The 72089-nt window shown below is 41.2% G+C and overlaps 1 protein-coding gene across 1 annotated transcript; it reads left to right on the top strand.

Annotated features, from left to right (window-relative positions):
• Window positions 1-28349: 28349 nt before the first annotated feature.
• Window positions 28350-68910, top strand: tgfbr2b (transforming growth factor beta receptor 2b). Its single transcript, XM_022216943.2, has 10 exons — window positions 28350-28617; window positions 37633-37777; window positions 37893-38083; window positions 51317-51615; window positions 51706-51954; window positions 52059-52172; window positions 53085-53222; window positions 56835-56976; window positions 65749-65876; window positions 67632-68910. The coding sequence occupies exons 1-10, from the start codon at window positions 28533-28535 to the stop codon at window positions 67890-67892; spliced, it is 1752 nt and encodes a 583-aa protein (XP_022072635.1). The 5' UTR covers window positions 28350-28532; the 3' UTR covers window positions 67893-68910.
• Window positions 68911-72089: the final 3179 nt, after the last annotated feature.

Raw genomic sequence — 72089 nt, 5'->3', positions numbered from 1 at the left:
TAGTCCTGATCAGAATAATAAAAACACACACAACCCAGACACACATTCACAGACACACAATTCAGTTCAGTTTAACTAAGTTATTGAGATAACTTAGCAGTGCAAAAATATCAAAACTGAATGTTTCCTATTGTTGGAATACGTTGGGACAAAAAAAATGTATTTTTCAATCCAGATGTCTAAACAGCCTATGTGATAATTTGTGCTTTTGACTCAAAGGATGATTTTAGGATTATTAGTAGAGATCGCAGCTATCACTCACACTACAGTAGACAAAGAAATCAAAATACAAAGATATCAGTGCTGCTTTCCATCTGAACACCTGGCAAGCAATTTATGAAAATCTCATCAGTGTCTGCTATAGGAGAGTAATAAAATCTAACAACACTATTACATGGTTGGTTTACTGAAACATTGGCTGTTAAAATACTGTATGTTTCAGTGCAATAATCTACTTTGATGTTCACATTAACAGCATTTAAAAGTAGGAAGCTGGTAATATCAGTAACTCTGACGTAGATGTACATGAATTATACTACAGCCATGCTAACAGCACTGTGTGTCTGCCCTACGGTACTCTGAGCCAAATGCTAACTTTAGCATGCTAGCCACTTCCATGATCCCAACATGCTGAGGTTAATCAGATAGTCTTCATTACATTAGTTCAGCACATCCTCCTAACTCTGTCAGATAGCACTACACACTAAACAAAGTACAGCTGAGGCTGATGTTTCTAGTTCTGTAAGAATTGGATCATAAACCAAGTTCTGGATAAATAAATATTTGGATGTGGAGACTGTAAATGTCTGTACAATCTTTATGAGCATTCACTTTTTCGCAAAATAAGTAACAGCTTATTGATTGAGCTGCTGGGAGCTTTACAGTAAAAGTTAGAGTATCGACAACGTTATTAGGATATAATATCTTGTTGCAATCCACTCCATAAACTGTCACTAAAATCAGAAAAATACCACCAAAGATCAAAGAGCTGGACCGGCCAATCAACAGTAATCATCACAGGGATGATTCTTGCTTATCATAGGGCTTAACTGAACTGCTTTTACTCAGGTTTGATAAGCTACATGGAGGCTCTTCCTTCCTTCTCTTACCTCTCCTTTTAAGTGAGCAAAAACAGTTCAGACAAGTCTGCCTTTTCTTAGCAATTTCAATCCATTAAACTTAATAATAATAATTGCCCTTTCACTTTGTCTCCAAACTTTAGTTCGTCTCACTCCTTATTTGTTGTGAAGGATGTAGTGTTTGGCACCAAATACCCTAATCTGTCTCCATCCAGAAAGGCCCAGCCCTCCCTGCGGCCTTTCCCAACAACGCCTCGCGCTGTGTTGCTGACGTCCGTCTTTCCTGCGTCCGTGCCAGGAAAACCCAGATAAGTGATGAAGTAGAAGAGGAAACGCAGGAAGAGAAGATTATGTCGAGAGGCTTTTTGCTGCGCAATAACAGAGACAAAGATAATTCTACTTTATTAGAAGCATCTTTTTTAATGTTAAACATGACTCATGTAAACCATCATTTCCTTCAGCAGTTTGCTGTTTTTTAGTGTAAAACAAAATGCAATGTGTTTGTTTTAGGAATTTAACAGTGGGGACACTGTTGCCATGATCTGTAAATGGGGTGGTGGGTTGTTTTGCACTGGTCAGTGAATGAGGGTGGGGGCATAAATCAGTTTGTGTTACACTAAAGAGCGAAGAGCAAGTCCGTGTAGTGCAAAAGATTCAATTTTAGATGTGGTTTGAAGTTAGATTTAGGTTGAGGTTAGGACAAAGATTTGGAAAGTAGCCATTTGGATCATCGTAACTCTTCAGGAAATTAATGTATGTCAATAATGTGTGTGTGTGTGTGTGTGTGTGTGTGTGTGTGTGTGTGTGTGTGTGTGTGTGTGTGTGTGTGTGTGTGTGTGTGTGTGTGTGTGTGTGTGTCTTGAGTTGATGGTATGTGCAGCGCAGTGGAACGCACATGGAAACACATTCCATTCTTGTGGGGGCTGGACAATTCCTGCAAGAACAAATGTTCGCCTTCTAAACACACACACACACACACACACACACACACACACACACACACACACACACACACACATGCAGAACCACATGCACACACACTCCACATGCTCCTCCACCCACTCTTATCAGCTGTTATTTGTTCTCATACTCAGATTACTCTTGGCCTCTTGCATCTGTTACTGAGATAAGCACGGCCTGACACTAGCTGCTATTAATCATTAAGAGCTAATATCTAAATGGGTTGGATGCAGGATAACAACATGGGCTCACAAGGCTGAAGAGGAAATACAAACAAGTGAAAGCGAATGTGTGGAAGTTTGTTTTTATTACAAACCCTGTGTCCATTGTTAGATATCACTTTTCCTTCTTTCCTGTCTTTCTTTACGGTAAAGTAGAAGATAACAAGAGAAGCCTTAACCAGTGTCTTCAACCCTGTCATATGATGTCAAGGCAGTGGTGGAATCTAATGAAGTACTGTTTACTCAAGTTCTGCACTTTTCATGCCTCTTTCTACTTCTCCTCCACCACATCTCAGAGGGAAATTTTGTACTTTTTACTCCACTACATGTATATCACAGTTGTACATATTATGCAAATCTCACTTTGTGAAAGTTTTCTTATAGTAGTGTGTGTTGCAGTAGCTCATTATGAGGTTCGAATTTGAAAACTGTCTGTTTCCTCCCTGCCTTGCTACACCACATTTTGTGACTATGCCTGCTCAAACGGCTGAGTTTGAGTTGGGTCCGCTTATGACGAAATTTAACTCCTCCTCCTCACTCAGATGTGTAATGGAAACTAGGGATGCCCTGGACAACCAGGATGAGGTGGAGATATGGAAGAGAAGGAGAGTCTGAAATAATTCAGTGAATTACAAGAACAGGGTCTCGGGGCCTGGAAGAAAGCAGGATAAGTCACTGGACAGGAGTAGTGACACTGAAACTGAAAATGATGCATTTTTAACAGTGTTAGAAAATAGAAGTGACAAAGACGATAAAGTGTTAGGAAATGCCCATTTTTACAAAGGAATACAAACAGAATGTGAGTGAACAGATCTTCCGTATTAAACTGTTTTTCAGAACTTTTTCAAATATGATAAAAGAGAAATGTTCAGCTGTCAGATACACAATAGTTCCAAATTCGCTCTTTGAACCAATCACAATCAAAACAGTTTTAATCCCTCGATTAACACCTGGTGAGTCAGACTAACATTAATGGAGGAGTAATAACAGTAATAATATAATATATCTAATATAATGTATTATTGTTTATCAGGGACACAGGAATCTTCTGGATTCTTCTGGAGTTCTTTTACTTTAATTACTACAAACACATTTTGTGGTAACGCATGCATACTTTTACTTAAGCACCATTTTCAGTGCAGGACTGTTAACAGAGTACTTTGTGGACGGATGTTAACACTCGCTTCACCACTTGTTTCAGAAAAAAAAACATTTGAAGTGCCGATCTGTTACTTATAGCTCCTGTTAGTGAGTTTGGCTGCTGAAACACAGGATTTACAGCTAGTCTTTTTTCACAGAGACGACAGGTCCGATTAGAGGGCCTTGGTGCTAAAAATAGCGATCACAGGCTCAGACAGGTTGCAAACAAATTAATAGGTTATCCAGGTATTTCTAGAAAGCAAACCTGAGGTAAATTATTACTAAAGCTTTCTGCTGTAAACAGCAAAGACCAACTTGCTGTTTGAACTTCAACTGCTCAGTAAATCCCGTTGCTTACGACTTATTTCACTATTTATGGAACCAATGCTGAGGCAGTGAAAGGACCAATTCTGGTGAGGAGTTGTAATGCATATCAAACTTCTTTTGGCTGAAAATATTCTGCAGCTTAACCTTGCTAGAACATTGTGTTCACAAACTGGGCTTGTTTTATGGAGCAGAGTCTTTCCAACCACAACTTCTCGATGATACAACATCTGTCTTGCTTACCAATCCAACATAGACCAACAGCAAGAATGTTTCTCTGTGCTGTCGAGACTAGATTTGTATTATTTTACATGTAAAATCATGATTACCATGAGTTTTAATTGTAGTGTTTTTTGTTAGGCAAAGTACTCATGATTTTTAAGCAATTTTTCAGTTTGAGTGCTTCATTTCAGCATTTCAATTTCAGAGTTTAGACACTATTACTAACACTAAATATATGGATGTTTTGGGAATTACTGGCAATAATGGAAGATTTAAGAAGATGATAGTTATTTGGCTTAAAAATGCAAAATCCCTGGTCTGGTCTTTTTCAGAAAACATTGTTTTCCGGTTGATAAAGAGGCTCCAGGTTTGTCTGGATGTCTCAGAAAGCACAAAAACACATCCTAACATACACTCATCAGTTCCTGTTTTCTGGTAATTGCTAAGTAGCTCTAATCCCAAAAAGATCCCATCAAAAAACAACAAAGGAAGCCCAAATGATCCCTGGATTACTTTTCAAGGTTTCTGTGGAGACAGCTGCCGCGTTACGGTTAGCTTAGCTTCCTCAAGGACGTGTACATTTAATTCCCACCAAACGGGTTTATTTCATGTCTTCTTTCCCCCTTGTGGTTCAAAACACATGTCTACTATCAACAAATAGAAATACAGAAATATGCTCCCATCGTTAACTCTCCTTCTTCTCCATCATCTTCACCTTCCTCTTCTTCAGCTTCTCTCCTGTTTCTTGGCTTCAGGTCTTGCCCTTCCTGTCAGCAACATTCCATAGGCCTCACCGAGCATCCCCTCCTGCACAAGATGATTGCTGTAAAGAAAAACAGTCTCTTCCCTGGACAAACACTGCCAGTGTGGTGGGGTCAGAGCAAGAAGTGGAGTCAAATGTTGTTTGTCTCTGAGTGGAAAAAGAGAGCAGGAGAGTATATGTTGAACAAGGAATTTCACCAGTTCATGATGGCCAGATTAGCATAACTAGCTTCCGTACGCAGTTTTTTTGTCGTGATAAGAAATCCTTGACCTCTGAGCTGTACACCTTTCTCACAGCAACACATATATACTATCAGTGTATGTTTCCCCTCCTGGCCTTCATCCACCCACGATCCTTTCAAACGGGACAATGGTGGTCTCTGACCCTGATACACTCCACATTTCCACTTCCTGGTCTGCAGCCTCATGATGCATTATTCCTACAGTGTGACCAGTCACAACTGCATATACAGCATTCTCACTATGGACCTTTTACCTTTTCCAGCCTCTTGGCAGATGTTTGTTTGGATGCAAAGACAGCTTCTGTCAGAGAAACCTAAAATCAATTGATCATCCTTGAAATTGTTCCCTGCCGCACTTTTATTTTATAAAAACATTGTGACCTTTATTTAGGTTGGCTACATTAACAGATTATGTGATTGTGATCATGCTGTGGCTTGGCAAACAGACCCAGATTCAGATAATACACTGCTCTGTCACAACATTAAAACCACCTTCCTAAACTGTATAGGTTTTCCTTGTGCCACCAGAACAGCTTTGACCTTTCGGATCATGGACACACAAGGATCTCTGGAGGTGTCCTGTGTTGTCTGGCCTCAGAACATTGGCATCAAATTTTCTGTGGGATGCGAGATTCACCTCAATGGATCTGGGACATTTGGAGAGTAGGTCTACCCCCTGATCTCTTGGTCAAGTTCCTTAAGCCATTCCTAGCCCTAACCCTCTTTATCATCTGCCTACTACATTAAACAAATGGTTAAAAAAAAGGTTGTAGTTAACTGAATTATGGGTTTAAACATGGTTGAGATTACACAACTAAAATAGCATGATCATTTATCATAAAAAAAAGTCAAATGGTAATATTGCATGTCTGTAGCTGGACATAGACCTTGGCCTCTTGCATGAATGCTGAAAGTTCAACATGCCCCACCCACCTTCCTGACTTCCACACCCACCACATACTACAACAAGGTTCCACTCTTTCCTGCACTGGCACTGAACATTGAATATGAACAGAGCTCCTAAGTTGCTTTGCTGGGTTTTGCAAATGTTTAATGTGAAAAAGAGGATTGTACAAAAGGAGGCAGAGACAGACCTCCAGCATCAGTAATATCAAAAAACATGCTAGAATGTGTCTTCTACTATGTAGCATAGAATGAAATGTTCCAGCTACTCCACATGTCTTTTTAGGCAAAAAAGCCATAAATGATTTTAAATCAGGTAAATATAAATGGAATGTAGATTGGCAGGTTGGTTCAATCTAGTTTGCCAGCCCAGACTGAAATATCTTGACAGTTATAGGATGATTTATTATTGCATTCTACATAAATTTCACCAATACTTTGATTTATCAGGAAATAGGGATTACATTCCCTTCCCCATCAGCTGCACTGTGTTTTGTTTTGTGATAAAAAGCAAATGTTTGCATGGTAACACAGAAAAGTCAGGTGGTAAATATGCTAAATCAACTGAGTCAGAAATTGTTAGCTCATGAAATGCCACTTATCAGTTGTTACCCCACTCACAGGTATCACCAGTAGACACCCTGTTCCATGCACTAGTAGGCCAAAATCATCCAATGTGAAAATGAATAAAAAGAAAGTAACATAGATTAAAGACGACCTTGGAAGGCCACATCAAAAAGTGCATGTAAATTCTCTGGCATAGCTCTCACCCAGAAAGTTAAATTGTTGTTAAAGGTTGCATTTTAGCCCATACCATGCTCTTCTGCCAAACAACCAAACAGTGACCGAAAAGGCAGCCTCATGTCCAATAATAATGACAATAATCAAATATAATGCTCTAGTTAAGTTAGCGTACCTTAACTCTGGTCTCGTCAGTTGAGGTACGCTCCGAAGCATTTTTCTTGCTCTTTCTAAATGGAAACATGCTGCCCCACCATGGGCATGATAACTGCTGATACTGGCCATTTAATGGGCTGATATTAACAAAAACATGTGGCTAAATATTAGTCTCTTAACCTGTTATTATGAACATATTAGCTTTGTGGGTTTTTATAGGACCTGTCAAACAGTACAAAGCAAGACTGATATATAACATCAACATTGCCATCATATATTCTTTGGTTTGCGTGCTTTCTAAAGAATAATTCCTATTTGGATAATTCCCTGACTTGTCTGATAGCGCTGCCATTCAGCCAAATCTTCCATTTGTACATGTGAAATACAATCATCCTAGTTTATAAGCATGTGCATGCTCCCTCGAGGTTTTATGGCTTTTTCTCTAACACCAACCTTGGGACTAAATGTCAGCTATGCACACAAAATATCTCATCATTTTGTTGGCATTTTGTTGAGCGTGAGCTTTGCTAAGCACATTAATGGTCCCGTGTGGATAAACTTCTTGGCTTGTAATGACTTCATGATCAGGAATGCTGGAAATGAAACAGAATGGAACACAATCCCACAATTCGACTGTATTTCTCACAGAGTGCTCCGAAAAGAGACATTTAACTGAACAATGCTCCTTCCTCAACCCTGCTGGGTGGAGGTTACTGCTGGGTGGGAGAAGAATTAGTGGCGGGGGCGGAGGGTACTTCCCATAGCATTAAGAACTGCTGAGTGAGGGTACGATGAAAGAGTCTTGAGTTTCCACTGGGGCCAGTGTGAAGTGAATGACCTCTATATTCTTATGGAGAATGATTCCTTTCTGGACTCAAAACAGTACCGTGTACAATGAAAAGAGAAGCAAAACATGGGGGAAAAAAGATAGAAAAGGCAAACAGCGATGGCTGATGTCAGCTTAAAGCAATAAGAGGCCATTTTTGGACGGTAATGAGCTTCTATTGTTGTGCTATCTTACATAACATTATCTCTTAAGCTTTTTCCAGTCAGCCACAATGGATGCAGCGTACTGGCAAGAGCTTAAGATAAATGAAAAATCTGTATGTGAAGGAGCTACAGGCTTTATCTTTCATTTATTAATTTCTTCCTCTGCAACTTTATTTCTGGTTATTTAATGAACATTTCAGCACAGAGCCATATGCTGCAACATTAGTTACCCCTCAGTCCACAAGACAACAGGTGGATAATATCCACAGACTGCACACTTATCAACACGCTGCCACCGGCTGCTTTCAATTAGCTGTGTGTGTGTGTGGGGGGGGGGGGGGTAATTAGAGTGGTTGTGGGGACCTAATGTCCTCACAACCATAGGAAAACCCAAAAAAATGTCATTTGTGGGGACCTCATTTGGGTCCCCATACAGGAAAACAGTGTTTTCTTGGCCATGTTGCTGTTACTGAAAAAAGTAAAAGTGCAAAAACGTTTCTTTAGGGTTCGGCATTGTTTTGGTCTGGGTTAGGGTAAGGGTTAGGGGTTAGATATGAATGGGAGTCAATGGTATGTCCCCAAAAAGATAGGAATACACAGTGTGTATGTGTGTGTGTGAGTGTGTGTGTGAGAGAGAAAGAGAGACAGACAGAGAGAGTTGTAAACCAAATTTAAGGTGAATTTCTGAAATAATGCAGAAAAATCCATCCATCCATCTATTCTCTATACACCGCTTTATCCTCACTAGGGTCGCGGGGGTGCTGGAGTCTATCCCAGCTGACTCGGGCGAAGGCAGGGGACACCCTGGACAGGTCGCCAGTCTGTCACAGGGCTACATATACAGACACACAATCACACTCACATTCACACCTACGGACAATTTAGAATAATCAGTTAACCTCAGCATATTTTTGGACTGTGGGAGGAAGCTGGAGTAGTACCTGGAGAAAGCACACACATGCACAGGGAGAACATGCAAACTCCATGCAGAAAGATCCCAGGAAAGCCGGGACACGAACCGGGGATCTTCTTGCTGCAAGGCGAAAGTGCTAACCACTACTCCAATGTGCAGCCCATATACAGAAAAATAAAAATAGAAAATAAAAAATATAATTCAGGCCAGTTCCCATTCACATCCTGGGAGCAAAAAAACAGGTTTTGTGGTGTCATTAGAAGAATGACGGTCTAGACCACATTAGTCATGGCTGTAGTAAACACAGTAGAGGAAGCCAGTAAGAGAACTTATTTGCCAACAATTACAAAACCTTGAAGCAGCTTTGGCAATCAAAGGGAGAAAAATACAAGAATTGCTTTTAATCAGGAAAGCTGGAAATATTGTTGTGTATCAGCTGGTTTTGAACAGCTGATCAGTCCTGCAAGTATTGGCTATGTCAGAGCTTGTTAGAAAAAGGTGTTCTCCATCTCCTAGTATGCACTTTAATTCTTTTTGAAGAATTAACCCTTTTAAGGCCATGCTTCTGGAGAAGTACATATACTAAAACATATACTAAAACCACCTAATCCATAAAAATATCGATCAAGTCTTGTGAGGTCGCATTGTCGTAGACGTTCGCCATTGTGAATTTCGGCCGGTACGCGGCCCCGATAAGAGCTTCGTAATTGCAATTTCGTTATAACGGCTCATATGGCTTTATCGTTTGAAATAAGCAAATTTGGGGCCAATGTTTAAATCTTACCATTGGTCGACTTAAACATACGGGTGTGTGCATATTTTATGTTAATTAGCAATCATAAACAAGTCACACGTGTTGAGCCGAGAATGTTCGGTTTCGGCTGTGTGTACGAGTAAGCGGGAACGAGTATACTTGGTCCCGGCTTTTTAAGGGTTAAAAACCACCTCAAGCAATTATCCAACCCTTCTTGCTAAACTGTGTATATTTTTGGTGGAATTTTGCCATTTCATGAACTTTTTGCAACGCAGCGCGTCAAAGTATGCATAAAAACACATTACGGAAAGTCGGCTTGTGTATATTTGGGTGATTATTTTAGTTTTTTTTTTTAATGGTCGCAAATACTCCACTGCCGCATGTCTCCACCTTCACAGCAGTCTTGCACCGTGTCGGGTATCGCGAGTACTAAGGTAAACTACAGATAACTGTGGTGCTCTCAGTATCTACTCTTTGTGTGTGTCTGTGTGCGGGGGGGGGGCGAGCGGGGAGCCTGCCGCCTACAGAAAAAAGTCCTAGAGGAAACACTGAATCCTTTTGTAGGTTCCATGTTCTATGCGTGTATTAGTCTCAATCGAGTGGCCAGACTGAAAAAAAAACCCATAATGGCTGTGTCCGAAATGGCATACTAACGTACTACTCATACTAAGTGTGACGTCAAAATAAGTATGTAGTGCGTTCACATTATATAGTATGAAAAGAATGAGTACGCGAGAAATACCCGGATGTATATTATTTCCGGAAAATTTTTAAGTATGCGCGGTGACCACACTAGTCATACTCAACCGCCCCATAATGCTTTGCGAGCTACCCACCGAAATGGAAGCCTTCGTGGGATCTGTGGCCGGACCGGGGCGATTTTTATTTTATTTTATGTGGTTAAGTAGTCATCCTAATCACCCCACAGATTTGAGAAATAGGTGTTTTCTGGCCAACGTTTTAAATTTGTCAGACGCCTCACAACGTGCTACTGAATGCTAGCAGCTAGTTGCAGCAGCTCGCTTTGCATACAGAACAAGTAGCAGCTACCTCCAGTAGCCCGCAGCTACAATTGAAACGATTCGCATAATCTGGCTAATAACTGCATGAGGAGTGCCGGCTTGAAATTGCCACATTAATTATGCGTCTGTTTGTTAGCGTAAAATCGACCTGAAGCCGGCATTCAGCTGAGAAATTTGATAGCCGTACTTCCGGTTTTTGTCGTCGGAGGTTTGAAATGCATTATGGGAAATGTAGTAGTATACTACAGTGTGAACGGTTGGCATTCTAATCATACTTATAGTAAGTAGTATACAGTATATACTCATTGAGTATGTAGCATGTAGTACGTTAGTATGCCATTTCGGACACAGCCATAGTGTCTGTGGGGTTGTGCAGGGGGCCGGGCCAAATGTAGAGGCGGGCCGTATCCGGCCCACGGTCCCGCAGTTTGGGGACCCCTGCACTACACTAACACAATATTGCCTGTATGAACTTGTCTGGAAGAATGAAAAACTGGGCAAGAGAGGGTTGTGCTCTCAGTTTAAGACAATTTGGTATTTTGTTTAGTTTTTCACATGACGATATGCTTTGAATGACACAATGAAAAACATATCACAAACAGTATAATGAAACGATCAATCAAAAATCGTTTGTATATTCACTGATAATAAAAACAACAACTCCTTTTAATCCTATTTGCAATGCGTTGTTTTTAATTTAAGTACAACATATAAGTAAAAATGTGCAAGCTTTGGTAACTTTGTCCTTGATTCTGGTCATACCAATTGAGCAAATTTACTTTTTCTGTGAGAAAGAGAGTGAAAGACTTCACTTACTGTGACCCTGACAGGGATAAGTGACTTGAAAAGAGATGGATCTGTGGATGTTTGCTCCTTTTAAATATTTGCACAGGCTGAAGTGTTTTCAGTGTGTGTACATGTGTGAGATACTATCATGAGCTTAGGTTTCTGTGTAAATTCTTTCGATCATGTCCACAGCTGTTCTCAGCATTCCATACTGGAGTCTGCTGGACTTCCAGGAGCTAACACACACACACACACACACACACACACACACACACACGCACACGCACGGCTGTATCCTGCTACTGTGCACAAAGGTCATCTGTGTTCTTTGGTAGCCTTAGCTAAAAGTACTACCACTAATACTACAACTTACTGTGAATGTGTGCTGTCTTATCAGCCAACAACAAAACACTGAGAGCTTAAACTTTACAAGAGATCACTGCTACAGCTGTGTATCTGCATTAGCTGCTAGCATACAGTACCTGGTCTTAATGCAGGGGTCAGGAAGTCACTGCTTGTTGGGCAGGTTGCCATAGTAACAAATGATTACTACCTGAAAGAATGCAAGTGTGTTGACAGAGAGAAACAAAAGAAGAAAAGGGGGCAGATCTGACTCACCCACAGTCATTTCTGTGATGTGTGACAAACGTGTCTGTGTTGGACTGCGTCTGTGTGGTTGTCAGTGGGCGCAAGTGTGTTTGCTATATTTTTGGCAGGTAGGGACTTTACATACAGACACATGCTGCACCACACGTTCACCAGGCTGACATCAAAAGACACTTGCTGGTTTTCACACGCTTCAGGCAGCAAACTCACTGCATATCTTTTACACCTTCCTACAATAAGTGAACCTTATGAACAGTGTGTACTTATGCTGATTTTTTGGTAACCACGGTAACACATGCATGTCACCACATATCAGGATTTTCCCTAGTCATTCAGACAGTCAAAAGCAATGAAATCAATGGTGTGCCACATCCTGAGTTCATTGGATTCATTAAAATGTTTCAGTATTATATATTGGAATATGTAATATTCCAATATTTCTGCTTATCTTTTTGTCTGTTGTGTCTGATGTTGTTTTTCTTTTTGTGATTGAGAGATTTTATTTAAAAATTCTCATAGTTTTTTTCTTCAAGAGCTCTTTGTGACACCAGACAACATAAATACACAAAGGAAGCATTAGTGTTACACAGCCTGCTGTCACACATTCATTCCCCATGTGGGTCTCAATGCTGATAAAGCAGGATGACAAAAGCTGTCAAATCCAAAAAGTTTCAAACTCTTAGTGAGCTAAAGGTCAGCGGAAAAGCAACAGTGTTCCATTCTGTCCATTGTTCCAGACCAAATGGCAGGAGTCTGTCCAGCTCTTAAGCTCAGGCAATTTGACACTGGAACGAAAGCTCTGTATTCACTAGAATTAAAATGTCACAGTCACACTCAGTCATGGGTTGAAGGCATCATAGTGGTAGTTAGTGGCTGTCGAAGGCAGGGTGAAGGGAAGCAGTTTTCAGAGCATTTTGGACATAAGTACAATTCAAATTCTATATATGTCTAAAATCCTAAATTTGCCTCAAGGGGCATTGTTATGTGTACAGTAGACAACATCTTTTATCAAACTGTCAGAAATGGGAAAGCTTCCTCAAACCACCTTTACTGGAACAGAAAAACAGAAGAATCTTCAAAGACAGCAACAGCTGAGGGATCTCTCCTCCAGGACAAACATGTGACTGATGGGTGCACAAAAAGACAACGAAAGACAAAATTCTAGATGTATATACTCTACCGTTCAAAAGTTTGAAGCCACTCAATTTCATGTTTTCCATGAAAACTCACACTTTTATTCATGTGCCAACTTAACTGCATAAGGGTTTTCTAATCATCAGTGAGCCTTTCAACACCATTAGCTAACACAATGTAGCATTAGAACATAGGAGTGATGGTTGCTGGAAATGTTCCTCTGTACCCCTATGGAGATATTCCATTTAAAATCAGCTGTTTCCAGCTAGAAGAGGGATTTACCACATTAACAATGTCTAGATTGGATTTATCATTCATTTAATGTTATCATCATTGAAAAAAACAGATTTTCTTTCAAAAATTAGGACATTTTTAAGTGGCCCCAAACATTTGAATTGTAGTGCATCAGAATCAGAATACACAGAGTAAGACAGGAACAAGCACAATAGACAAACAGGAAAGAGAGCGAGAGCGAGAGGTTTTGTTTTTAAATTCAGACTCTCTTCTGTGAAAGTGCTTATTTATAAAGCGATATGATGAGCAATAGTAGTCAGAAACAGAACTGTCACACATTCAGAGAGGGGAAAGTGCAATTTGATATGTCATAAATGTTTCCTCTGGGCTTCGTTTTACGATACAGCGTGTGACCTGAGAGCAAAGAGCATGAGAGAATCAGATACTAATTACAAAATGTGTCATTTATAACCAACCACAATCTGTTAGGCTACATCGTGCATACAGCTACAGTATAGTGTTAGTTTCCATTGCTTCTGCCTTTACTGGGAAATCCCTTTGACTCTAAACTTCAGCAGTAAAGAAAACGACATCCTGTCATGATGTCACCCTTAAAGCACCGTGAACACGTGAACATGAGAGCAAACAATAGCTGGAGTGAGGTACGAGAATCCAAAGGAGGGTTTCAGTGTTGACATGTGGAATTAATAAAGATGTGTACTGAAATTAGTTCTGAAAGCTGATAATTGTTCTGAAAACTCTTTTGGCAAGCTTACCCAGATCTATTGCATAATAAAGGAGAGGAGCCTAATTTTATTTGCATTTGAAGAATTAGTTCCATGTTGAAATTAATCTGCAAGACAATTTAATCATTTGAAAGGAATTTAGTGAGAACATATCAGCAACTGTGAACATTAAAAAAGGTTAATAATGCTTATCTGAGTCATTTTAGATGATATCCTGTAAAGTCTTCTAATAATACTTGAGAAGAATGAAACTGTCTTCAAAAGGATCCATCCATCCATCCATCCATTTTCTTCCGCTTATCCGAGGCCGGGTCACGGAGGCAGCAGGCAAAGCAGGTTGTTCCAGACGTCCCTCCCCCCAGCGACGGCCTCCAGCTCTTCCTGGGGGATCCTGAGGCGTTCCCAGGCCAAACGGGATATATAATCCCTCCAGCGAGTTCTGGGTCTACCCCGGGGTCTCCTCCCAGGCGGATGTGCTCGGAAAACCTCCAAAGGAAGTCTCCCTGGAGGCATCCAAATTAGATGGCCAAACCACCTCAACTGGCTCCTTTCGATGCGAAGGAGCAGCGGCTCTACTCCGAGCTCCTCACCCTATCTCTAAGGCTGAGCCCAGCCACCCTACGGAGGAAGCTCATTTTGGCCGCTTGTATCTCCGATCTTGTTCTTTCGGTCACTACCCAAAGCTCATGACCATCGGTGAGGGTTGGAACGTAGATGGACTGGTAAATCGAGAGCTTCGCCTTACGACTCAGCTCCCTCTTCACCACGACGGACCGGTACAATGCCCGCATTACTGCTGACGCCGCACCAATCTGCCTGTCCATCTCTTGCTCCATTTTCCCATCACTTGCGAACAAGATCCCGAGATACTTAAAGCTGCTGTCCGGAGTTTGAATCGCAGCGTCTCCCAGAACACTGGTGGTCCCACCCTCCCTCCCTCTGATTTCGCCCCTTTATTTGTGCACGCGCGCAGTACATGAGAGAAGTGCCCGGAGTGCTGCAGCATCTCGCCTGTTTTGCTGTTTTCCCCTCTTCTACATTTAGTACATTTAGTAAATAATAAAGGAATTACGTTAGAATGCTGTATTGAGTCTAACTTGTCCTAATACCAAAATAACATGAATCTGCTAGGACGAACGAGTAAAGTTTCAATATGTGATTACACTCATGTATCCCTCTCGATGACATTGTTTATCAAACTTAGTGCATTTACGCGTGTATATGTGTTACATTGTTTATTTATTTCTATCTAGAGTTCAGAATTGCATGACTCCTCTGACGAAGAGTATGTCCCAGATGCCCCAACATCTTCCTCCAGAGGTCGGGCATCTAAACGAAGCCGTCAGGCGGGCTATGGAGGGCCGTGGTCGGGGAGCGAGGCGAGCACCCCGACCACGGCATCTAAACGAAGCCGTCAGGCGGGCTATGGAGGGCCGTGGTCGGGGAGCGACGCGAGCACCCCGAGCCAAAAAACGTCCTGCAGTCTCTTGGCCTGACAAGCCGTGGGATTGGCAACTTTTCTGGAAGTTGCTGAGCCCTGATGCTCTCTCCTCCACAAGCAAAACAAATGTGCGCGCGGTTGCGTAGTGCGTAGCTCGCCCACCTCTGCATGGGCTTGCTTGCTGTGCGCGTAACTGTTGATTGACAGCATGACAAAGCTGAAGCTCGAACTTGATTGGTCGGCAGCAACCGGCGCTTTTTGGAATAACATGGGGGTCTATGAGAGGAAGGCGGAGCTCAGGAATAAATTTTCATATCGCGTTATTCTAACTTTATATTATAGTATCGAACTAGACTAACACATTTAAGCTTTGTTCAAAAATGATACATAGATTGAAAACAAACGGAAACTCCGGACAGCAGCTTTAAACTCCTTCGCTTGGGGAAGCAACTCCCCCCCAACCGGGAGGGAGCAATCCACTGGTTTCTGGCAGAGAACCATGGCCTCGGACTTGGAGGTGCTGATCCGCATCCCTGCCGCTTCACACTCGGCTGCAAACCGCTCCAGTGCGTGCTGAAGGTCACGGTCTGAGGACGTCAATAAAACCAAATCATCCGCAAAAAGCAGAGATGCGATCCTGAGGCTCCCAAACCGAAAACCCTCCCCACCACGACTGCCTTGAAATCCTGTCCATGAAAACCACAAACAGGATTGGAGACAAGGGGCAGCCCTGGCGGAGTCCAACACCCACCGGAAACGTGTCTGACTTAGTGCCGAGTATGAGGACACAGCTCTCACTTTGGTCGTACAGGGACCGAACGGCTCGTAGCAACAAGCCCGGGACCCCATACTCCCGCAGTGCCCCCGACAAAGCCCCTCGAGGGATACGGTCATAGGCCTTCTCCAGATCCACAAAACACATGTAGACTGGCAGGTCATACTCCCATGACCCCCTCAGCTGCCCCGCAAGGGTAAAGAGCTGGTCCGCTGTTCCACGACCGGGACAGAATCCGCATTGCTCCTCCTGAATCCGAGGTTCGACTATCGGTCGGATCCTCCCTTCCAGCACCCTAGAGTAAACTTTCCTGGGTCGGCTGATAAGTGTGATACCACGGTAGTTGGCACACACTCTCCGGTCCCCCTTTTTGAAAATAAGGACCACTACCCTGGTCTGCCACTCCACAGGCACTGTACTCGATGCCCACGCGACATTGCATAGACGTGTCAACCAGGACAGTCCAACAATGTCCAGAGCCTTCAGCATCTCAGGGCGAATCTCGTCCACACCTGGCACCTTGCCACCGAGGAGCTTCTTAACTACCTCGGCGACCTCTGCCATGGATATGGACGAAGATCCCCCCAAGTCTTCAGGCTCTGCCTCCTCCAAAGAGGACGCGTTTACCGGGTTCAGGAGTTCCTTGAAGTGCTCTTTCCACCACTCGACGATATCCCCAGTACGGGTCAACAGTTCTCCACTCCGACTGTACACAGCCTGAGCGAAGCCCTGCCTCCCCTTCCTGAGGCGTTGAACGGTTTGCCAGAACTTCCCCGAGGCTGACCAAAAGTCCTTCTCCATGGCCTCCCCGAACTCTTGCCACACCCGAGTTTTAGCTTCCACAATCGCCACAGCTGCCTCCCTTTTGGCCAACCGGTACCTGTCAGCTGCTTCAGGAGAACCCCGAGCCAACCAGGCTCGAAAAGTCTCCTTTTTCAGCCTGACGACCTCCCTCACCGCTGGTGTCCACCAGCGGGTCCTTGGATTGCTGCCACGACAGGCACCAGTGACCTTCAGACCACAGCTCCTAGCAGCTGCTTCTGCAATGGAGGTTTTGAACATGGATCACTCAGACTCCATGTCCCCATCCTCCCCCGGGATGCAGGAGAAACTCTTCCGGAGGTGGGAGTTAAAAACCCTACGGACAGGGTCCTCTGCCAGACGTTCCCAGTTCACCCGCACTACACGTTTGGGTTTACCAGGTCTGTCCAGCAGTCTTCCCCGCCATCGGATCCAACTCACCACCAGGTGGTTGACAGCTCTGCACCTCTCTTCACCCGAGTGTCCAAAACATACGGCCGCAGGTCTGACGATACGACTATAAAGTAGATCATCGACCTTTGGCCTAAGGTGCTCTGGTACCAAGTACACTTATGAGCAACCTTATGCTCAAACATGGTGTTCATTATGGCCCTCCCCTCTGCGACATGAAGTCGCAGAGAGGCGACCCTCTCGTTCTCCGGGGAGAACTCCAACAAAGCGGCGCTCAGCCGGGGGCTTGTGAGTATCCCCACACCCGCCCGGCGCCTCTCACTTTGGGCAACTCCAGAGTAGGAGAGAGTCCAATCCCTCTCCAGGATTCTGGTTCCAGAACCCTTGCTGTGCATGGAGGTGAGCCCAACTATATCTAGCCGGTATCGCTCCACCTCCCGCACCAGCTCAGGTTCCTTCCCCGCCAGTGAGGTGACGTTCCACATCCCCAGAACCAGTCTACGCCACCAGGGGGCGGCACGCCCAGGCACCCGCTCCTGCCTACTGCACGATTGACATAGCACCTGACCCCGACTTCCTGCCCTGTAGGTGGTGGGCCTACTGGGCGGTGGCACCATGTTTCTTCTTCGGGCTGTGCCAGATCGAGCCCCACGGGACCACAAGGCTCGGCCACCAGACGCTCTCTTGCGAGCTCCCCCCCCAGGCCTGGCTCCAGGGGAAGGCCCCGGTTTCCCTAACCCGGGCGAGGTAGCGGCTTCACCTTTTTCTGTTATCATCAAGGTCTTCTGAATCGCTCTTAGTCTGGTCTCTCACCAAGGACCAGTTTGCCTTGGGAGACCCTACAAGGGGCTTATGCCCCGGACAACATAGCTCCCAGGATCACCGAGACACTCAAACTCCTCCACCGCGATAAGGTGGCGATTCGACGGGGGGGGGGGTCTTCAAAAGGATCCATCAGCAAAACTATTTGACCCCAAAGTCACCATTTTGTTGAGTTTAGCTGACCTTCATGACCTTGCAAACACTTTCATTGAGGGTCAGGGACTTTCAAAGAACAATTCATCAGCCAAGCTTTGGGCAACTTGGACATAAGCCTGTGTCACTGTCTTACTGAAAAAACACTGACAACCCATCCATCCATTCTCTATACACCGCTTTATCCTCACTAGGGTTGCGGGGTGTGGTGAAACCTATCTCAGCTGACTCAGGCAAAGGCAGGGGACACCCTGGACAGGTCGCCAGTCTGTCGCAGGACTACATATACAGACAAACAATCACACTCCCATTCACACCTACGGGCAATTTAGAGTTATCAATTAACCTCAGCATATTTTTGGACTGTGGGAGGAAGCCAAAGTGCCCGGAGAAAACCCATGCATGCACAGGGAGAACATGTAAACTCCATGCAGAAAGATCCCAGGCTCAGGCCGGGATTTAAACCAGGATTTTCTTGCTGCAAGGTGAAAGTGCTAACCACTACTCCACTGTGCAGCCTACACTGACAACCAAACTTCAATAACTTTCAACCTTAATACAGCCTAAAACATGGAAATGCGTTATATAGACCCAAACTGCTTTTTGTAGCAGGCTATTAACATGTTTGTTTCTGTTTTAACTTTGACGTTTTTAAAATGGGGGTCAATTCGGGTTGACTCATTTTTGAAGCCAGCCTCAAGTGGCCATTCAGGGAATTGCAGGTGCTATTTTTAACCATCCAGCTGGAGAAATGTGGAAGGTTTGCTGCTGAATTCTGACTGGCATATGATACTGCACACTGTGTCTCTTGGATCTTTAAGTGTCTACAAAATTATAATAATTAAACCATTGCCTTTATAGTAATGACAGAACATCTTCAGCTCCTATAACTCTGGTGGGTTTGCTTCTCAACTTGAGAACACACATAGGCAAGATTCATTTTCGTATCACAGCTGGCACAAAATGATCAACTCAGAAAGACTCCATTTCATGTTTTCATTAGCAGTCCTAATTATGCCACTCAATTCAGACAAATTAATGTATGTAGACCACAGCAGCTGTGTATCTGCACTTACTGAATACAGTAAAATGAACATGTGGCACTGAGGTAAATGAATTACAGAGTACTACATGGATGATTTCTGTCTCAGAGCTGCAAGCCCTCAAAACATGATGTATCTGTTTAGACGTCTCCTGGGGCTAAAGAAACAAAACAGATACCACATGAATCAAACTAAAATATTCTTTTAATAGCTTTCTGAGCCAGCCTGACAGTAAAACGTCTATCCCATCTGTGTCCAACTTTCCATTATTGTGAAACTCTCCTGGTCCAGAGAACTTCAAGATGTTAACCATCACATGCAGCAAGAACATGACAAACATGAACAAATTGTTCTCATGGAGAATACAGAAAGCTGAAATGAGCTGATGTTTTACTGAAGTCAGATGGCAGTCATTTATTGGCATATAGAGCATTATAGAGCTCATTGTGCTTGTTGGAGATGGACAAATGTAGGCGCTGACAGTTGGAATTAATAATGAAGAAATGAAACCCAATTCCACACCTACACATGGTGACACATCCTATACATCATTCTAGCTCATTTGGACCCTGAATGCATCTCGTAACACCCATGATCTCAGTGCTCAAGTTATGACCTCGGCTGATCCATAGTTGGAACCTTCAGAGAAATAAATTGGTTTCAGCTTCTCAGACAGACAGCAGAGTTCTGACATAATGTTGCCTGCCTTCTCTCGTCCACCAGCAATGACCATAAATAATATTAATCAGCAGTTAGCATTACCAACTCATTCATACGAGGAGATCACTGGGAAGCCAGCTGTTGGTTCTGGAAGATGGAACATCTGAGGCATTCAGTAACTTATGACTATGCAAAATTGGCATGAATTGAAAGGTTGCCCACAAATGGTCACAAACTGTACAGGGTGTTTTTGGGTTGGCATTGCACCTCTCTGTCAGTAATGAAGCTACCAGAAAACTGCAGTGATTTTATTTTGGTGGATGAGGCTAGATGGCTGAGAACTGCTGCATAAGTGTGGATTAATGAGCATTTAAAAAACATTTCACAATCACAGCTTCCTCCTATTTGAGCAACAGTTTCCAATTTTTCAAAAATATATGATGAGTATATCTCTAAAAGCTTTTTGGGGAAACTTCTATCCATCCATTATTTATACACTGTTTAATCCTCATTAAGGAGGAGGACAGAGGACACCAGGACAGGTCACCACTCTGTCACAGGACTACATATAGACAATTACATTCACATTCACACCCAGAGACAATTTAGAATCACCAATTAACCTCAGCATGTTTTGGACTGTGCGAGGAAACTGGAGTTCTGGTGAAAATCCACGCATGCACAGAGAGAGCATGCAAACTCCATGCAGAAAGATCATGGTAAGGCCAGGACACGAACTGAGATCTTCTAGCTGCAAGCCGAAAGTTTTAACCACTAAGCTGCTGTGCAGCTGGGAAATTTCTAAAAATAAATAAAATAATTAAGTAAAATATATAGGTGTGAGTCCTTTAAAAAATTTAAAGGACTCACATATATTTTCATTACAAGATCTAATAGGCATTTAAAGTGTTTTTTATATTCTGTGACTTGTACGTTTAAGTTTTTCCTACTGTGAACAAATTACATAAAAAGATCAAAAACTAACAATGCATGTAATTTGTTCACAGTAAGAAAAACTTAAACGTACAAGTCACAGAATATTAAAAAAAATACTTTAAATGCCAATTAGATCTTGGAGCAGCATTTAAAATGTGTTCCACCATGCAAGGATGCAAACAAGATTAAATACTCTGAATGGTTTTGATGGACATAATGCATCAACTCCATTTTTACTCCCAAATATCAGTTCAGATAAAGGTTAAATGGGACTTCTTCAGAAACCCCACAAGTGTATTATGTATGTGTATAAAATAATGCAAAATGTGCCTTTAGAATTCTCATTTGGTGGAATAAAGCCATACAAAATTGAACAAAGAATATACCGTAGTTTCAAGGAAGAGATTAAATGAACTAATGGTGCCAGTACATATTTAAGAGGAAGAAAAAGGGAAAACTGGAGAGAAGTCCATAGGATTACTTGTATTTGAGATTTGTGCAGCCTTAATAATAAGTACATTCCCTATGATAAGTAATATACCACACTGTATGACCATGCATATAAAAGCTAATATTTTTCATGTTCATACATTTTTTTCTGAGTTTTGACGAAACAAAACATAATTAAATGGTAGACCACCAAAATGAGAACAGACTCTTACGTGCTATTTTAATATCAAATAAGTCCCAGTTTGTGAACCCAAGAATTTCCCTGCAAGTCCCCACTCAATTAAAAAAGAATTATTTTTTTTAGACATTAAGCCAAATTGTTTATTTGTGGTCCCAAGCTATAAAACGTATTGTACTACTGCTGTCACATGGGAGAGCAAACTCTGACCCGCTGGTTTGTGACCTGTGGCTGAAGGAGCTGGACTCTGGAGAGCTGGGGAGGCAGAGGGGTCGATGGGGGGCTGTGAGACTAAAGAGTGCGTGGCTCAGTTCCAGTGTTGGTGGAGAGCAGCATGTTCAGACCTGCTGCATCACGTGAGTGGACCGGCGGGTCAACCTTATTAGCTTTCTGTCACTGTGCTCAGTTTCTGTGAGTACAGTAGAGATCACTGCCAAAGCTGCCAGCAGTCAGTCAGCAAGATCCTCAATCACACACACAAGCACAGACAAGCCGGTGTCCCAGTATTCCCTCATGTGTACAGATTCACTTTAGTGTGTCATAGTCAGTCGGTTTTAGATACTTCAATGGAACAATTGTAACACTGAATGTAATAATTAGTTTTATTGAGACTGGTTTATCAAGAAATTTGTAAGAGATGATAACATTAGTGTTTCTTTTTTCAATTTTTTTTTGAGATTTCTATTCTCAAAATATAGAATACATTATTAATCCCCAAGGAGAAATTTGATTGATACAGCAGAAAGAATGCAGTTAGCACTTCCACAAATACACAATCAGAATACTATATACAGTGGGGATCGAAAGCTTGGGCACCCCAGGTAAAACATTTGTATTAATGTGCATAAAGAAGCCAAGGAAAGCTGAAAAAATATCCAAAAGGCATCAAATTACAAATGAAACATTCTTATAATATGTCAAAAAAAAGTTAGATTTTATTTCCATCGTTCACACTTTCAAAATAACAGAAAACACAATCATGGCATCTACAAAAGTTTGGGCACCTTGCAGAGTTTGTAGCATGCACAGTCACCTTTGGAAAGCTGAGACCTGACAGTGTCATGGATTGTTCAGTCATCGTCTGGAAAGACCAGGTGATTTCAATATCAAAGTTTTTCAATGCCCAGACTCATATGACCTTGCCCCAACAATCAGCACCATGGGTTCTTCTAAGCAGTTCTCTAGCACACTGAAACTGAAAATAGTTGATGCTCACAAAGCAGGAGAAGGCTATAAGAAGATAGCAAAGTGTTTTCAGACACCAATATCCTCTGTTAGGAATGTAATTAAGAAATGGCAGTCATCAGGAACCGTGGAAGTTAAAACAAGATCTGGAAGACCAAGAAAAATATCAGAACAGCTCGCAGGATTGTGAGAAAAGCAAATCAAAACCCACGTTTGACTGCACGATCCCTCCAGAAAGATCTGGCAGACACTGGAGTTGTGCTACACTATTCCACAATAAAGAGATACTTGTACAAATATTGTCTTCATGGAAGAGTCATCAGAAGAAAACCTCTTCTACATCCTCACCACAAAAATCAGTGTTTGAAGTTTGCAAATGAACATATAGACAAGCCTGATGCATTTTGGAAGCAAGTTCTGTGGACTGATGAGTTTAAAATAGAAGTTTTTGGCCAGAATGAACAAAGGTACGTTAGGAGAAAAAAAGGGCACAAAATTTAATGAAAAGAACCTCTGTCCAACTCTTAAGCATGGGGATGGATCAATCATGCTTTGGGGTTGTATTGCAGCCAGTGGCACAGGGAACATTTGACAAGGAGAAGAAAAAATGGATTCAATAAAATTTCTGCAAATTTTGGACACTACCTTGATGCCATCTGTGAAAAAGCTGAAGTTAAAGAGAGGATGGCTTCTACAAATGGATAATGATCCTAAACACACCTCAAAATCCACGGTGGATTACATCAAGAGGCGTAAACTAAAGGTTTTGCCATGGCCTTCACAATCTCCCAACCTCAACATAATTGAAAATCTATGGATAGACCTTAAAAGAGCAGTGCATGACAGACAGCCCAGGAATCTTAAAGAACTGGAAGACTTTTGTAAGGCAGAATGGGCGAAGATACCTCGAACAAGAATTGAAAGACTGGCTACAAAAAGCGTTTACAAGCTGTGATACTTGTCAAAGGGGGCAGTACAAGGTATTAACTCTGCAGGGTGCCCAAACTTTTGCAGACGTCATTATTGTGTTTTCTGTTATTTTGGAAGTGTAAATGATGGAAATAAAATCAAACTTCTTTTTGACATATTATAAGAATGCATCATCTGTAATTCGATGTCTTTTGGAGATTTTTCCATCTTTCTTTGGCTTCTTTATGCACAATAATGCAAATTTTTTACCTGGGGTGCCCAAACTTTAGATCCCCACTGTATACATGCATACCAGAGGGTACTGCATGGCACTGCGGATTCATCAGTCCATGCCACCTTCTTCCAGTCTTCAGCAACCCATTGGTTGTAGTTCATGTCCAGTCAATGGACTGGACATCCAGATGCAGGGCAGGAATGCAGTGTGGGCCAGCGGGTGATATCTGAGCTGAAGCTACAATCTGGCAGCAAGTGGAGAGTGAAGCCAGTTCTTATTGCAGAGGAGGAGATGTCAGGTGTGCTGTGCCACAGCTGCCCGAATTCTAATGATGAGCTGATTGCACAAGAGGCTGATTAGCTGCAGCCGCTGCAGAGGGCACCACAGTGGAGCAAGACAAAACAGGAGAGAGAGAGAATGTAGAGGCAAAATAGGGAAGAAACAGAAAAAGGAGGGACAGGGAGAAGAGAGGGAGGTCAGGTGGGGGCAGATGCAGGGACCGGGGAGGTGATCATGACAGTCAAACCTCTTTCCATTTCTTGTTCCCTGAAAAAGGTATTTTTGTATAATTCTTAAATGTACATCATTTTTCAATTTTGGGTGACCTTGCCTTTTTTTAACCTCTGGCAGTTCACCACTTACCTTTGTACCATTTCAAACTATTCATTGGACTTGAACTATTTGAATTTTAATGAAAAACAGTCAAAATGTGGGTGTTCTAAAACTTTTAACTGGTATTGCACACTCTAAGTAAAATGTCAAAATATGTGAAATAAAAAAGTTGGTCAATCAATGAATTTATCTGACATTCACGTCTGCATGTTGCTTTGTGAGGTTTGTCAGTTATGGTTAGTTCAGTACTTTATTTGAAAATGTGCATTTTATGCTACTTTATAACAATACAGAGTTACCTTTTGCATATGTACATACTATATTTAGGTCAGAGTAATAATCATTAGCCACTTTAAAGATGAACATTTTAGTTCATAATAAGGCAGACTAACACTTACAGAAACTGACTGGCAATGCAAGTCGTTACTGCATCAGTAAGATACCAGACCCACAGACTGATTTATGTAACACCTTACATTTCCATTCAACTAAATTTCCCAGCAGCTGTCATGAAACAAGACAAAAATTTCAGAACAAAATGTTTCCATTATCACGGCTGTATTAATAAGAGCTAAATTCCACTTTGCTAAGGTTTTGTTTTTGTGCAGGCTGGTTCACTGTCATGGCTCACTGAACCATCTTTATTTTCACCTGTGCTGCTCCTGCAGTGACGAGTCAAAAAGGTCTGTTGACTGAATGAGTTTCCTCAGTTAAAGCTGAACAAAGCTGAACTTTGATGCAAATATGCTGGATGTTGGCTGGAGATTCCAGCAAAAACTGCAAAAGCTTGAATTTGGACCTTGATACAAGTGAGCCAATATTCAAAAACTGGAAATGTAGTGTCATAGCCTAGCCGCGCTAGACCCAGCTCTGAAGACACAAGGATCTAGTTACCCTCGGCAGGGAGGGAGGCGGGCTAAAAGGTTGTCTTTCAAATCACTCTGCAGCAATTGGGTAGGTATACAACCAATCAGCGCAACGAATAGGCTGACGTAGTTCCTAGAGCGCCGGAAATCAGAGGATGCAGTAGTTCGGTGAAGCCTTATTTATACAGTCAATGGGTGAAGATCAAGTATATTACAGACATGTTAACAGAAAGATTATTCAGAGTCGGTGCTAATGGAGCTCAACGACTGTTGTCGTTTTTGTTGTCGACCCTGGCAGAGAATTAAATTCATTGCCGTGGGTTGTCTAGCGCGGCTAGGCTAGTTGTTTCTGGTTGTTTCTGTCAGAATTGTCGCGCCTCTGTCGTCACTTAGTTACGCCTGCCTTCTGACTCTACACTTCATGGTGATTCGTCTGGCCAGTTTTAGGAGCATCCAACCTCGAGCCTTATGGAGGGTAACTAGACCCATCCTAATTAAATTCGTTGCCGTGGGTTGTCTAGCGCGGCTAGGCTAGTAGTGTCAACATACTTTAAGACTGGTCAACTGTGACATGGAAAAACCTTGAACGACATTTGCATGCTGTAGTTTAAAGTAAAAAAAAAAACCTAATAAAATGAACCATCTATGTAAAAGCTTACCAAGCATCACAGTGTAGAAAGAAATGCACTCAACAAGAAACTGCTGAAGTGGAAAAGCCTGTGTTGTAATGGAAGACTATCAACGGGATATTCCATTTATTACATCTATCAAAAATGAATGTAACTCATATTAATCACAATAGAGATACATTTTGTGAAATACATACAATGGTTCATTGCAGCCATTACTAAACCGTCTAGAGGATCTAAAATCATGGTTGGACATGAATTTTCTTTGTCTCAATGAAACCAAAGCAAATATAGTTTTTTTTCGCTGTCCAGATCAATTAGTTGACTGCATGTGTCAATGCTCTTTGTCCTCTGGAAATCTATAATTGACTCTCCTCAGAAAATCTTGGTGTGATTTTTGACAGTGCTTTTAAATTTGACAAACAAATCAGTTCTGTTGTCAAAACTGGATTCTTTCAGTTGAGGCTGTTGTAAAGGTGAAGCCCTATCTCCCACAACATCTCTGAGAGAGTCATCCATGCCTTAATCACGTCCAGGCCAGACTACTGTAACTCTCTGTATGCGGGTCTTCATCAGATGTCTCTCCGTCGGCTCCAGGTGGGACAAAAAGCTGCTGCCTGACTTCTAACAGGGACAAAGAAACAGGAGCACATCATTCCAGTTTCAGAATTGTTTGTACAGTTTTATTGCTTGTTTTTAAGGTGTTAAATGGGCTGACACCTTCTTATTTATCTGAGCCTTTACACATCCATGATGTTCCAGTTTTATCGCTGAGGTCGGCCAATTAGATGGTCCTAAAATGTCCCAGATCCAGACTCAGAAACAGAGGTGACCAGATCTTTTCTGTGGCTGCACTCAGTGTGTAGAACCGTTTACCTGTCCAAATTAGAACCGCTCTAGAACCGTCTCTTGATACCTTCTAGTACGTACTGAAGACACATATGTACTCTCTGGCTTTCAATTGTAGCTCAGCGCTGACGCCTTGATAAATGTTGTTGTTTATCTTGCTTTGTATATTTCCTCATTGATTATGTCTTGTTTTCTATTTTGAACTGTAAACCACTTTGGTCAACCTTGGCTGTTTTTAAAAAAATGTTCTTATGAATAACGTTAACTTGACTTGACATACAGTTTAGATTAATTAATACCATTTACAATCTTTTTTTCATTTTGTTTGTAGTGGCAGTAATATTTTTGAAATGTATGCACTACCAGTCAAAAATCTGGACACACATTCTCATTCAATGCTTTTTATTTATTTGTATTATTTTCTACATTATAGAGTAATACTGAAGATTCCCACTTTTTTCTTTACAAAATAATGCCATATGTATTATTTTATAATTTTGATGTCTTCAGTATTAATCTACAATGTATAAAATAATTAAATAAAAATCACTGAATAACAAGGTGTGTTCAAACTTTTGACTGGTAGTGTAGGTGTACATTTGAGTAAAACACATAACAGAGACAATTGTTGGACCAACTTAAATTAATTAATTCAATTGAATTTCATTTGTCCTAATTAAATAACAAGTAACATGTGTGTCACCAATTTAAGTTGGACAAATCGTCATCGTTCCTCTCAAATGAACTGTTTGCATTGCTGAGACTTGAAGTCTGTAATTTTTCCAACTCAGTTAAAGCACTATTTGCTTTTCCCAAAAGACAAAACATGATTTTGTCATTACACTACTTTTGTTTTCACATCATCTGAGTTACAACAGAAATTTTCAAGAATTGTGGACATCATGAGTCAGATGCTCCTTGCTAAAGATGTAATAAAATTAGCTTTCATGGAGATGAGAATACAGGTTTAAAGACAAAGTGTCATTTCAAGTTGATAAAATCCCTAAAAGTAAACTGCAATAACCAAAGCAACAGATAAAATTATTTTTTAAACAGTAGTACTTTACTTCAGTTACAACTCAGATACACCTTATACAGTGCTGATATGTTGCTGTCTTGAAATACAGCCTTTCTACAATAAAAATTATTGCTATTGGTCATTTTTGTATATTTTTCATCAAAATCGTGTGTGTTTTAGTCTGAAGTATGTTCTTGAGTTTGTCCTGCTGTGTGATTCTACAGTTTCCGTAAATCAGTAGAGGTACTGTGATATTCCAAAGTTGGCTGGCAACTTTTCACAGCTCTCAGTTTATGTGTAAGGAGCTGTTTACTGTTCTGATCCTCAGTATTTGGGTTGGCTGACACACACACACACACACATACACACACACACAGAGAGAGAGAGAGAGAGAGAGAGAGAGAGAGAGAGTACTCCTCCCTCCTCCAGTTTCCTGTCAGAGCGGTGTGTGTGTGTTTAGTGTGAGTGTGTATGGATGGTTCAGCAGTGACTCTCCAGCTGCTGAGCGGAGTGGAGCGCACAGCACAGCGGACACTTCAAACTTTAAATTCCCTCCTCTGGACTCTGTTTTACTTTACTTTTTGACGTGAATGAGAATCTTCGGACCGACGCGGTATCGGAAACATGGAGGATCAGCGCAGCTCTTTAGCTTTACGGGGGCTTTTATCTGTCCTTTTCTTCACTGCGCTGCTGGAGCCAGGGACCGCCGGTGAGTTGCGCACATCCATAACTTCTTTAACAACTCTCCTGTCTGTCCACTGCTCATGAGCTCGCTACACATCTCACTGAAGTCATCCTCCACAGATTTAAACCAACATAGACTCCTGTAGTTGACATAGTTCTGGGAAAGTTGTCTTCCAGCGCGTTACGCATGGCGCTGCGCAGAGCACAGAGAGCACAGAGAACAGTCAGGCGCAACAGGTGACTCATGCAGCGGTCTGATACTCTGCTCAGCTATGCTCCCTTCTGCTGGCTACTGCGAGTGTTGTCCACAGGGTGCATGAAAACAAATATATATCGACTATCAGATAAGATTTTATTGCAGAACACCAACCTTAGGTTTAATAGATTGGAGGAATGTGAAATTATTGCCAGATTCTTTGGTATAATGATAATCTAGAGTTCAGTAGCTGTCACTGACATGGTTTCTAGGGCGTTCTAAAAGTCAATATTTGTTAAAACATAAATTAATAAGTGAAAATGATGCAAAGTGCAAAATACATAATTTATAACAGTAAAATGAAAAAAAAATGCAAGGATGCCCTTTCATGAAGGATAATAACTATACATCCTTGTTCCAGCAGTTTATGAAAGCTGCATCTCTGAACAACATGTTTTTCTGCTTTTATATCTGCATCATTGGATCAGATGAGATGATGTGCACCATTGCATTTCTGTAGGTGGAAACATGATTTGGTTGCACAGCATGACTTCATATAAAATGACCCCTCCAACATGAGCAGAATAAAATATGTGTTTTTTAAATTAATCTCCTTGTAAGCTGTTTTCATGACAATTACACTGTTTCCCTCCCATGTGTTAACAGCACCAACTTATGAGCCTTGGCCCTTTGCCATCTGTCACACTGACAGCTCCTATTTCACTTCACCACAGAAACATCCCCCAGTTTGTTGACAAGTGGTTAGACTGAACACAATGTTGAGAAGAAGATGAGAAGTCTCTGCTGATGTGAACAAATTTTTGTAAAAATCACATCTTGCATCGTCCCCATTAGATGTCTCCTTCTGTTTGCTCCCCCCTCTATCTCTCTCTCCTGTTTGTTCCTGTCCTCCTCCCACAGTAGGGCCTATTTTGAACCTGGAAATCCCACATACCAGAAGGACTGTGTGGTCCTGCTGCATTATGTGTCACAAATAGACACACATATGCACAAGAAGACATACAAACTTCCACCCACACGCCCCCATGCTGTGCTTCCACACCAACATGCACCCACTCTCTGAACCTCACACTTCTCCAGAGCACCTCCAGGCCACAGGAAGCTGCTCACCACTCTCCCAGTACCGGAGCAGCTTGACATTTTTGGTTGTCCAAACAGCGGCTGGACTCTGTTGTTTTTATCTTTTCCTTCTTTATTTGCTTTCAACTGATGTCTATAACCATCCGCTCGGCGGGTTGTCACAGGAAGGTTACGTCTTCCTTCCTTTCCAGGGAATCTCCATCATGCCGAGACACAGGCCACTGTACGCTCCTGCATTTCCTGATCCGTGTACGCAGCCAAGACAGATATTTCAAAGGTGCCAGTCAAGAAAGAAGGTTTAACGGGAGACAGTCTTTTTGAAAAAGAGAGTGGTCGTTTCTGTGCATGTGTGTTATCAAAAATGCATCCAATTGAAGTTGTTTGAGCCCCCAGAGAGCTCTTCTTACTGTTTGAAACCGTTTGTGTGTGGGCCTCTGAGCAGTCCTGCAAACTGCTGCTGTGTTTACACTGATCTTACTGGGTTTGACTGTGAAGAAGAGAAGAGAAGAGAAGAGAAGAGAAGAGAAGAGAAGAGAAGAGAAGAGAAGGGTTCATTCACTTTAACCTTTCAGAACTGTCTCCTTCTGATTTTTTTACCATATTAGTCAAGTTCCCTCCCGTGAGTCGCTTCACTGAATCCTCCGGGTCAAAGAGAAGAAGGAGGGATGGAAGCAGAAGGGAACCTGAAAGAGAGAGTTAAAGGCGAGGAAGATAAAGACAGGGAGGAATGAGAGGATTAGGGCCAAGTTTGAGAGAGGGGTGAATTAAAAGAGGTGGGAGGATAACTTTCAGGAGCAGAGGGGGAGAGCCCAGCCGCCTGCTGTGGCAGTTATGTAGCCCTGAGCAGCCTCTTGCCAGTTGTCTCCACTCATTTCAGTGACAGGACAAGCCCCAAAAGAAGAGGGGCTCTTATTCCCACTTAGATATTTTCATGTTTTTATTTGCAGTGCTGCGTTGCTCCAGTAAAGTGTCTATGGTGAAATCTATTTCAGGGGTTTTATAGGCTTAGACCTGGAGGAACCTTAGCTTCACAGTGGAATCTGTGCTCATTAAAGCATCATACTGTCATACATGGGGACACCTGAAAGCACAGACTACTCAAAAACATAGTTTCTTTTTCCATTTTTTTTGGAAAAATCCATAACTGAAGACTCAAAAATGGTTGCGGTTTCTAGTTTTATGAAGATTGATTGACTGTGGCCTGACAGCGTAACAAAACCTCACAACTCTGATCACATTTTGATTTACATATCCTCATTGGTACATGGAAAGATGCACCTTTTTTTCCAAGTGAGTCTTTCTTTTATCGTAAATCAGAGAAGAGCACAGGCATGAAACAGAAATGCTGACATCTCACATGAGAAACTTCCCAAATGCGAACTTAACTGTTCCTGTAGGACTCCATTGCTCATAGTAAGAAATTATTTGATTTAGAACACATTAATTCAAGGCCTTTAAGTGACATGGACCTATAGAGCATTTGTCTGGTGTGCAGATTTTTCATTTTTTCCAGTTATTTTGAGCAGTTCAGAGCAGTCTTTCCTGCATATGAGTGATAAACTGCAGTCAAGTTTCCTGTCTGTCCTCCCATCCACTGTGAGCTCATGTCCTCAGTGGTTTGGATAACGAAAGAAAGGAGAGGAGCAGCAGAGGGGGAAGTATTTCAGCTGACAAGATGCGCTTAGTAGCTCCAGAAAAATACCACTGCAGATTATGTTGCTCCAAATCTCAACCAGTTCATGGTTTGTCTCTCCTCAGACTACTGTCGATAGGAACCTTGTCACTGGAGATGCTCTGGCCCGGTCATCTGGCCATGATAATTCGGCCCTTGTCAATGGGTATCCTGCCTGTTTCTCCCACTTCCAACTGGTCTCTTGCTGCCTGATATATCCCACAACTTTATATCATTATGAAATAATCATTATTCCCTTCATCTGTGAGAACTCATAATGTTTTGGCAAGCTGATAGACGTTTTGAACGTTATTGCGTTCATGCCTTTCAGAATCATTTTGCTAAATTGCAATTAGCAGACTGTTATTCCTGCTAATGTGTGTTACGTATAGAACTTTATGTAATTGCAAACACCAGCTCCATTGTTATTCTGCAAATTTTCCTGGAGCATGACCTTTCTTCATCCCGTCTTCACCTTCTCCGGTGCTAACGAGTTGGTATTTATTAAGGTTATACATTGGTCTGACTGCCAGATGGAAGCTGGTCACAGTAGCATGATTTCCCCTCCCAAAGTAACAGCAGCACAAAGAGATCTCACATTTCAATTACTGTCCCTTCAGGAGCCATCAAGAGTACAGTTAATGTCAGTCCACACTTTCCTCCTCCACTTCCTGTGACGCACTCAGGTCACTTGTGTTTTCATACTATAATTCCTACACATGGACTCGCAGCAGGAAAAAGTGCAGCAGTAATAAAAGAGGATGCTTTAGGAGCACTTCAGCAGCTGCAACAATGACCCACATAACAGCACAGACCTTCATGCACAGTTACCCTTTAACTTAGTGTCGTGGTACGATCTGCTAAAACTAATGGAGTAAAACGACAGGCCCCACCTAGCTAAGGTCATGAATGCTGTTATTTTATCATAAATCCAGAACAGTACATAAATGAGAATATTTAGGTTGGTGTTTTTTTTTTTGTTTTTTTTTGCCATACTCTAGTCTTTGAACCTGTTTGACATAAAATGAACCAGTTGAGCTACTCTTTCCAGTCACCCCTTAGAAACTGTAAAGGGCACAGTTACTTTCGATTTGGTAATCCATGCTTTAGAATATGGCTTTTATCCACTTTAAACAGAGCCATGGAAGCTGTTTCCCTACTGCTTGCAGTCTTAATGTTAGGTAACCCTACAGACCTACACATTCTGACCCCAGCTTAAACAAAAGTTTGACACATTTTTTCTGAACTGATTCTTAGAGAAAGAAAAACAAGCTTATTTCCTAAAAATCTGAACTATCCCTTTTCAAAGAATGCATCCTCTCCAGCCAATATAGATCAACAGTTAAAGCAAAAACGGTTAAAGAGCACTTAGTGTGTAATCAGTATTGCACGACAGCACAATAAAGATTAATTAACACCATAAAAGACTCAGTGAGCTCAGTGACTTCACAGAGTGTAATTCAAACCAGTTACACGTTCAGATTCATGTAGTCTCTGTGGCACTTTGCGGCACTAAATCAGCAGCATTTATTTGTCTCTGAGGTTGTGTGTGGGTGTTAGCGCTCTGCTATTTCACGCTCTCTGTCCTGCCCCAAACTAGACTCTGTGTGACGGAATGTGTCTTGAAAGTATATTAACTGTGCTTCCTGTTAAATGAATAACCCGGGCTGTGCAGACTGTGATCGGGTGTCACACACACACACACACACACACACACACACACACACACACACACACACACACACACACACACACACACACACACACACACACACACACACACACACACACACACACCCAGCCATGTAAACACACTCTGCAGCGGGGAAGCTGAGGTCTTAAAGGAGGATTGGTGGAATTGGACGACATGTAAGGAGGGTAATGAGAATCCACGCGTGTAAAAGCTGAAGTCCTCCTCTGGTCTGGGTGGGTTTCACAGTTCGGCTCTGCAGACGTGCTGCCGTGTCAAGTGATTTTATGATAGCACAGACTGCGCTTGTTTTGTCTATGTCTTGGATTTCAGATGTGTGAGGGCTATTGTTGTTGTTGTTTGCAAGAGAGAGGCCCCTTTCATCACGGTGAAGTGGCTATCATATCAGCTCTCTTTCTTTCCTTACTCCATAGAGGAGTCTCTTAAGATGTGAGATTATTCTTCAGAAAATATTCGTACAGATTGTGTTTGCTACTGATGATATTGACTAAAAGGGTAGTCCAAGTAGAATGTACAGCAGTGCACAACATTAGCGCTGAAGTCACATTTGTGTTTAATGATTGGCATCTGCTGCTTCATTCATGCCCCACAATCACTGAGTCATTCTCCAGCTGTCTAGTCAAGTCTAATTATGAACACAATCTGACAGTTTTCCTCACAAGATGCAAACCCTCCTCAGAACGAAATTGACCAGGTTGCAGTTTGAAAATAAAATGCAAAAATTAACCAGCATTGTGTAACAAAATGATGGAAAGACGCGTGGCATGCACAGAGAGATGCTTTTTATCTCAGTCTGGCCTCAGCAGGTGGATTGCAGCTCTGTAGGACCGAGATCAGGAGACCGGCTCTGCAAGTCAAGGTTTTTACCACCTCTTAAGGCTTTTCTTCCTGATGCCCTTTCCATATGTTTAGTGTCTTTATCCCCCTCAGCGACAAAATGTGGCCGTCAGCAGCATCATCATGAAATCACAAACACTGGTAGTTTAAGATGTTCAGACTATCCAAACCATAACAGAAGCATCACCTTTTTTTCCCCTAAATGCAACCCTGTTATTCTGTTTTTGAGTCTTGACAACGGTTTGCAATATACTGTATCTTATTCTGAAGGTTCTTGATTGTTGACAAGGAAACATGTTCAACTAGAGCAGGATCTTCACCTGCAGTGCTCTGTGTGTTCATACAAATGATTTTCTATAAGATATTTCTATGCATACCTGCTGTTTTATAGTAAATCCAAGTGCTAATTTTGACAAACCACTGCCCTTTGACCTTCTGTCTTTTTAGCCGTTTCATTATCACCACCTGTGCTTTAACGGCAACTGGCAATTTTCAGTTAACTGTGCCTGAATGAACATTGAAAAGACACAGAAAAATGTTGAATAGCCAAGTGTCCAATCACTTGTCTTGCACTTTGGCCACTATATGTTCAAAGCCTAAACAAAAAGATATCTGGTGAAAAAGCTGCTCGCCCAGGCATTATTAGGACTTGGAGAAAAAACCCAGCACTGCTGTTCAACCAGAAGAGTAGGAAAAGCTGATATACATGGTGTAGCGCTGCAAGGACTTCAGGGCTCAGTGAAGCTGAACCAGGGCAGATGCTTGACGACACAGAGGTTTAAATGCAGACCTCCCAGCAGAAAGAGGGTTTCCATGACTCCAAAGCCACCTTTCTGCACCACAACACCTGGTGCACACAGAGCTTCCGTCCCACCCAGCAAGTCAAGACTATTTGAACACAAAAGCCACACTGAGAAGCCTTCCTTCCCTTACTAGATTTCAAAATAAATCTTTAAAAGGCATATTTAATCTCTATAAACTGCACAAGCTAACGTGGCTTAGCCGGTTGTTTTACAGTCTCTCCTAGACCAGCATTCAGGGGGCTTCAAGTCGGAGAGGCAGGTCTGAACAGGTCACGGAGCAGAGGGAGATCAGAGAGGCAAAGGCGGCTCGAGTCATGCAAAGAAGAATGACAGGGATAAGATTCTACTGATTACACTGCCAGTCCAGGCAGCACGCGACACACCGTACTGCATGCAATACCTTCCAATCAGCCGGAGAGATGATACCAAACAGTGTAACCGTACCTGAAAGCAGATTATTTCTTTATTATGGGGTAGAAAGGATGACAGAAATGACTCTTAGTGACATTCCTAAAGCAGGAATCAGGATATTTACTTCAGCTATTGCTGGGTAAACATGAAAAGCACATCCGGCAAATGGCAAACAAAGTCATGCAAAGTCATTGCCACTTCTAAGTTGTTGCCCATGTTTGTAATTAGTCATGGTATTCATCATGTTCTGTTGGAACCTTGTGAATCATTTTGCTAGATGGTTTTGAATTTATATTTCCCAGATTGGTTCATTCCTCTTTGACCTCCAGAAAATCTGTCGCATCCACAACAGACCATAAAAAACTCAGCATTGTCTTTGATGTATCAGTGAATTAAAAACAAAAGAAGATGCCTGATTAATGACTTCTTAGAGGAAGTCTTTTTTGCGTAGACATTTTGAAGGCCTTTCAAAGATTCTGTGGGGGTTTGAAGGTTCCCATCAAAATGACTAAACAGACCTCACAGAATCTTTGAAATGTGTAGTTTTCAGTGTCTCCTGTACCTGAATGCAAATCTGCAGTATGGTTTCTGTGAGGTTTGAGGTTATGTTTCTGAAAACTTCTTTTTGATCTGAGGAACTGCTGTAACTTGGCACAGGCTGGGTATTGATTCAGTTATGGTTGTACTGGCTGTGGCCTATTTCTGTATAGCTTGATGGTTTCCTCTGGTCTTATTTAGCACATTTGAAGTGGCTGATCCAGGCACAGAGTGTGGCTTGGAGGTGGAGGTGTTGCTCTACTTGTGGTTGTCTTTGTTTACATTTGTTTATGATCTCAGCCTGATTAAATTCAGGGAGCTGATGCCTTCCTGTGTGTTTTATCCTGTGTACTTTGCAGCATCACGTGTACCTGTTTAAATGTGACACAATTCTTACAGTTTGTTTGAATACCAGACCCAGAGGATTTGGATTTCATTCAGTAAAAGTGGAGATCTGTGGCTAAATATGTCTTCAAACTGCACTCACATTTTTAAATTTTTTTTTTTACATTAATGCACAAATGAGCCAATGTGAAACGTGATACTCATAGTGATTAAACCACAGAAAATCCCCCCTCAGCTCTGGGGCGGACTTTAGTGTTTTTCAGCTCAATGTTTCGGTTTTACAACCCACAGTTTTATGACTTTGGTTCTCTCTCACTGCTCTAATCATTTCCAGCCAAAGCAAGAAGCTGCTTTAGAGGAAAAAAAAACTTAAAAGTACTACCTGCTTGGTACCAAACAGCAGGAAGACACAGTCAGAGACTAGCTGACTAACATAGTGGAGCATCTAGCAGCTTAAAAGCCAGATATTTTTTTCCAGAACAGGTAGAGACCAAAACAGACCTAAAAGAAACATGAATATGAATAAATTGACACTGTGGAAGAAAACTCGGCATCAAATAAGAATGTGTTAGCAGGAACTACTTTGATACAATCAAATATGAACTGAAGTAATAAAGTGTTTTGTCAGCATTATGCTAACAGTTTGTTGTGATGCCCCCTAGTGGCAAAAAATGTAAATTTATGTCAAAATTTGTAAAAAGTCAAAAATAAGTAGTATGCTATGAAAGACTCTTCAGACATTCATTCATTACCGTTGTGCTGATAGATTTTCTTTGACTGTGGGTTTTGTTGTTCCGTTTTGTGGAATTTGTTCATATACATACTGTTGATTATTCATTATCTGCTACATACAAACAAACAAAAACACTGTCACTGCAGTAACACAAATTTGGCAGGATGTGTAGGTAGTTCTTTTCAGCTGTCCAATACATTTTAGGCAAAAAATTCAAATATGTTTGGAACACACTGTCATTATTTTCGCATTAGTCCAATTAGAAGAAGGAACGATACAATTTTAAAATCATCTGATACAGTGGTTCACTCTGTGTGACCATGCTGGACAGAAAACTTACTGATTAACATGCATGCTTTGAAACATTCTGTAGTGTTCCAAACTAGGAAGATTCACCCACTGTGAAGAAGTACTAACCCCGCTTATGACAGTATGTTAACAGATTTAGCTGTTTCCTATGCAGCTGTGTGAATTTTGGCCTGATGATGATTCGAGGATTCTAAAGAAAAAATCTGGGGGGCACCAGACCATTAGATTTTGTCCTCTGGAGGCCTTTAACCCCCATAGAAAATTTCATGAGAATCTGTTCAAGAGACGTAGAAGAAAAATCGCAAAAATTTGACTATGTGACAACATAGCTTGACAGAAATATGAAGCCCTCCCTAATGATGCTTTTTGTTTGTGTGATCTGCAGATAGGCCCCCTTTCTACCCGATGAATCAGCTTTGTAAGTTCTGTGACCTGGAGCCTTCCACGTGCAGCGGCACAGGGGCCTGCTTGTCCAACTGCAGCATCACATCCATCTGTAATAGCGTCAGCGAGGTCTGTGTTGCTATCTGGTAGGTACCCGAGTGCAGAAACCTGCCTTCAACTCTGAGATGTGATTCACTAGAAATGTAGATAGGTATACAGTGTTTAGATATTACACCCCTACTCTGTTATTCTGTCTCTCAGGAGGAAGAATGAGACCGGCTTCTCCATCGAAACCCTCTGCCACGAGCCATCCAGGCCGCTGTACGGGGTTATGCTGGATGACTATAATAGCTCCACCTGTCAGATGAAAGAGAAGAACACAACAAATGGATCGGCTTACTTTTGCTCTTGTACTGAAGAGGAGTGTAACGAAGAACTGATATTCTCCCCCAGTGAGTATACAAAACCAGCATCTTCCAATTAGGTTAAAACTGCACTTAAATGTTCATAAATCCATAGAGAGTTATTCGTGCAGGTCCCCAGTTTAGCACCTCTCAGCTCATTAAATAGGTTTAACTGATCTTGAATTTCCCTGTCTTGGTTCATTCTCAACACTGGCATTAATGTTTTCCACAGAAGCAGAGTTAGCAGGTAACCAGTACATACAGCTGAGTATTTTAACTACTAGTGGTGGAGACCAAAACAGAGCTAAAACATGAGTGAAAACTGAATTCTTCATGCGCACACAAACTCAGCGTTCAAGGCATGTTCTTCAGTATGTGCTGAATGCATTAATGCATCATCACTTGCACAGTATATTCACCATCAAAATTAGGACGTGGCAACATGTAAGGGAAATGTTTACAGCTCATTCTGGTGTCAACAAGTTACCAAAGAAGTCCATTATTGCTTATAATAATGCTTTATAATGACCAGAGCCAGGAATGTGTCGGTCCAGCACCATATCTCTGCCAGCACACATCCATTCCTGTCAAAGATCTTAAAAAGATGCTCACAAATATACACTTTCATCACTTTAAGAACAGCTCAGCAGCTTCCTAATACAACCAGACACTTAATTTTTGTACTTAAAGTTACTCATAACAGAGCAGTTTGTGAATTTCTCCAGGGACAGCAGTGGATTAACAGTAATTTTGGCAGCTCTTCCAGGGCATTTTTGATAATATAAACCACCCCGATGATTGGCAGCTTTGACCTGTGATGAATGTATGCTTTTATTAATTTTATTTTTTTTAGACTGATCTGCTCTGAATGTGTGACTGCACAGAGAAAAAGACAAGTCATGCTCACCGCACCCACTTTCACTTAGCCAAATGCATCCAAGCGTGTGAAAAGCAGAGCAGATAACTGGACTAGATGTTACAGTGCTGTAAAATGAACAGGTCATCAGAACAACACATCTGCAGTGCTTCCTCATATTTCACTGTTAATGAGTAACCAAGCATGTGTGCGCTTATCCTCTCCATCTAATTTGTCTTACTGTAAATCATTTGTCTATTGCTGACACGTTATTCCATTTGCTGATTAATCACCGTTCCTGTTTGCTGTCAACCTCGCACCCCCTCCTCCTCCTCCTCCTCTTTCTCTGACCTTCTCTCCAAACCGCTGACTAGGAAACCAACCATGTCTTCACATGTTTACAAAGTTGTGGGCGTTTTTGGGGGGTCTAGTTATGTACGCTACTGTCTTGGGGAATAACGAGAAAAGGCACCGTCATCACCAACAGGAAATGGAACTGTGGTGTCTTCTTCGTGTAAACAGCATCGGGGGAATCCTCAGTGTGGTTGTAGAGACACAGCTGGGTGCTTCGTCTCCTCACAGCACTGAGAAGAAAAACTTGATGTCTGTGCGTGTGTGTGTATGTGTATGTGTTCTTGCGTAGACCAGCCACACTGGAGAGCTCAGACATATGGTTTCCTGTCTGTGTTTAGCTCAAATCAGAAACATCTCCAGCACATGGTGAACAGGCCCCATAGACACAGAACACCTCTGTGCTGAATGACGTGAGGTAAACTCTGTCTGCTGTAATGGGAATACTCACATATTCTCTTTCTATGTTACAGTTTGATTAAAGTAGATTAGAGTTCTCCCTTCTCCCGGCTCACTGGCTGAGCTGTATCTTTTCTGCACATTACACACATCCATGTGATAATGTTCTGTAGATAATGTGGAATGCTGAAGTTTGGCCAAGTGTTGAAACAGACAGTTGGATGAGCAGCTTTTAAGACTCCATCCTGCTGAAATATACAGTAAAGCTGCCATCTGAGTTTGCTAAAACTGTACAGCTTTTTTGTTTTTAGAATTTAACCCTTTTGCCGTTCAGCCAAATTACAAGAGCATTTCTGCCCTCTTTGTGTAGTCGTATTCAATCAGGCAGAGAGGAAAAGGTTTTGACCTCCTTCCAAGACAAAAAATTGCAAATTATCCCCTGATGGCACCATATCTCCCACTCTCTGTGCACTGTGCTTGCAGTTTTGCTTTCGAATTCTATATCAGAACACTCACAGGCTACAGCTTCATTATTACGCTGCCAAGAAACGTGTGACGATCGGTGTTGGTTTGTTTGTCTGTTAGCAACATTACTCAAAAACAGATTTGGATGAAGTTTTCAGTGAAGGTCAGAAATAAAAAAAGGACCAAGTGATTAGATTTTAACAGTGATGTGACTTATAGTCTGGATCCACGGATTTGTTAAAGATTTCTGTATCATAATAAATAACAGCACAGCATCACTTTAACCATGACAACAAGTGAACACTACAGCCATGGCCATAAGTTTGGACACAAGTACCATGACGCTTGTGAATCTTAGAAAATACCACAAAATTGTCATTTACAATACAGTACACAACTCCTGAGAACTATATTAAGTTTCATATTTAAAAAAAAAACATCAAAAGAGTTTGGTGTTATTTTGTTATTCTTACCAAATTCGGTTGTGAAAGTACTGCATTTTTTTGTTATCTTCTTCTAATATTATGTTTTGGGAACAAAGTTGTTCCAATTGTTGGAATTTATTGATAATATTGTATCCCTTGTTGATTTGTTGACCAATTAAACTGGTGCTGTCAAAAAATATTAGTTATGTTCTGTAATAGACATCAAAACAGACATAGTAAGTCATGCTGTGTCCAAACTTATGGCCATGGCTGTACATCAGCTGCCTGCTGATGATCACATGATTGTGATCCTACTGCAAATCCACTGCTGCAGACCATGGATTTTTTAAAGATTTCATCCATCAGAAATCACACAACGACTGAGCAGGGCTTTTCTTGTGTTTTACTTGCATCTGAAGGAAAATAAACATTTTTACAGATACATTTTTTCTTTTCTTTTGCAGAGCCCCATCTGCATCCAGCTCACACTTTATGATCACTTATTTCATATGAGAGCATGTCCATCTCTGAGTCCTGTTTGATGACTACATCCAAACTCTGAGTCTATAACTTTTTGGGTAGCTGCCCTTTTTACCTGTTTGGGACTGTATATTAGCACCTAAACTGTACAGAAACAACGCTGCAGCTGCTGTGAATAGCCTGCAGATTCTCCAATTCTGTAATTCGAGCTTTTAATCATTTTTATCCACCAAAGGTTTTTATGTTTTGTTGGAACTGAAGAGTTTCCATACAGATAATTGGAGAAGTACAATGGAAGGGATAAATGATAAATAATGATGTACTTCTTTCACACGTGACACATGGACATGTGAAAAATGTTGACAGACAGCATAAGAGCTTTACCTTTCTCACATTAATAATAAGACAAACAGAAATGCCATATTACTATGTTCTCTACTGTACTTTATTCTGTGGTTTGAAGTCTGACTGGCATTCTTTCAGTTATGCATTGTTGTTGTATCCTCTTCTTCTGCAATGATTCAATGACACTCACCTGGAGAATCAGTGCCACCACTTGTTTATCCCTACATAACAGTAGGAGATGGAGGTGAGAATTATTTCAGTTGTGATTTATGTTACATTTGGATGTACACTTATCTTCTGTGAGGAACTTGGAACTGACTTCTATAAAAAGTCTCTATAAAAAAATGCTGATGGATAATCTTAAAAAGCAGCTACACCACTTCTGGGAAGCAATGTGGCTTTCCAGTTTTACAAATGCGATTACTCATGCCCTGAGCACCACAAATTCAATTTTACTCACCTCCGGCATATTTCCTTGAAGGCAGAAATCTCACATTGATGCTCTTAAACTAATCCTATCTGCATGACAGCATGGCAGTCAGTTTTTCCCCCTTTCCTGCCCACATTTGGTAAACAAGCTTGTATTCAGACTGTGCTGTGTTCAGTAAATGAGTCTTCTTCTGTGCAGTCATTCACCACACTGGATAATAAAGACATACTATAGCAAGGAGGCCTGGGAACTGAAATCCTGAGCTCTTCATGCTATATTTGGCAGGTTCAGTGGTCCTATCAAGGAAGTGTACAGTAGTTTGTGTAAATCATAATCTATGTTTGTGTCTGTCAGCCTGATTCTCTCACTGAAACACACACACTGAGACCCCTGAGGCTAAGGGTTGTGGTTCCTTCCTCCCATTGAGGATGCATGCAGCAGGAAGTCCTTGTTTGTTTGTTTGTTGGACCACTGCCATGGCTTATTCCTCTGCAAATGCCTCGCATTGTTCTTCCCCAGCATTGCATTCTTGTGACGTGCTCGCCAGAGTGTTTGTGCATGTGGTTTATTGCCTGACAGTCACACTTGTGGACTCTTGTGTGTGAAAGTGTGTGTTTATGCATTCAAACATGTGTTCAAAATGTCGAAGTGAGGGGGTGAACATTGCGATCCCACAGCAGCAAACACAAACAAGGCTTGTTGGTTTTGATAGACAGCTCAGTGAGAAGCCTGTCAGAAGTTAATCAGATGGGGGGATGTGTGTTGTCACTGACTCAGCGTGGTCGGATGACAAAACAGATGAGAGCTGCTGTTGACCAAAGCTACTCAAAGTGGGATGCACAGCTGTGTCCCACTTAGAGATGTGGAGGGATTCATCCTGGTAATCATCCGCCATGCATGCCTAAGGCCTTATACCTGTGACAAAGTAAAGCTTTAAAGCTTTCGTATCATAATAATGGATCAAATAACTCTTCATACAGTGATAGGCATTGCTTGTCGTCATTAAAATTATCGTTCAGCCTTGCCGTTCCCCTCTTTAGCTTTATGATCCACAACTTTACTGATTTTGCTCACTGTTTGCTCTCATTAACCTTGTTTCCAGATGAAACACTAAACAGTCAGTACAAAGCTTTGCTGAACTCATTCTCATTTGGAAACTTTGTCTCAACTAACAGACAAAGTTAGCAAGTACCTGGTGAACATAGTGAAGAATTTAGCAGCTATCGAGCCAAATATTTCTCTATATAGAGCAGCTGGTGGCCGAAACAGAGCTATGAACAGAGTGAATATTAGATGTACACAGGTGTAAGTCAAGTGGCCAGAAACACAAGTCCTAATGTTGGTTCATTTCTGCTCTAATGTGTGAACTAGTGGCTAATATATCCAAGCAGAGTTTACAGCTTGTTGCATGTTGCTTTAACCTGACACCAAACTGTTTTTGTCAGTCACAGTGGTGACTGAGAACCATTTTTGAACAGCCCTAATAAATAACAGCATTCTTTAATGTGTCTTTCTTGGATATCTTAAAATATAAACCAATGTTCATTTTTTCCCACACCCCTCCTGCTAATTTTACTTCTCAGTTTGAGCAAACGTTCTAAATCTTTTGCTACATGCTCTAAACTTCTCACATAATTGGGTCAATTTCAAATGTAGCTATATGTGACCTAGACATTTAGATGACACAACATCTCTGAGTGATGGAAATTCCAAAATTTTATTAGAATTCAATTTTGGAGACTTTCCTCTCATAATTAACAGCACCATGTTTGTGCCGTTTTAGTGACCTTGACTGATCATGTAAGATAGCATCAGTTGCTTCAGAAAACGCCCAAAAGTGACATATTTCTGGAATTGGTAGATCATTATGACAGGGGCAAAGGAAGATGAATACAGGTGAAATCTGTATGGGGAGGAAGACAGGCTGGATGGATGGGTCAACAAATCTGTGGACTTGAACATATAAGAGCTCTGTTTGTTTCTTGTTGCGAACGTTTCTTTTAGAACCATGACTGGTCCCTTGACATAACCTAACCTTTACATTGTTACGCTGCCAAGGAACGTGGGGGAGTTATGTGACAATCGGCATAACTTTGTCTGTCTGTTGGTCTGTCTGCAACATTACGGATTCGGATGAAATAGGGAAGGTCCGAAATGACGCAAGGACCAAGTGATTAGATTTTGGCAGGGATGCAGCTTATAGTCTGGATCCACGGATTGTTAAAGATTCTATGTCTTCTAAGTTGTTCAGTCTATGTGAAAATAATAATATTGTGTGCGTTTTGATTTATTGTGTGGCTTACCAGCGTGTTGCAGTTTATTTGAGTTTTTTTTTGTATAGACATTTCAAATATTACTCTGGACAAAACCTAAGTGATGTTTCTTTAATTCTAACCACAGACTTTTGGTTAATCTTTTTTACTTCCTGTAGTCTTCTAGACATTGTGTCAATAGCATAAAATCTGGTCAGAGATGATCACACAGGCCTCTCAGACACAGCAGTTGTTCCTAATTAAGATCCTGTAAAAATGATTCATTGCAGACAAACACCCTTTTAGTCGGTATCAGCTACACGTGTGTTTTGGAGCTTGTCAACAGGTTTCAGTGGGAAGGAAGGCACAGATAATGAATGCTGAATGTCACAGGAACACAGTATTTGTTTTAGTGCTGTATTTACAGCTGTGCTCTTGTGAAGGTCAGTTTTATATGCTTGGATGCATGCTATGTGAGGAATGAGATGAGGGTAGAACTAATTCATTTCTGATATGGATTCCTCTGCTCGTACAGCCTGTGATTTTGCACGAACGCCGCCTTCTTCTTTCATTGGTTATTTTGGTATTGTTCCTGATGAATGCACTGGAGAAAATAGGGATTTTTGATGCCTGTGGGGTGTTTCTATTTTGATAAGGAAGCAGAATAACAAGAGATCAAAATAAGAAATGGAAAATAAAAATAATTTCAATGAGTTCTTGATGCAGTCTGCAAAGAGGAAGAGGAGATGAAGACATATAAAATTGGCTCTGTGCATTTTCCAAGATGTGCTTTTTTTATTCGTATTTTTATATTTCCCCCTTAACTGTGGAATCTTGGCTTGTCATCAGTGAGTACATCAGTCATTCAGTCACACAGCAGACTGCTTTATTGAGAAATGGTTCAAGCTGGCCAACTCTTCCATATGCATAAAAAGAAGGAAAAGGAGAAGACAGACTGGTGACCAGGACAGAGAACACTGAGGTGATGAAGTACTGAAGACAGAGAGACAGAAGCAGAGCAGTGGAGAGATGATGGAGGGAGAGCTGCAGAGATATGAGCCATGAAGCAGTCTGACTTGTAAAGTGGGTGCTGTTACCATAACAAGTAAACAGTGAGCGTGATATTCACTTTTAGTCGGTGTTACCAGCCTCCCTGTGGCTGGATTCCTCCACGCTCCACCATAACATGATACCAGCCTGGATAAAGACAGGTTATTTATATGCTTTTAGGAGGGTTCAGACTCTGCTGGGAAAGATGGTAAACAAATCGAAATCTTTTCTTCGTGATGTTCATACAGTCAAATAGAATTCATCCATTTAGCAGCAGTTGGGTTCTCCTATATTAGTCAGGTTTTGCTCAAGGTTTCTTTCCGTTAAAATGAAGTTTTTTCTTGCCACTCTCACCTTAGGGCTGCTCTGAGGGTTCAATCATATGGGTTCTGTAAAGCGTCTTGAGACAATCTGAATTGTAATTGGTGCTATATAAATAACATGAATTGAATCCATAATGCAAACATTCTAACAGAAATATGCAATAAAGCTACAAAAATCTACACAAGCATAAGACTGTAATGTTAAAGCTGGAATGATTCATGTTTTCCAGCAAAACAAGGTTTGAACACAAATGATCACTTGGTTTCTATGTTTAACATTGTCACACATTCAGAAGACGGTCATAGCTAGAAGTCCTGTAAATTGTTGAACATCATATCTGACTTTTCAAACCTGAAAATCTTCTTTTTCTCATTTTCTCCAAAATTCCCTTATTCCTTAGGCTGTCTTTGATACGTATGATAATATGACTGATATTAAAAATTATCATAATGAAGAACTTTTAGGACAGACTTTACAGCAATCTGATTTGGTCCAAAACCAGTTTAAACTATCTCACTGGCAGATTTAGTTTTTTTCCCCACATGTTTTAGTCAAATGAGATGTTTAGGGCTCAGTAATTCGCAGAAATGATTTAATGAAGTAAGATTCAATAGTTTTTTGCTTAACTGCCCTATCCTCAGGAATCCCATAATCCCCAGATCTATTCTACATCAATTCTGTCTATGTAATTAGATTAATTGGAATAGCCATCAGCTATGACAGTCCCTCCATCCTCCACTTTTAAATAGAATTTGAAATTAAATTTATTTTAAAGAGGCTGCAGTAGCTTGGTGCAAGGCACTGTCGTCTTGCAGCTAAAAGTCCCGCAGTCTGTGTCCTGGGCTGGGCCAGGGATCTTTCTGCATGCATACATATTCTTCATGCATGCATACATATGCATACATGTTCTTCCTGTGCACGTGTGAGTTTTCTCCAGGTACTCCTGGCTTCCTCTCACATTACAAAAAACATGCTGAGGTTAATTGATGATTCTAAATTGTCCGTAGGTGTGAATGTGAGTGTGAATGTTTGTCTCTAAGTCTAAGTCTGTCTCTGTGATAGACTATTACCTGTCCAGGTGTCCCCTGTCTTCACACTAGATCTATCCCAACCTTAAGTCAGCTGGGATAGACTCCAGCCCCCCATGACCCTAATAAAGATTCGGCGGTGTCTAGATAATGGATAGATGGATTTAATTTTAAGACAAGAAATGTATTGTTATTACGTGTGTGTCAATACATAGGAAACCTCACAAATAGCAAAAATAGCATTTGCTTGTAAATACAAGTATATATATATATATAAAAGTTGTCTACTCAGTGTGTTAAAATTGCCCAGGTGCCTTCCCTATACGTGGCAAAGCCTCATATAGTTTGTTATTCCATTTAACTGTTTATTTCACAATTGACTTTATGGGAACTCTACTACAAGATCAGTCTACTGTAGCATCATCTTATCAGGAGACCTACATCAGCTGCTGTTCTAGACATCATCATATCTCATTGACTTATGACCTCACGACTCCATTAAATCTCTCATCTCTTAGCTATTGTGGTTCTCATATAAGTGTTATGGCAGGTTAACACCACAATATTGCAACACACATTACTGTATAACTGTGGTCAGTTGTGTTTTGAAAGCTGAAAGAAGAATAAATTACCTATTCTATTAGAAAATGCACAAATTTTATTCTGATAAATGCACAACTTGTATTTTCCATGATGTGCCCAAGTAATTACTAAAATCCCTCAGCCCGGTCTCACGGGGATTCGTGAGACCGGGATTCATGACGCAGCGGCGGCCGCAAACGCCGATGGACAGCTTAGATCGTCATAAATCCGCCGGTATAAACCACTTTCAGATGTGATTACCACAGCGGGTTTCGCTCGTGGTGAGCGGCACGAAAAACATGACGACATCGTGTTGGTGCGCACGAAACCGAAACAAAAACTGACGTGACAGTTTCACGAATCCCCGTGAGACCGTGTTGAATCCCTGGCTTCTAATAAAAATGTTTGATCAAGTCAGATTGAATAAAGCCTTCAGCGTATTCTTTGCTGCCACAGCAGACAAACTGGCACAACACACACCTCCTCTGTGTTTTTAACGGCTGCCATCTACACACCCATCACCTGTTTCAAACATGAAATCATGTCTGGCTCTGTCATTTTCCTAGGAAAATAGTTCCTCTTTAATGTCAGACTCGTAACTTCACAAAGAGTTGAATCCAGTTCATTAACATCTAGTTAGATCATTAAGAGTGTGAGTCAGAGATGGCACGGTTTAAAGTCCCTGAATCCACATCCTGACACACACACACACACACACACACACACACACACACACACACACACACACTGATGACGTGAGTAATCACAGGCCGGAGGCAAGGATCCCTCCATTAGTCTGAATGATGTGTAAAACCTCTTTGAGCAAAGCATGAGAGCGCTCTGGCATTCTGATTGGAAAGGCAACATGAGTCCTATTACCAGTTTGTCTTGGCACCACCTGATTGGCCGTGTTTCTCTCTCAAATACACACACTTACTGTCTCTAATCATGGCAACAAGACAGCAAGGAAATACACTTAAAAAACCCCAAACCTCCAAGCAATCTTAAAACCCTTGAAGCATACACACATGTACAGACACATAGAATTTGAGTAGAACTGTCTGACTGTCTGGCAGTCTTATTTTGTGCTTTACTACTGGACTTTTGAAGTTGTTTCAAATCTAAAAGGCTGCGTGTGTGTTGATGTTCAGTATTTTTGATTCATTGCGTCTGTGGTTTTGCCTGAGGCAATCTCAGAAAGATTTACTGTTTTGTGCTTGTGCACACAAGTGCAGCCACATAACCACGAAATTAAGACACTGGTTTATCCACTGTAGTGTTGAGAGAAAGTTTAAAATGTGTGAATGAGACAGTGAGGTGTCAATCAGATAGTTAATGAGGCTGCAGTTATTTTGGCACAGCAGGTGGAAACAGTTTATACTTCACACCACACATTATTACAAAGATTGGAGAATGCAGTGACATGATAAAGATAGTCCTTAAAGTTTATTTTATGTAGTAGTTCATACTGTGCTGCCTAAAGGTGCCATTACAGTTAAATGGAATAATAAACTATATGTGGCTTTGTCACATATTGTGAAGACATATCAGATAATTCAAACTGGCTACACCTGGGCTAGCTAAAACGAAAACACTAGAATTTTAACTTTAAGACACTGAATAGACAACTTGAATATACAGTGTGTGTGTGTGTGTGTGTGTGTGTGTGTGTGTGTGTGTGTGTGTGTGTGTGTACTTGTTTATCTATACCGGTGGGGACCCGGTTGGGACTTCAACCTGACTATGTGCTATACAGGTGGGGACTCGCGTCACGGTGGGGACCAAAAATGAGGTCCCCACAGCGGGAAACAGTGTTTTCTTGGCCATGTTGTTGTTACTGAAAAAAGTAAAAGTGCAAAAAAGTTTCTTCAGGGTTAGGCATTGTTTTGGTCTGGGTTAAGGTTAGGGTTAGGGGTTAGATATGAATGGGAGTCAATTGTATGTCCCCACAATGATTGAAAAACACAGTGTGTGTGTGTGTGTGTGTGTGTGTGTGTGTGTGTGTGTGTGTGTGTGTGTGTGTGTGTGTGTGAGAGAGAGAGAGAGAGAGAGAGAGAGAGAGATTTCCTTGTTAGCACATATTAGCACGAATTAGTTAATTAGTGGTTCACAGATTTGTTACTTACACATCTTCATTGTATTGATTGGAAGGACTTTGCTATGCTTTTCTTTACATTTTGCAATTTTGTGTGACTTAAGTACTGTCTTTTCTCAAAAGATAAGAAACTTAAGACTTCTAAGTACCATTAATTAGCCTGTATTAGCATTAGCTTGAATGCTAAAATGCTTTTGCTAACATTACTTTACAGGTCTTTTAACACTGATGTACTTATATATATATTGAGCGATGTTTGAAGCTAGGTAGTATGCTAAAAAAGGGCAGTGTGTAGCACCCAGTGTTGTTTACATCATTAGTGCAATCCTAAATAAAGCAGATCTATGTTAAATACAAAAGCCTTTTCTATTTCCATCTGAGAACAGGCTCTGGTTTATTTTTACATTGCAACAACTTTACTATGTATTGATCTATTCAGGTACATTTTTTATCTGATCAAACTTTAGGCCTCTCTAGTGCTCAGGAATACACCGATCAGGCATAACATTGTGACCACCTGCCTCATATTGTGTTGGTGCCCCTTAAAACAAGGCCAAAAATGCTCTGAACCATTGGGCCCGGATCAGAGGACCTCTCAGGGTGTCATATGGGGTCTGGACCAGGACGTGGCAGTGGATCCTTTGGGTTCTCTGGGTTGCGCAGTGGGGCCTCTGGAAATCAAACTTGTTCCATTGTTTCCTGCTTGATTAGAATGGGGTCTAGGAAGTTTGAAGGTCAAATCAACATCTAGGGTGACATTCCCCAAGATGTTCCTGATGGATTGATGTTTTTGTGGTGTGGTGGGGTGTTTTTTCCTGCTGGGGTAGGCCAGTGGCATTTAGGATTGTCATTGGTATGAAGAAGTATGCCTATTCTGGGACAATGTTTATTTAGGTGTCTAAATCTCATCAACATCGATGCCAAAATCCACGTTTTTCCAGCAGAACACCTCATGTACCAAAATGATCAATGTCATTCACTTTACCTGTCAGCGGTCATAATGTTGTGGCTGATCGGTGTACATGCAAGCACAAAGTCCTGCTAAAAAAGAGATGCAGGGTGGTGCAACGTATTCAATGGTCAGTCCTTGGTCTGAGCACCTCTAGCCTGCCGATGTGGCAACTCTGCTCAGGAGGTTAATGTTCCCCTGAGACACGGAGTGAGACACTCTTTGAAAAGGTTTCCAGCCAGAGCAGACCAGACCGGGCCGGGCCAAGCCAAAGCAGACAGGGCCTCGACTGTTCTCTTCCCCCTGCTGCAGCCCTGAAGGTTGGCTGCCATTCTGCCCGGCCTGGCAGCCACAGTCAGGATGGAGTTAATGCTATAGTAACCTAGCTGTGAAGATTGCTCATTTTGTGTCCAGTGCAGACTTACTGACTGAGCATAGAGTCAGTTCCCTACTGAGGTCACAGACCTAATGATACAGAGCCAAATGTATTTTATGCTCATTGTTACAATGGAAAGTTATAGCACTCTGTGGAGTGAGGAACAGCACGGTGTTTTCATAGCACACACTTAAAGAATGACTTCCCTGTGGTGGTTGCGCTTGTTTTGGACTCTTACTGTATGAGCAGTGGGAGGAAACTGCACTGTACTGCTGCTGGATGCTGCTCCCAAAACACACAAATTAGGCTGTGCGTCCTCCAAAGACCTGCCTCACCACTAATTTTAGTTCATTTTTAGTTACTCTTCTGAAATGTTAGGCTTTTGCTTTTTTCTGAGAGATGAATCTCTACTAATGTGACTGCTACACTCGTTCTTGAAGAGAGCTTTGTGGTTGGAAAAACACCTACCTGTGTCCACCTTAGCTTCAAATAGATATAGAAAAATGCACAGATCTGTAGGCAATTAGCAAAAAATGCCATGACAGTAAACAATTGTGGCTCATTTTTAGTAACCTTCACCACAGTCAGCACAACCTACATTATAAACCTCTTAGCAGTTTACTTTTATGATTCAGATCAAAGTCAGTCTTAATGTCACCAACAACCCACAAGCAGTTTAGCTCTTGGATGAGAACATTTTCATATCCTGGTTGTAGCTAAGTACAATACTGGCAAGAAAACCACACTGAGTTTATCCCTCTTTGTGCCGATCCACTTCATTCTAAACCTTGTAATGTCATTGTATGTCTTCTTGGTACTTGACATCCCTCATACTCTTAAGCTTTTTATGTATTTCCTCTTGTCTCTTTCCTAGTTATGGATCCACCTCAGGATGATCCTTTGACACCTGTAATTCTAGTGAGCCTGCTTCCCCTGCTGGTGATGGGGATCGTGGTTGTAGGAATGTTCTACTGGTACCGAGCCTATCGACAACGCCAGCTCAACCAAGAATGGGAGGGTAGCATTAAGAAGCGCAAGCCAATAGCCGGTGGGCTGGACTGCAGCGACGCCTGTGCCATTATGATGGATGACGATAGATCAGACAGCAGCTCGACTGTTGCCAACAACCTAAACCACAACACTGAGCCGCTGCCTATAGAGCTGGATCTGCTGGTATGCATGAATTGTAACCTTTTAGAGTCGTGTTGTGCTGCTCATAACTGAATTTCTAACAGAAATCTTTCATTTTTAATATTGTACCAGGTGGGAAAGGGTCGCTTTGCTCAGGTATACAAGGCTAAACTGAAGCAGACCACTTCAGATCAGTTTGAAACAGTGGCGGTGAAGATCTTCCCCTATGAGGAATACGCTTCCTGGAAGAACGAGAAGGACATTTTCTCCAATACAGACCTCCGCCATGAGAACATTCTCCAATTCCTGACAGCTGAGGAAAGGAAGGTGGAGAAACAGTACTGGCTCATCACTGCCTTCCATCCCAGAGGAAACCTACAGGTTAGACCACTAGTGTCCGGCTACCCAATATGAGGATATTGTAAACTGCAGCAAGCAAAAACCTCTTGGTATGCTTACAATCTCTCTGTCTCTCTGCCCCTCAGGAGTACCTGACATGTCATGTGATCAGCTGGGAGGAGCTTCACGTGTTGAGCAGCTCTCTGGCCCGAGGTGTCGCCCATCTCCACAGTGACCGCCTCCCCTGTGGACGCCCTAAGGTGAAACTTTGTGAATGTGTTCATCTGACAGTTGACAAACAATATATCAAATCTAAAAATCCATACAACCTGTACTAATCATACCCTAGGAAATGGAACAGTGTAGCATAGAGTGCTGTCCAAAAGTCTGAAACCACATCAAAAGTCCATGATAGTTTCATGCCAGATTAAAAAATAAGGTTTGAGGATTTGGAAACGTTTAAAACCTCAAAAAAGTTCTGTCATATGGAATAAGATCAGACTTTAGATGTAAATCTCTTTTTGTAGAAATAATGACATATTTAATGACGAAACATAATTAATTACCAAAAACTGCCTGATTGTAAATAGTCCGCTGTTCATGTGACATGTGATAATTGAATGTTTATTAATTTTTTCCGCATTTTCTTTCCGCTTTCTGACAGTTTCGTTTTAATTGTTTAAATCTGGAGGCTTTGGATTAACAGTAATCTTTTCCATTTTGGTGTCACTATTGTATCAAGAGTTGACCTTAGTTTATGGTTAGAATCATCTACCATAAAAACACAGGGGGATTTCTGCAGGAGTGTTGCCTAAAAGATCAATAAAATTTGCAGCTGTTTCTGTTGTAATGGAATTCCTAACAGCTCATTCTAGAGTATTCTGTTGTATAAAATCATTTACTGTACAGCTGAAGAGATATTCACGGACAGGCTCTTTATGAGTTCTAAAATTCAGCCTCAGATATGAGTGGGTTTACAAACATGTTACAGTTGAGCAAATTTAAAAATTGAAAATCATACCTGTATTTACCTCTTATACTGCAACTGACCGCTCTAATCAGAGCATATATAATTTGTTTGTGCATTTCACCATCTACCATTATAATGCTTGCTTTTAAGGAGCTTTTTAAACACCAAATTATTCATTTTGACACGTCTGTTTTCCATAAAGGTGCCCATAGTCCACCGCGACCTGAAGAGCTCCAACATTCTGGTGAAGAACGACCTGACTTGCTGCGTGTGTGACTTTGGTCTTGGACTGTGTCTGGACAGCAGCCTGTCAGTGGACGATTTGGCCAACAGTGGACAGGTAAGATGGCATTATGTTGTCAGAATTCATTGTTTTATACAGTGATGTAGTGCAAAAATACAATATAGTAAAAATAATGCATTTGAAATTCTGCTTAAGTAAAAATAGAAATAATATCAGCAACATTGGCATCAAAATGTCACTCTGCAGACAAATGAGATATTTTCGAAATTTATTCAATGGTTTGTCGTGTGTGTGTCTTTAAAAATCTTAATCTGAAAGCTTAAAAATAAACCTCAAGTACAGTAGTTGTTAAAATGTACTTAGTCAGTTTCCACTGCTGAATATGACGCAGTTGAGTTGCTCTGCAGTCCTGGCTAACAGTAGTTGTTAAATATATTGTTACAAGCTGTAGGTTTTGAAGGGGAAGCTTATTATCTGCTGTAACTGTCTCTGCTATCAGAGCTCTGTGTAACAACAGCTTTGGTTTGGTTTTCACTGAGGTATTAGCTGGCTGTGTTTGTTTTGCTTCCCTCTGTCCAAGTCCGTCTCTTGAGAGCGTGTTTTGATAGGATACGCCTTTGTTTGCTGACAGAAGAAATCTGACAAGAGACAGACAGGCAATCAAGGGATAGAGGAGAGGTAAAGGCTTTGCTGTGACACGCAGCCTCCTCAAGGCATCTCAACTGATTCCTGGTCACTTTTCTAGTCTGTCTGCAGGCCAGTGTCCTTGTTTACACAATGATTTATGATTCCTTGCCAGAAAACTTTGCAGTGACAGTTGGGAGGGTGTTGACTGACTTATTAACTTGTAACCGTCTCTGTCTACACTTATGCAAACACAAAATCCAGGCTGATTCAGAAATACGTACATCCTTCTGCTTGTATTCACCTGCTGCTGTTGAATCCATCCATTCAAAATAAGATGCTCTTGATCCTGTGCAGTATGTGTCGTCATTGCATTCATTCACGTGTCCAAACTGTGAGACTTGGCCATCACTATGTGTTCCATTCACAATTGGAAGCTGGAAATTCCCAGCTGGTACATTGTAATTATAACCTAGTGTGTGTGTGTGTATGAGTGTGTGGTCATGCGGTCCAGCATTTATAAAAAGTGTTCCATGTGCAACAGCAGATGTTATGTCAGCAATAATTTTGCATTACCAGCAAGCTTGTTTGACTCTGTGTGTTAAATCACAAAGGAATTTTAATTGACTGAGTTATGTAGTGCTATAAAATCAGATCAGAGATTTTAAAACAGTGATAAAATGAAGCTGTGTAGATGTGAAGTTGTTTTATTTTTCTGCCTACTATTCTAATTCTAACATGAAGGGTGATTTTGCTAGTTTCACAGGTTGAAAAGTGCAGATAAACGGCAACATGTTCAGTTATTATGATAATACTGATTCATGCTTAAAAATGCTAAAATGTACGATGCAAAAGTCCCTTCCTTTCATACAGCAACAGGAGATTTTGTTAACAAGAAAGCACACATAGCCAGTTTATTTGTTTGACTTTATGTGTGTGACCACAAGGCCACAGAGGCATTTAGATCAATTTAAAATTTTGCATTGTTACAAGTATGGGTAAAGTAATCACGTGCAACACTCACATTGTTTATTTCTGACATAAGAGATCATTCAGTCACAGTTCTGTGGGTGGGAAGCTGCTGATTGAATGCTGCACAAGTCTAAATTATGCAAAAATATAAAGCTGCTCCACATACATCATCTGACAACAGTGGCTCATGATTTCAATTGGACTACAATAGTTTGAGATCTTCTTCAAGCCCACATTCAATTAATGATTTATAAAGTAAGGTAAACAATTCAGATTCAGAAATTTGTACTTGTCCCCGGGAGGCAATTAAAAAAGGACATAGAGCAGGAAGTGCAACAGTAACATAAGAAACTGAGTAGAAAACAAATAAATTAAAAATAAGTAACATGATTAAAACAAACAGGGATAAATAAATATATATACAAATGTAGTGCAAGTAAAATAATAAGAATAAAAAATAGAATGAAAAAAGAAAAACACAACTTAGTGACATACTAGTGCAAATATGGATGAACAATGTACACAGGTGAAATATGGCAATGAGGTAGATACATTAGATTAATTACAGAGTGCAAAATGGGGGAGTACACAATAGGTCCACGCTAAAAGTCTGTGTGGGTCATAAGTAATAACAATCAATTAAATCCATATACTGTTTATTTCTAATAATTGGAAATATGTGTTTGAAGCTCCGCAGATACTTTAGTAAGAGCCATAGGAAAACAGAATGCTGATCAACACATTACAAACCAGGGTCTATTTTCTTCTGTGACCAACATATAAATGTACCCTCACTAAGTGTTTCAACTGCTACACCTTTTCAACTGCCTGATAAAGCAAATATCAAATCGGCCAGTCACATGTCAGAATTTAATTCAATTCAATTCAGTTTTATTTATATAGCACCAATTACAGGTCAGATTGTCTCAATATGCTTTACAGAACCCATATGCCTGAACCTCCAGACCAAGGCCCAAGGCGACAGTGGCAAGACAAACACCCTTTTAACAGGGAAGAAACCTCATGTAGACATGGCCAAGAGGCTCTGTCGAAGTTTAAACCATGCATCAGATGGGGCCAGATGGATTGGTTTGAGTACTTCAGAAACAGCCAATCTGGATTTTTCCTGCATAGCCATCTCTAAGGTTTACCAAAGACAGTCTGGAAAAGAAAAAAATATCCAGTTCTCTGGATAAAAATGTCTTGTTGATGTGTTGATGGCGAAGAAGAATGGCCATCTCTTCACATGGGTTCTCTGTCAGCTCGAACAGGAGACCAAGGATATAGTTGGAACAATGGAAGACTGGAAGAATGCTGTCGTGACTTGAAATTTAGAACTTGTGAACAGTTTTCCTTGAATTGTGATGAGCTAATCTTTGAAGCTTCTGGCTTTGATTTAGAACTTGCGCTAGGAGTTTCTGATGTTGATCTAAGATGTGACTTAAAACTTGTCACTTGGAACTTATTGACCTCAAGTTAGACTTTGGACCACCTGGTCTTTACTTGGGACAAGACTTAGAACCTACTGATCTTAATTTGGGACTTTCCTTGAACATATTGGTCTTTATTTGAGACTGAACCTGCTTGAACTTAGAAGACTTGCTACTTAGTACTAGCTGATCTTGATGTAGGTCTTGCAAAACACTTTTCCTCAACTCTGGTTGTGCAAAATCCTGCATTTGGAGTTCACACAAACACTGCTACCTAGCAGCAACATGGACTTTTTTTTATAGTGTAAACAGTGCAATAGCTGATGTGTGTAATATGATTACACCAGTCTAACAGTTGAATAAATAGAAAAGGAAACATGTCATCAGAGCCTTACTGTATCTTCTTGTGTCTTTGCCGGGTATCATCCACTTATGAATGAAGCCAGGAAGTGAGTCAGGTTTGTTGTCAGTGAGCCCAGTGGTTGGTTGGTGCAACAACTTCATAAATCACAACCCATACAATAGAAGCAAGTTTAGTGAGATAGATACGGTTTTTATTGTGCGGTTGATATGCCAGAGTGAAATAATTTATTAGTTACCAGATTTAAAAGGTGCATTGGCATGCTTTTTGTACAGTGTGTGTTCTTGTGTGTTCACTCTTTGTGCTGCCTCTCCTCTACAGGTGGGTACTGCACGTTACATGGCCCCAGAGGTGCTGGAGGCCCGACTGAATCTGGAGAACATCGAGTCCTTTAAACAGACTGACATTTACTCCATGGCCCTGGTGCTGTGGGAGATGACGTCGAGATGTGAAGCCATTGGAGGTCAGTGCACACAAACACACACATATTCATCAGTTGCCTATTTCAAGCTGCAGGATGTATGATGTCATGTCACACATGAACACACCCTCTCACTCTGAACAAAACAAACCTACTGAGGTGAAGTGTCAGCCACTGAGATGACTCTACAGTGACAACACATGTCATGAGTTTGGGATTATCATAACAAGTTCAGCAGGAGAACCAACAGACCGGCAATGATGTCATCGTGTAGAATGGATGCTTTTGTCCCATAATATCTCACATGTTCTCACATGCTGCTTGTGACATCTGTAAGGTAGTGTAGCCTGTGTCCAGCTGCAAGAAACATCCGAAGGTATCTAAAGGTAAAATATTTTTCTTCCAAAGTCCCTAAAGATCATACATATTTTTTAATGTTGCAAATCATTCTGATGGTGAACTTAAGCTGTGGTGTGAAGAACTTTATCACTTTGTCACCTGTACACCTGAATAATTACTGTACACACCGGGAACACTTGTTGGACTGCTGAATTCAGAATGTTGCACATCCCATAAATCAGATGTGAGAAAAGTATTTCAGAAAGGACTGGATGTTGTCGCTGGTCTAGCTATTATATTTTGATTCACAAAGTCAAGAATTAGTTCAATTTGATTATTAAAGATCTTGTGACAATCATTTGGAGTGGAAGCCCAATCTACGATCTGAACCACAATGCCTCCTACAGAATGAATTGGTCTTGTGATGACGTGGTTAGTTATGATTGTGTTTGCCTGGATTCAAATCTTGTCACTTCAACTAAAGATGAAGTGTCATCTCACAAATCTCTGCATCCTGTTTTTGTTCTCTTTAGTCTGAGAGTGCATGTCCTCCTCTCCTCCTCCCAATGCACCCTAAGAGCAGTGTATCACAACTACACAACTAAAGCTGCTTTTTCTTAGTTATTCACAGGGGAAGTTTGGACAGTACTAGTATTTGGTTATTTTTAAACTGTAATTTACAAGTATTTTATTTTGAAAGTTCTGTGGTAACTAACCAGCTATCCTCAACCTGTCCCATTCAAACTGGATTCAGATCAGATTTACATTTCGTAAGTTATGACCAACAATAATAACAGTTTGGACTGCAAAGATGTGATGAACCTAAATCAGCCTGTGTTTTACGTTACCTTCAGAATCTGTTTGACAAGAAGGATGCACTGAAATAAATTGTTTATAACAAATATTACACACACATAAGTATAAGCATTTGCTCAGTTCTAGACAGAACTACAGATAGCTCTGTCCAAGATAAACACTCACAATATTTATCACAGGTCACAACACAGACTTGGATACAAATTCTTGGACTCTTAGCACCTGAAAGTTTGTATATATTTGTTGTCTACGTCACTGTGGAGCATGTAGCGACCGTGCATCTGTGTGTGTCTGACCTAAATATTGCAGACAGTAGGTTCAGGTCTACTGCCCCCTGTTATGCAGTGAGAGAGGGTTTGTGTGTCAGCAGGGAGGCTGATGGTCTTGTCTGTTGGACTGCACCTCGACTTCAGCTCCAGGTCTGCGGCAGGAATGTGAGGAATGTCTGATGTGTGAGGGAGACAATCTGAACTCTGCCTTTGCCCTTCTTTGGGCAGGAAATCAGGGAGAGAGAGCTGGAGTAGATACTGTACCTGTTTCAGCTAGCTGTGTGCTGGTGTGTATGAACTGGAAGAGGAGATTTCTCCTTCAGATTAAAGTGTGTTGTCTTCCTCACACACCACTCTCTGTCTGGGTGCTACATACTTAAACACATGTACATTTATTGTGAGAACACTGCTGCCTAATGACATATGTACAAGTTCAAATTCTCGATAGAATGTTTTACACATTGACATTGTATTTCTGCTGTTTACCTCACGACTGCCTTGACAAAACAGGAAATAAATCCTGCCATTGTAGAGCTGTAAGCCATTGTGTGCTTTAGAATCTGATAAGCTTTTAAATGCATTAATCTGCTAGCCAACTGGACTGCTTTGATTGCATTTCATTGCCTCACTGGTACCTTACACAACATAATGCTGTGAAATGAATACTGGAACACTTGTTAGCATGCTACTTCTGGACTTGCATGTGAACATCAACACTTTTCTCCTGTCCCTTTCGCTTTGGAAGGCTTTGTAAATAAGTAGATTTCACCTGATAAAATCCAATCTGGCCATATTTATCTAGTTATTCATTCACACATTCTTTGCTACCTGACTTTAGGGATGTGCTAATAAGACTGCAAAGTAACAAGAGTATCCTTGCTGTGCTTCAGCAGAGGAACATATTTTTATAGTTCCATATAATTTCCTAGATGGCGCAAAAACTGGCAACTAATGTGACTGCCAAGAGACCCTTCCTCCATTTCTGTTACTGATCATGGTTGTTTCTAGCTCCTCCTTAGAGATCTTGAGGCATTCCCAGACCAGATGAGATATCTAATCTTTCCAGCATGTTTTGGGTCTATCCTGGAAAACTTCCAGTGGAGGTCACCCGTGTTGCTTTCTGGTAAGGTGCCAAGTCCCCCTCACCTAGCTAATTTTGTTAATAAGGAGGAGCAGCTTTACTCCAAGCTCTCTTCAGATGTCTGACCTCTTAACTCTAAGAGTGATAAAGATCCTCAAGATACTTGAACATCTTCAGTTGGGGCAGAAACCCCCTGCTAAAGACCTCTTGAAGACTTTGAGGTGCTGACTCTTGTTGTGAAGCATGGAGCTATGGGATCCCAAAACCAGCCATTTATAGGGGCTGACTGGGACCTCATCGAAGGGGGTGTTGTGAAGCATGGAGATATGAGATCCCAGAATCAGCCACAGAACAACAGCTAAATAAGGGAACATTGTGATATTATAACCTGTGATTTAGGATCAGATTATGCCATAACCTAATGAATGAGCTTGAACTAACCAAGTGTCTATTCTTACATTCTTTAATGTTGAAACAGTGTAAAAATCAGAACAGCAGCTCACTGTGAAAAGTGATGTTTTTGGTTACCATAGGAAACTGATGTGTTTGACAGATTTGACTAAAAAGAGGAACTTATGCTTTATGAAATGGGAATGCTTTTAAGAGTTTTGATTACTATGAAACTGAGGTGTTTTAGAAAGAGTTTTGACTACTGTAATGAGGTGAGAAGTCACGAGTTAAGTGAACTAGGGTCAAGTGTTCACAGTAAAGGTCACTAGACTCAAAATAGATTGTGTTTTTTTAATAAGTCTGTACACATTGTCCAAAAGATTGCACAATGGGATGCCACTCTCAACCTGGCCTTTTCACTCCTGACTGCCTATGTGTAAGATGAAAGTTGTGATATGGTGAATAGTTCACATCATCTACAAAGAGCAGAAGCAATTTGGAAGTAGATACTCTACACAACTATGGTTTCAGATGCTGTCCATGGAATGTCAAACTGAAGTAGATGACAGTGGACAACTCTGACACAAAATTGAAATCTCATATCATTGTCATACTAGCTTCGATTAAAGTTAGTAATATTTTCTGCACAAAAAAATGGCTGTGGACTTTTTAGTGTAATTGCGTTGCAAAATAGGTAACTTGGACATGAGGATGTAGGAGCTCTATATGAAATTGTATAAAGATTGTATGGAATCTTAAACTTTCTACTCTAAACACAAGTCCATAGGCTTTCTAAACACATGCTCTGTCTTAGGGTTTAAATTTCACACTGGACCTCACGAAAACATTTTTTTTCCAACTTACTCTCCTGAGAGTACAGACGGAGTCTCTGCGGTTCACCTTGTCCTTCTGCCTAGTGGGCCTTTCTAGACAGTCTGAGACATTTAGAATGAGACAGTCACATTCCAACATGAATGCATTGGTGTGTGTGTGTGTGTGTGTGTGTGTGTGTGTGTGTGTGTGTGTGTGTGTGTGTGTGTGTGTGTGTGTGTGTGTGTGTGTGTGTGTGTGTGTGTGTGTGCGTGTGTGTGTTTATTTCAGAGAGAGATACCTTGAGCCAAAGGGACAGAGATGGAGATAGTAGACAGACTCCCTCATTTAGCCCTATTTCTGTCAGTCTGTGTGTATGTGTGAGTGTTTTTCCTCTGTCTCCACCGCAACAACAGGGGACAGAATGGTGGGTTGAAATACTACCCTGCGCTGGCATTGTTGTTGTGGTCAGTTATAGTACATTCTCTGTGTGTCTCTGAGCATTTTATTTACATATCCTGAATTAGCATGCAGGGTGCGGCGAGGCCTGCATGTTCTGTCTGAGCTGAGGGTTATGCAGGGTAAATGGAGCGGGGCGAAAACTTTGTGCTGTGCCAAGCAAAAGCCTTGTGGTCCATGAAGGGAGACGGCCAGTGGCAACAGCTGGTGAGGAGCTGATGGTTCTACCCTGCTGGGGTGAAGGTTGAAGGACAGAGAACAATAGTTCAACATTTTGTGAAGTGTCACTTTTTTTTTGTTGAGAAAAGACTGAAACCACCCTCATGTTGGCATTGAAAGCTGGACACATGGCCCAGAGAGAGCTGGGCTCCATCAATAATTAAAAACCACAGCAACCTGTCGGTCTGTTGCTCCTAAATGACAATGTTGCTTTGTTTTGTTAATCCCTGCACAGATAGAGAATTTAGGACAGTTCACTCCCACACTTTGTCTTCCTGGATAATGGTGAAATGCAGCAAGTAACCCCCTCCTGAAACCACAAACTCATCATTGAACATAAATTACATCCAACATGTTAACCAGTAAACTTTAGACATGGTTATGGACTTTATCAGGGGGTCCTTATTCCCCCTGCTTCTGGTGTCAATGCTAGGCTAGGCTAACTATCTTGTGACCCTAACTTTGTACTACCGACACCAGAGAAGTATCTCAATCTTTTTCCCAATAAAGATATAATGCACAATGACTATTTTTTTTATTATTATTATTTTTACAAGGACAATACCCAGTAATTAGCATCACTAAAGACTCAGTTGCCTGTTTAGCAGAGCCACCCAGCCTACAACTAATGCAGGTTAACACACTAGTCCTGCAATTAATTCAGCTTTCACTGAGGTTATAATGTTCTGAGTGGGTTGAAACTGTTTCAGAAAGGTGCTAATGTGACTGTATGGTCAGTTTGCATGAAGACGCTTGTGATGATGTTGAATTGTACTAAGAGGTATATTAAGTCATGTTCCATTTTTATCACCTCATAACCTTTTTGTATGTTTATCTGATTTTCTGTAAATTCAGCTAAAACGTGTGCTGCGCTTGTATAAAAACAGCTATTTTTTAGAACAGTCTATCTCATAAATTGGTAACTGAGTATGATGGTGCCAAAGCTGTCTAAGTGGCTAGCATGTCATATTTTGGTCAGATGTTACATAAGACATTAAAATAACAACGAGGAAGCCTACATACAAGATCAAGACAGCACTAGTGAGTCTAAACAGACAGCTAAAAACGAAAAAAAACACAGTAAATCCAAACACTATGCATCATGTGAATCCAAGCAAATGAAGACAGACATGCAAACATGCAGCTATAACTGACTGCTTATCATCCTGTGCAAAAGCAACAATGAACTTGCAATGGCCTTTTTTCATTTTTTATATTTTGCATTTTACACACCTGCATATGAATGTAACTAAATTCACCTGCTGTGTGTGTGTGGTAGCAAAGCAACCACCTCCTTTCTTGAATTCAGCTTTCAAAGCCCCAGTCAAAACATAATTTGCAGCAGTGACATTTAACTTTCACAGCGCTCTAATGCGGCAGCCACAAACCTGCCACAAGAATTCAGCCCACAACTTTCTCCAGAAATGGGCGGATTAATTGTTTAGATGGAGAGAAGATTTTGTTTTGATGACGGAGAGCTTGACTACAGTTTAGGCAGGTTCACTTCTTGTGATGTAGTTTTTTTTTTGCGTCAGTGTGGGATCAGGTCCATGTTATATCCCTCTTGAGAGTCTTAGGTCTTTTGAACGCCAAACATGGAGCCTTGTATGTCTGAAGATAGCAGATCCCAGACAGTGTAGCCAGCCACAGGGGTTTCTGCTGACCTCCAGGCCACAAAGGTTTCAGACAGATAATCTGAAAAGGAAACTGTCGTAAACCGCTTTCCGCCCCTTAGATTGAATATACCAGGGTTTAAACTGCGGGCCCCAGACAGCGAGGGAAAAGTGAGACTGAGGCTCTGGTTGCATGCAGTCTCTTGTGAAATCTGTTCTCAAACCACCAATGAAATTCTTCTCATAGCTTTCAAATGTCCAGAGAAGGAAAACAGGCCACACCTTGTATAGAACGCACTGACAGTCTTTATGTCTCACTCAGAGAGCCATGAGGACAAGTATATAGGAGCCAAATCAGTAATGGAGCGTGAAATAAGACCTTTTCTGGAGACCTGATGTTTAACAGGCACTCCACCTCTTTTTATGTCTGTTTTCAACTTTCTAATTTTTGGGCATCTCCCTCTCTGCTGTTCTGAGTTTCAGCTGTATGCAGTCCAGGAAAATGTGGGGTATTTATACCAGCAGGAGATCTAAACAGCAGAGATCTGAGGACAATACCAGCTCTGGCATAAATAACCTCCAGGGGAATATGTTGGGCCAGGCTGGGTCCCGTTTAAAAAAAAAATAAAATAAGGGAAGTTCCGCATGTCAAAACAGGAAGTGTGGGCCTGTAGAGTCAGCTTTTCTGTGCTCAGTCCCGATCCCAGGCCTTCAACTTCCTGTCTGGGGGTTCTACTCCAACCTTCCCACTTCCTACATTTTTGGATTCAGCAGCAGACACACAGGGAGCCGGACTTGAATCGACTCACCTTTTCCTAGATTTCATCATAACATTATGTGAAGGCAGAGAAGGGGCCGATAATAGACACTTTGAGAAGATAGTTTAGCGGATATTTTGGTGTTTTTTTTACCATATCACATCCTTCTCAGTGGCCCTAGTTAGCATGGTACCATACCGAGATACAATACTGATAAAATAAATGGAGTTTGAACATCTACTGTGGTCTTTTTGCTCATTCATGGCCTAATTAACCACTGTTTAAGCTTTAAAGTCTCTCTTTGCACACGTGTAGTTTGCAGTTACAGCAGTATTAATCCTTACAACTTGGTAGTTTCAGACACAGGTAGACAAAAGCAGCTTCTCAGATCTAGCTGGGGAACTGAACTGATGTCTGTTGTTGGCAGGATTTGTCAGCTGTAGCTAGTTAGCTAATCAAGTTAACTTTATCCCCATTAATCGGTTGGAAAAAGATGTGTCCAGCTGATATTGTAGCATTTACAGCTGCTTAATTTTGTAAGAAGAATCTTGTAAAAGAGGTAATAAATTTAAAAATGATGGCTATGTTATAATGCCTAAAGGCTGAGATTAAGCCACTTGTCCAAGGGTAAATAGTCAGCATCACCATATAAGCCATGGAATTGAAGACACTGCATTGTTGTTTTGGAGACCGTTGAACTTCTGTTCCTGCTGGCCCTGATGTTCTACTTTCCACAGTCAAACCAAACTTTTGGGCCTGTTCTTAAACAAACCCAAGGGAAGCTTGGTATAACCAAACCTGATGAGAACATAGTGAAAACCTAACCCAAACTTAATTAGACCTGATCCACCCATCATCACTGACAGAAAGTGGAAACCCAAACACTGACAGCAGGAAGATGCACAATCAGTGAAAAAAAGATACAAGAGATGATACTGCATATGCTTGGGTCTATTTCATTGAGATTTACCTCAGTACTGGATATGTAGACCTTGAAAAACACGGTTCTACCTGACCTAGAGTAAGTAGAATCAGGGGCCAGTCTAACTCAGGTTGGGTCATTTCCTAATGTCTTAGGACCAGATGGACCCATGAACTTCTACTTTGAGCCTCAATTCTGATCATACCTTGTGAAAGTTTGGAAGGATCACAACACTTGTAATATCCTGTAAACATATCAAATCACGACCACACACTGAGAGAAGCTGCTTCCAAATAACAGCAACACACCTAAAAAAAAGTACATGAGTACATAAAACTTTAAAAGTTGTTAAATGTAAGAACAAGAGAAGACTAATGGAACTTGTGCTTATGATATCTGTACGTCATTCTCTGGCTCAGAGGGCTAAACAAAGATGACTTTGCAGGGACTAGTGTCTCATTTCACAGCAACTGTGAGATCCTGGAGCCTTCTCTCAGGACTGGAGACAGACTGCAGCTGTTGTGAGTTCGATTTCATGAGGTTTGGACCCAATCCCGGAACTTTGTTTTTCATTTTTCATGGTTTCAACGTGATGCTTTCTTCCCTTTTGGCTAGCTTTTCAACATGAAACACACAAAAAAATAACAGATTGTGTTTTTGGTGTTCTCTGGTCTGAGGTTGAGACTTAATTGCTCGGTAGCGGAAGCTGATTTGTTGTTTTTAGAAGCAATCATCGTTCAAGTGCCAGACAGGCATTTTCCCTTCAATGAAGGCATCATAAAAGACATTTTATTTCCTACTGTCAGCATTATTGGTGCCAGTGTGCAAAGCTGACAGCTTGGGTGGAAATAGCAGCTCAGTGGTTTTGAGGTTGGATGACTTCAGACTGCTTTTACACTTTCTAATCACGATAACTCAACAGACCACCTGTTACATGCCAGCTTTGTCTTTCACTGTTTAACTTTAAAATTTTCATCCATGTGTATCAAATATATTCTTGGAAATGCTGTCAATGGCAGACATAAATAATAAAGCATAACAGCAAGAAAGAGTTGGGTTTGACTGATGTTATTTGTTGTGTGCTCAGATGAGGATCTAGTGTCCATGTCTGATCTGTGGGTTGTTTGTGTTTTTGCAGAGGTGAAGGACTATGAACCAGCGTACGGCTCTAAAGTGCGAGAGCACCCCTGTGTGGAGAGCATGAAGGACAACGTGCTGAGAGACAGAGGAAGACCTGAGATCCCCGACAGCTGGCTCCAGCATCAGGTCAGATGCTTAGCACTGCTTTACTGTTCACTTACTGAAGCATAGATGCACAAATATCAAGATTTATTAGTTAGAAGTAATTCACAATTAAATGTGAAGAGCCCTTTTAAGAGATCATTTAATCAATATGATTAAGCTGCACAGTGACTCGGTGGTTAGCACTTCCACCTTGCAGCTAGAAGATCTCCGGTTCACATCCTGACTTTTCCGGGATCTTTCTGCATGGAGTTTGCATGTTCTGCCTGTGCATGTGTGGGTTTTTTCCAGGTTCTCCAACTTCCTCCCACAGTCTGAAAACATGCTGAGGTTAATTGGTAACTCTAAATTGTGAACTATGTGTAGTCCTGTGATAGACTGGTGATCTGTCCAGGGTATCTCCTGCCTTCACCCTAAGCCAGTAGACTCCAGCCCACCATGACCCTAATGAGGATTAAGCTGTGTATAGATAATGGATGGATGATTATCATAGTCTACTAATGTGCTATGGACAGGAGAGTTACAAAACAGTGTCACTAAAAAGTAATTCGATTTGAGGGTTTAACTATATTTCAACATCTTTTTTAAAACTGCTGAATAAAACTGAAGACATTAAAACTAGGCAATAACACAAAGTGTAAAACTCATATTTTAGATTTTAAAAGTAGCCACTGTTTGCTTTAATGCAAGCTTTACAAACTCATAACAATATTTGAACCATCCTTACCTGAAATGGTTTTGAGCCTTGTCAAAAATTAAGTGGCTGAATTTCTTTCATCATAAAGTTGAAATTGTGTTGGCATACAGCAAATAGCCCAGTTCAGCTACTGTAGTAAACCATATTATGCCAAGAAGGACTCATGAAAAACAACAGTCTGTCATTATGTTGAAACATGAAGGCCAGTCAGTCAAGAAAACTTTGAAGGTTTCTTCAAATGCAGTCACAAAAAAGATCAATGCTGTGATGAAAGAGACTTTCATGAGGACCGCCACAGAAAAGAAGAACCAAGATCCCTCCACTACAGACGGGAAATTCAATAGACCCTGTTGTTCTGACCTTTTTCAATAAGAACAGGCAATATATCAAGTCCTGTTTGATTAAATAGATGATTTACTCTTTTATTATTGAAAATGAACATCATTTTCATATAATAATGATGTGGCATTTTATAACACAGCATCATTAATATGACTGCTTTCTGTTAACTTATAGAAATCATCTATACTGTGTTGATTGTAGCCTCTCACTCATTCAAAGACATGCACATAAACATTTTAACATTGCTCATATGTGTACATTGCACACACAAGCTTTTTTTTTAAATCTGGTAAATTACTTTGGAATGGAGCATAATGTCAGTAACTTTTTAGATGTTGCTATTATGGTATTGTAACTAATGGAAAAATGAGTTTACAACTTAAGGATTAAGTTTAAGTTTATGAAGCTAATGTATAGAAGCTGCTCAATCATGCTGTAACTATTCTAGATAGACTTGCTTTTAACTGATATTATCTTGCTTTTAGGAACTGAGCTGCTTTGACTGATTTGGATTTATATATAGAGGATTCTTGCAGTCTAAAAGTCTAACATGAGACCTCATGAGTACATTCATTCACCTTATTTTTTCAATTCAACTTAAATCAGAAAAACTCATGTTAGAAGAAAATGATCACTGACAATAAGTTAAATGAAAAAAGAAATGTTCATTGCACCAAATTTCTGTATGATATCAGTTCTGAGTTCAGTCTCAAATTCATGCTCTCCTGCTCCCTCTGCAGGGCGTGGCGATGATCTGCGCTACCATCAAGGAATGCTGGGACCACGACCCCGAGGCCCGTCTCACCGCCCACTGCGTCGCAGAACGCATCTCCGAGATGGAAGACGAGATGGATAAACTGTCCAGCCGCAGCTCCTCAGCAGAGAAGATCCCAGAGGAGCTGAAGATCCCCATAGAGGTGGAGATCCCAGAGGAGGAGGTCAAAATCACCAAAATACAGAACATCATATCTGTGGACTGCTCCGTCAGTGACGAGAAGTGAGAGGAAGCCTCACAGACTCTCAGTGGAGGTCTTTCAACAAAAGCACTTCTGCTTTGATGGGATCTGAGGACAGATGTTGGCGGTGATGTTCAGGAGCTGAGCTCTTGCAGGACTTTGAGCCAGATGGAGTGTGAACCACAGTGTCATTTCTAATTGTAGCCCAGCCAAGATAAACTCTGGGTGATGCTTTTGGTCTTTGCCGCTTCTTAAATGTAACAACTTGACATAATCAGCTGAAAAGCTACAGAGCCAAAAAGCCAAAGTTAACTGGAAGCTTCTAAAGATGTGTTGAGCATGGAGAGTCAGTCAGGCTTCTCTCTGAGCACACACGTCTCATTACGAGAAATTAACAGAGCAATACCAACAAAGCCAAAGATATATTTGATGTGCACTTTACCTTGTGATACTTATGCAATACAGATGTTTGTCTTTTCCTTGTGTTCTTATATTTTAACATGCTTTTGCCTAAAGTGCCTTTGCGTGTCTGACTTTGAGCCAAAATGCCAGCAGAAATGTCACCTTAACACTAATGATGCTGTGGACTCCATCCTCACCAGCAGGAAATCAGAGGAATATATTTCTCTGTGTGTGTGTGTGTGTGTGTGTGTGTGTGTGTGTGTGTGTGTGTGTGTGTGTGTGTGTGTGTGTGTGTGTGTGTGTGTGTGTGTCTGTGTGTCTGTGTGTGTGTCTGAATGAGTGTATGTGTGTGTTGTTTGTACTCAGCTACACTCACTTTGACCTTGTTTGCCAAAAAACAAGCACAATGTACATAGAGACAAGAAGTGTACATAGGAGAGAAACCAGCAAAAATAAAGGGAAAGCAATCTTACTACAGAGCTTATCGTTGAATGCAGAGAATAAAAGACTTTATAAAGGTGCATTTTTTAAAACAGTGTATGTTTTGTGTTTATATCAATGGGAAACGCCAAAGATCTTTTACCCTGCCTTACAATACAATATGTGTCATATGTAAAATATTGTAAATCTTTTATGGATTAAAGATATTTCTGTATACTGATTCTCTTGCTACTCATTCTGTGAACCAAAGCAAGTTGGAAGTTACTTTAGAGAATGTCATATCTGCTCTAAATGTCTGCTTTTCACACATAGCCCTTACAAAAGTGTAGAGGTACAGTGAATACCCCTAGATGCAAATGAAATACTGCTCCATTGTTCCTGGAAAGTATTAAACTTAAAAGCTCCCTTGTCCATTTCTGCCAAACCCTTAAATCTGATGTATAAGAGGAGTGTGATCCTCTCAAATGCAGGCTATTGTCTTCAATTCGTTTCATCTGATTTTGTGATTTCAACCTTATGATGAGTCAAACTCTTAGAATGAGGAAAAGTCTCACATGACACTTGGAATGGATGAGAGAAAGAAAGGAGGAGAACTATCTTAGGAGATAAGGGCAACAATATTTGCCAGACATGGTCAATTACTGTGACCACAGCTGCTGATATTTTTAAGAAGTTAAAGGGCCATGGGACTGTAGCCAACTGTAGTGATCCCAGACTAAACAGATGGAAAGCATGGACAGTGGAAAAAGAACCATGGAAAACTTGAAAACACAAACAGCTTAAGAGACCAAGGTGCAACAGTGTTTCATTGCTCCATTAAATGAAAGTCGACAATGCGCACTGGACAGATTACACAAGAGTTTTTTTGGTGTGTTTTTAACGAAGAGAACATCATCCGCTGTATGAAATTATAAGCAAGCTCAGTTGTGCTTTTGAGGATGCTGCATCTGGCATAGAGGCCCTAAAATCTTTTCAGGATATAATGAAATCAGAAAATTATCAAGGCATTCAAAGAGTGAAACATACCAAAAGCTCAGTGTCGGTTACAGCTCATGACTCCTTCAGCAGGATATTGATCCAGAACATACACATCCAGGCCGATTTTAATCAATCTGAGCATCTATGGAAAGAGCTGAATTTCACAGGTGGGATAAGGCACCTTTAAACTAGAGGGAACTGTGCAGAAAAAAAGCAGTCTCATTAAGAGCTGGATTACAGCGACTGCCTCATAAAGGTGTATTGCAATATACTGGGCAATCTTTTTGTCCAAGCCAGTTTGATTTTTATTTCTATTTTAAGTAAAAGGACACCAATAAAAGTCTCATCTTCTGTAAGTAAAAGTCATTTCAAAGATCAAAATTGTATTTATTTATTATTTGTTTCTGCTGTTTGTTAACCACGCCTGACGAATGTCAGCGGGGTTATTGCATTCGATGCGTTATCTGGCTGGGTTAAGTATGTATGTATGTATGTATGTATGTATGTATGTATGTATGTATGTATGTGACTATGTCCGGTCCGATATCTCTGCAACCGCTGAAGTCAGAATGATCAAACTTAGCACTGAAGATCAGTCTAAGGTCCCCTGCGCAGTTGTGGAGTTACAGGTCAGCAGATCAAGTAGGGAGGGAGATACGTACAATGATCAAAATTGATACATATTGCATCAGTTGTATAGGGAGGACAGGGTTTTCGCCAGCAGAGGGCGCGGTTCTGCCCTCTACTGAGGGCTCATCTATCCATTCCATTCTCTACATACCGCTTTATCCTCACTAGGGTCGCGGGGGGTGCTGGAGCCTATCCCAGCTGACTTGGGCAAAAGCAGGGGACACCCAGGACAGGTCGCCAGTCTGTCGCAGGGCTACATACATAGACGAACAATCACACTCACATTCACACCTATGGGCAATGTAGAGTAGTCAATTAACCTCACCATGTTTTTGTACTGTGGGAGGAAGCCGGAGTGCCCGAAGGAAACCCATGCATGCTCAGGGAGAACATGCAAACTCCATGCAGAAAGATCCCAGGCCCACAGGGCTCATCTAGTTGTTTGTTACTTTTGGATACTTAGAGGAAGCAAAGCAGTAGAGCTAGTTGTACCTGAGAGAGTTGTTATGGTAACCACATTAGCTAATAGCTGATCGATCTGCACATTCAGGGTATACAGAGGTTAATCTAGCCAATATCTATACACCACTTTGTCCTGGGTGGAAGGGGGAATCTATCCCATCTGACTTAGGGCAAAACATAGTGTACCCTCTGGGCAGGTCACCAGTCCATCACAGGGCCATACAGAGGGAGAAACAAGCACACTCACACATATGGCCAATCTAGACTCACCAATGAACCTAGCACGTGAAAACCTCTGCCAACTCCAACGCCCCAGCCAAGATTAGAACCCATGATGTTCTAAAAGACTGTACCACTGTGTCACCCAGATACCGAGGTCTTCATCTAATGCCATCTCTTTTTCAGCCTTGTTTTTGCTCTGTTTTGGCATGTTTGGACATTAATTGTACGTTTTGTAATTGTATGTTCTAAACTTGATAGCTGTGTCTGTCGTTTGGTGCTGATCAGGTAAGGTGTGTTAAGAGCATTTTTCTTGGAAACAACTGTCTGCTGATGGATTCAAAGTTGATGAGAGCTGCAAGACTGAACTAAAACAGTAACTAGATGAGCCCTCAGTAGAGGGCAGAACCACGCCCTCTGCTGGCGAAAACCCTGTCCTCCCTATACAACTGATGCAATATGTATCAATTTTGATCATGTACGTATCTCCCTCCCTACTCAATCTGCTGACCTGTAACTCCACAACTGCGCAGGGGACCTTAGACTGATCTTCAGTGCCAAGTTTGATCATCCTGACTTCAGCGGTTGCAGAGACATCGGACCAGACATAGTCACATACATACATACATACATACATACATACATACATACATACATACATACATACATACATACCAACATACTTACCCAGCCAGATACCGCACCGAATGCAGTAACCCCGCTGACGTTCGTCAGGCGTGGTAAATTAATACAGTAAAGTGACATGAAGCTAAGACAATCTGTGGAGCTGAAGAGAAGTATAGAGTCTGATTTGCTTTCATTTCTGTGAGTTATGCTATGCTGATAATACCCAGCGCTTCCTGTCATTCCCCCGAGATGACCACACATTATCTGCCCAGATCTCATCTGGAGGGATCTGGATATTTTTTTTTTAAATGTCACGTTCAACTGCATTTCTCCAAAAGTGAGCTTCTTGTCCTCCCAGTCAGTCCCTCTTTACAACAGGGAATCAACATCCAGCTTAAATCAACCCAACTCAAAGACCACAAAGTCTGCCAGAAACTTGGGTGTCATGATTGCTGATCAACCAGCCTTCAAGTCTCATGTGGC

The sequence above is a fragment of the Acanthochromis polyacanthus genome, chromosome 12 (assembly GCF_021347895.1).
Source record: "Acanthochromis polyacanthus isolate Apoly-LR-REF ecotype Palm Island chromosome 12, KAUST_Apoly_ChrSc, whole genome shotgun sequence".
NCBI lineage: Eukaryota > Metazoa > Chordata > Actinopteri > Pomacentridae > Acanthochromis > Acanthochromis polyacanthus.
The sequence above is the reverse complement of the archived record's forward strand: the minus strand, read 5'-3'. Positions and strand labels throughout refer to the sequence as shown.

Excerpts from the sequence above, each read along its gene's own strand:
- tgfbr2b (XM_022216943.2), top strand. The coding sequence starts at position 28,533 with ATGGAGGATCAGCGCAGCTCTTTAGCTTTACGGGGGCTTTTATCTGTC. Across the intron at positions 28,618-37,632 it reads GCTGGAGCCAGGGACCGCCG|ATAGGCCCCCTTTCTACCCG; the intron begins GTGAGTTGCGCA and ends TGTGATCTGCAG. Across the intron at positions 56,977-65,748 it reads GAGATGTGAAGCCATTGGAG|AGGTGAAGGACTATGAACCA; the intron begins GTCAGTGCACAC and ends GTGTTTTTGCAG.